Source organism: Oratosquilla oratoria, chromosome 17 (assembly GCF_046742065.1).
Source record: "Oratosquilla oratoria isolate Oo_2021 chromosome 17, ASM4674206v1, whole genome shotgun sequence".
Classification (NCBI taxonomy): Eukaryota; Metazoa; Arthropoda; class Malacostraca; order Stomatopoda; family Squillidae; genus Oratosquilla; species Oratosquilla oratoria.
Window position 1 is genome coordinate 4,609,730 of NC_134793.1, and position 52,140 is coordinate 4,661,869.

The following is a 52,140-nucleotide window of genomic DNA, read 5'->3' on the forward strand; positions in this document are numbered from 1 at the left end:
AGAAAATGAAGATTGACGAGATAAACACCATATGAGGACGGAGCCTTTATTTGTACAACGTTTCGCTTATTACAGCTTTTTCAAGTACAAGTTGAGATACAAATGCTTGAGATTAAATAAGGGGAAAGGAGGGAACGGGGAGAGAAAAGGGGGGGGGGGGAGGAAGAGGAGGAGGAGAAGGGGGGGGGGCGATTGGACACTGGGAAAGGATGAGAATGCTGGCCCAAACGTCCGTAGATGAAATGTCCACAAAGGGTGGTTTAGATATTTAATATTTTGCTGGCCATGGGTATTAGGGGAATAATGTGAGGCGAGATGTTAAACATGCCCCTATTTTGTTCAATAGTGTTCGTTCCTTGAATGATTGCTGCTTCTAAACACTTCCTGCGGATTTTGTCTGGTTCCCGTATCAGCAGCTCTGCATTCTTCCAGTCCATAAGATGGGCTGGGTTGGCCAGTAGGGAGCTATCAGGAGGACTTGACCCTTGAAGGACCTGAGGGTCTGCATCACCTTCAGGAGGACTAGCGTCGCTGGAGGAGGAAAATGAATACGTACTTCCAGCTGTTCCAGTCCTCCGTGAAGGCGTCTGGTCCTCCTGTGCGTGTCCTTTGGATACAGGTGAGGTAGAGGGGGAGCTGGGTCGTGTTTGGGGAGGCAAACAGGTCCACCTCTGCGGTGCCGTAGCGGAGGGAGAGCGACTCGAACACTTGTGGGCGTAGTTGCTACACTACGTAGGTCTCTTGAAACCTGGATAGAGCGACCGGCGTAGGGCCCCCGACCGAAGCCAGGGACGCAACAAGCTGTGGAGTGCTGAGGGTATCGGCCCGGGCAGGTCACGCGGGAGAAGCAGTAGGCTCCTATCGACCTCCCGCACCAGCCGTCGGCGCCCCAAGCGGCTCAGTGGAAGGGCCGGGGTCGCGAAGTTGAGGCACCCCCCCTCCCCCCCCCCCCCCCCCGCCACCGAAGGAGGGAGAACGTGTGAGAGAAGCATGCTCTCTTGGCGCAGGGGAGCACTCGAAGAGCGCTGACTGTGTCCCACTCAATCCCGAGCCAATAAAGTCTCTGTGTGGGAGCAAGGGCAGAACCGTCCCAGTCCACCCCGAACTCCACGTCCGCCAACACTCTCAGAGCCACTGAGATGTCGGCCGATGCACCCTCCCCGGTGGGCAAATGCATCAACTAGCCGTCTAGGAACATGAGTGTGGAGACGCTTGCTTCCGTCCAGCGTACGCCTACCACTCTCATTAGTTTCGTGAAGATCCTCGGGGTAAGCGAGAGACCGAAAGGGAGTATGCGAGGCCGAGTTCGTTTCCGAGCGACCTCGTCCGTGGGCATTAGCCAAGAGGCTTCGTCCTGGGTGAAGACGTTCCTTGAGTGTCTCCCACTAAGACGGGCCTGGACCCTCGGTATGTATCCAACTCACCCCAAGTCTTCCCGCGGGAAGTCCTCGAAGCCCGTGGCGAGCGTTCTCATCCAATAGTGTGCTATGGTAGTTTGTGACGTCTCATCACCCACAAGCGGACTTCTATATGTTTAATACCTAGTGACATCATGTCATTATACTGTGACGTCACCGGATTGATCATGGCGCCATAGGATCGTCTCGTGACGTCACAGAGACAAATTGACGTCATAGGACTACATGGTGACGTCAATTTATCACATAATGACGTCATCTTATCATACCGTGACATCACTGAGTCACAGTGAGCGTTGAAATAAATTTTGACATGGTAAAATTCTGGACCATCATGACTGTAGATTAAATTAAGTTGAATAGGAAAAGTCATGTTCATTTCGACCTAAGTCACAGTGAGCGTCGAAATAAATTTTAACATGGTAAAACTCTCGACCATCATGACTGTAGATTAGATTAAGTTGAATAGGAAAAGTCATGTTCATGTCGACCTGAGTCACAGTGGGCGTTGAATTAGTTTAACATGGTAAAATTCTTGACCATCATGACTATAGATTAGCTTAAGTTGAATAGGAAAAGTCATGTCCATTTCGACCTGAGTCACAGTGAGTGTTAAAATCAATTTTATCATGGTAAAATTCTCGACCATCATGACTGTAGATTAGCTTAAGTTGAATAGGAAAAGTCATGTTCATTTCGACCTGAGGCACAGTGAGCGTTGAAATTAATTTTAACATGGTAAAATTCTCGACCATCATGACTGTAGATTAGCTCAAGTTGAATAGGAAAAGTCATGTTCACTTCGTCCAGAGTCACAGTGAGCTTTGAAATTAATTAAACATGGTAAAATTCTCGACCATCATGACTGTAGAATAGCTTAAGTTGAATATGAAAAGTCATGTTTATGTCGACCTGAGTCACAATGGGCGTTGAAATTATTTTTAACATGGTAAAGTTCTTAACCATCATGACTATAGATAAGCTATGTTGAATAGGAAAAGTCATGTCCCTTTCGACCTGAGTCACAGTGAGCGTCGAAATTATTTTTAACATGGTAAAATTTTCGACCATCATGACTGTAGATTAGCTTAAGTTGAATAGGAAAGTCATGGTCATTTCGACCTGAGTCACAGTGAGCGTTGAAATTAATTTTAACTTGGTAAAATTCTTGACCGTCATGACTATAGATTAGCTTAAGTTGAATAGGAAAAGTCATGGCCATTTCGACCTGAGTCACAGTGAGCGTCGAAATTAATTTTAACATGGTAAAATTCTCGACCATCATGACTGTAGATTAGCTTAAGTTGAGTAGGAAAAGTCATGTCCATTTCGACCTGAGTCACAGTGTTTTTTTTCGGCTTAAGAAACCTAGGAGGGTGGTGCCGTGAGGCGTTAGAAGAACATTGAAGCTCGGAGATATGGGGCTGCCGAGGCCTGATGACCCTCGGGGAGCCACTCTCCATATCATAAGACACGTCCCCTTGTCCTCCGAGAGGCCCGGGTTCTTACCACGGACGACTTGAGGGCGTATGGGGAACGGATTACGAGTGGAAAAGGTCAAAGTCTACGCCTAGGGCCTGACAAAGCAAGCCATAAGGCGTTAGAGGACCATTATTGGTCGGAGGTATGGGGTTGCCGAGGCCTGATGACCCTCGGGGCGCCACCCTCCGTATCATAAGACACGTCCCCTTGTCCTCCGAGAGGTCCGGGTTCTTACCACGGACGACTCGAAGACGTATGGGGAACGGATTACGAGTGGAAAAGGTCAAAGTCTACGCCTAGGGCCTGACAAAGCAAGCCATAAGGCGTTAGAGGACCATTATTGGTCGGAGGTATGGGGCTGCCGAGAGGCCTGATGACCCTCGGGGGCACCCCCCTCCCTACCATAGCACACGTCCCCCTGTCTTCAGAGAGGCCCGGGTTCTTACCACGGACGACCCGAAGACGTATGGGGAACGGTTTACGATCATATAAGGTCAAAGTCTACGCCTAGTGCCTGACGAAGCAAGCTATGAGGCTGTTAGAGGACCATTGATGACCGGAGGTATGGGGCTGCCGAGAGGCCTAATGACCCTGGGGGGCGCCACCCTCCGTACCATAAGACACGTCCCCCTGTCTTCAGAGAGGCACGGGTTCTTACCACGGACGGCTTGAAGACGGGGACGTATTGCGATCGTATATGGTCAAAGTCTACGCCTAGGGCCTGATACAAACCGTGAGGCAATAGAGGACCGATGATGGTCGGAGGTATGGCGCTGCCGAGAGGCCTGATGACCCTGGGGGGGCGCCACACTCCATACCATAAGACACGTCCCCTGTCCTCCGAGAGGTCCCGGGTTGTTTACCAGGGACGGCTCGAAGACGGGGACGGATTGTGCTCGTATAAAATCAAAATCTACGCCTAGGACCTGACAATCCAAGCTGTGGGGCGCAGAGGACCATAGAACTTAGGTAAAGGGCCGCCGAGACCAGAAGCTCCCTTTCGCACCACCAGACTCGCAGCAACGGGCACAAACCGGAGCACAAGATATAAGAAGGCAACATTCGGATCACTAATAGGGTAGTCGAAGAATGGGACAAACCAGCATCCAAGCGGAAAGCGTAGAAACTAACAGACGCTTAACCAGCAGGAAACGGGATCGATCGCCGGCTCCCATGTGAGCAGCGGGACAACCACTCTGTCCCGTTTCCGCGATCTAAGTGACGCCCAGCTCGAGCTAGCCGGCTAAGAAGGGAGGGGATAGGGAGGGGGAGGTAGGGTCGACAATGCGCATGCCTGCACAGAGCCGGGAATTTTAAATTTCCGATGATTTTGGCGGAAAATTCAACCACACTCAACCTTCGGGAAATGGCCATATGACCAGGAGTGTGGTATGGGATTATCGCTATAGCTTCGCTGTGCAGGTTTCTTTCAGGCGATAATAACAACTTGGCCTCCTTTGTCTGCTTTAGAAATAATCATATTATATATATACATACATACATATATATATATATATATATACATATACATATATAATATATAATATAAATATATATATACATATATATATAAATAGATAGATATATTGACAGATATGTGTGTGTGTGTATATTCATATATATATAAATATATACATATATATTACACACACACACACACACATATATATATATATATACACTGTATATATATATATATATACAGTATATATATATATATATATATATATATATATATATATATATATATATATATATAATCTATCCAAACATCTCAAATCTTGGTTTGGTTGTTATGCAGATTTTTTTTTTAAATTGTTGCAGCACTTGTTTTCTTAAGTTTTAGATACTTGGGTGCGAATGTAGCAGGAAAGGGAGGTGTGGGGGTGGAGGTAGAATGTAGATTGAGAGAAGCGAGTAAATGCCTAGGGGATTAAAAAGTGCAATGAGAACTTGACATTTGGGAATGGATGCTAAGTGGAGATTGTATGAAGGAGTGATTGTGCCAACAGCACTGTGTTGGGTAGAAACATGGAACATAAGAGAGGAAGAGAAAAGAAGGTTGAATGTGAGATGAAATGCCTGAGAAGTATGATATGGGTTACTAAGCTAGAGTGAGAAATGAAGAGGTGAGGAGTAGAACAGGGGTGGAGAGGGAATTGGGAGATGGGGTTCATGAAAGAGTATTAGGATGGTTTGGACACATGGAAAGAATAAGTGAAGAAAGATTAGTAGAAGAGGTGTGGAAGGCAGAGGTGGAAGGAAGGAAAATGAGGGGGCGACCTAGGATGAGATGGATGGGGTAAAAGGGGCATTAGGAAAGAGGGGAATGTCTGTTGAGGAAGGACGGGAAAGGGCAGAAAATAGGGGTGAATAGAGAAGGGTTATGTATGGATGATGCTGTGATGCATGTGGGGGAATGGGTGGGGAATGGGTTTGAGGGAGTATGTATGATAAATAAATTGATGCAGCCCAAAGGAATGTCTCCCTGTCTTCTCCTTTTCTGCATGAGGGTATGGAGAGGGGGTGGGGGTGCACTGAATTAATGAAGCGGCCTTGCTCTGGATGTGCTGTGTCTTGCAGCGCTGCTTCTGGCCCAGGGCAGTGGACAAGATGCAAGGGTGACCAGGAGGTGCCAAGATAAGAGGGAGAGCAGAGGGTAGAGGGGAGTGGAGTATGTAGGGGATGGAATGGGTGGGAGTGGTTTCTATGCCTTTGTCTTTTGGGTACCTCCCGTGTAATGGGAAAAAAGCCTTTGGTATATGTATGTATGTATATATATATATATATATATATATATATATATATACATATATATATATACATAGATATGGATCAAAAGGTCTCCTGTCGGCATGCTCCGCCTTTGTAATCCTTTGTATATATATACATATATATATGTATATACATATATATATATACATATATATATATATATATATATACATATATATATATCTGGGAATATATGATAAGAAATTATATGAGGAGGTGATTGTGCTGTCAACACTGCATGGGATGGAAACTTGGAGTTTGAGAGGCAGAGAGAAGTTTAAATGTGTTTGAGATGAAGTGTCTGAGAAGTATGACAGGTTGGATAGAGTGAGAAATGAGGTGAGGAAGAGAGTGGGGGGTGGAAAAGCAGATGGCATATAGGTCTGATGAACAAGTGTTAGAATGGTTTGGACACCTGAACAGAATGAGTAATGAAAGATTAGTAAAAAGATGTGGAAAGCAAAGGTGGATGGATTGAAGGGATGACAAAGGATGAGATGGATGGGTGTGGTAAAAGGGGCAGGAGATAGGGGCGAGTGAAGTATAGCTGTGTATGAGTGATTATTTTGACACAGCCTAAAGAGATTTCTTCCCATCTTCTCTATTTTCTGCAGGAGGAAACAGAGAGAGGGTTGCCAATTAAGTAAAGTGGCTTTGCTGTGTCTTGCTTCTGACATGGGCAGTGAGCAGGAGACAAGGATCACCCTTCACCCACAAGGAGCTAAGATGAGAGGGTAACAAGGGTGATGCATGGGAGTGGAATGGGTGGGAGTGGGTGTGTGGCTTGGACTTGGCTACCTCTCTTATAAGGGGAAGAAACCCTTGGTGTGTGTGCGTGTGTATACAGTATATATATATATATATATATATATATATATATATACATATATATATATATATACATACATAACATTTAAATCTCGTGTGAATGTTTTTAGGGTGTAGTTGAGCCAATGAAATTACTAAAACCTGCCACCTAAGGTGGTACCAATGACATATTGGGTCCAGGTTTGGAGATTGTATCTGGCTTGATGCAGACATGGAATTCTAACCCAGCAGGTACCTTCCCTGGATGTCCTCAAGTGTGACATATTTCTATTTTGACATTGTGATCCTCCATTTATCCGCACATGTCAAGATAACTTTGGATGCTGTGTTAAACTGGATCAGGTTTGTGTAGTGTACTGATTCCGATACCAGGGAACTTTGCAAGGTTATAGATTTCATTCGATCTGCGTTTCCACTTTTCTTCTGTCTGGAAAAATAATATTTGTTCCAGGTCGTAGATTTCTATTTATTTACTACCTACGTATCCATATCCTTGTATGAAGGGATGATTGTGCCTACAGCACTATATGAGGCAGAAACATTGTTTAAGATGAAATGACTGAGAAGTATGGGAGGTGTTACTAGGCTGGATAGAGTGAGAAATGAAGAGGTGAGGAGGAGAATAGGGTGGAAAGGGAGTTGGGAGATAGGGTTGATGAAAGAGTATTAGGATTGTTTAGACACATGGAAAGAATGAGTGAAGAAAGATTAGTAAAAGAGGTGTGGAAGGCAGAGGTGGAAGGAGTGAACATGAGGGGGTCACCAAGGATGAAATGGATGGATGGGCTATAAGAAGCATTGAAAAAGAAGGGAATGTCTGTTGAGGAAGGAAGATGACAGAAGATAGGAATGAGTGGAGAATGGTTTAGAATGGATGATGTGATGCATGGAAGAGAGTGGGTGGGGGATGGAGGGGCGAGGGAGTGCATGTGAGTGATATTTTGACACAGCCCAAAGGGATTTCCTATCTTCTCTTTTTCTGCATGAGGAGATGGAAAGAGCGTTGCTGTGGATGTATTATGTCTTGCTGCATTGCTTCTGACCCAGGGAAGTGGGCGAGATGCAGAGATGACCCGTCATCCAGGAAGAGCCAAGAAAAGGGGGAGGGAGAGGTGGTGAATAGGAGTAGAGTGTGTGGAGATGAAATAGCTGGGAGTGGATTTATACCTTTGACTTTGGCTACTTCCCTTGTAAGAGGGGAAAAGTTGTTAGTATATGTACGTACGAACTGAATCTTAACTGTAGAACACTATTCTTAACTATAATTATCAGAAGCCCATAAATGATCCTGTTCCAGATATCATTGAGATCCCCAGGAATATGTAAATAAGATTGCTACCGAAACGTTTTGGCAGATGTGAAAATGTATTGGAGTTTATTTCCGTTTTCTTTTCCTCCTCTGCTTTTTTCTTGAAAAAAAGAAAAGAAAAAAAGAAAAGAAAACGTAATTCCAAGTTGCACATGCAACTTTTATTGCATTGTCCCATTCGTACTTTTGTTCGGACTATTGCATAAAGAATATGGTCAAGGGTTGTTGTAGTTCATTAAATAAATTTACAACTGAGTGAATAGTGCTACGGCTACCTTGCTACGAACCATGGAATTATTTGCCTCAAAACAAGACTACGCCTTTAAGTACGTATTAGATTAATACCATACGGTTTGGTAGCCAAAGTTCTTATATTCTTACAGTAATTTTTTCCCACCCAACCACCGCTGGTTATTCTCCTACATCACTTAACTTCGAAATAACGTCAAACAGACCGTAGAGGTGTTTTGTGGATATACAACAGGCAAAACATAATATTTTCGCTTAATGCCCTGCCGACTTGAACTTTACGGTTCTGATTCAAGGGTACGTTTGGCTCTCAATCACACTCACAAAGCCAGATAAGATATACCTTCGACTTGGACTGAAAAAAGAAATATATATATATATATATATATATATATATATATATATATATATATATATATGCATATATATATATATATATATATATATATGTATACACACACACACACACACACACACACACACACACATATATATATATATATATAATATATATGTATATATATATATATATCACATCCTCCGCTCAGCGCTCCCTACTAGAAAGTAATACAACATGGCACATACCAGAAACAGCAACAACTCCAAGAAACTTGAAGATATGGTGGAGAGTCTTGTGAAAGCAAGAGAAGGGGACAAACAGTTCCTGTTGCAAGCAAGGAAAGAAGACCAGCAGTTCCTAAGCGAGCTAAAAACGATAATCAAACAACAAAGGCAGGAGATACAAGATCTCAAATCGACTGTAGTTAATCTCCAAACTAGAGTGGAAGACCTAGAGCAGTACACAAGGAGGGAAGATATCATCATCAGTGGTTTAAAGATTGTGAAAACGTATTCGGAAGCCGTGAAAGGTGATTCCGAATATAGTGTGGATAACAGTGGACAGAACATTGTAGAAAATCAAGTGATCCATTCTCTAAGTGACAAGGGAATACAGATCAGAGACATAGAGATATCAGCTTGCCATACACTGGGAAAAAGAAAACAGGACGGTACCCAAAATGTAATCGTGAGATTTGTATCAAGAAAGTCGAAGGTGAACGTGCTGAAAAACGCCAAGAAATTGAAAGGGACGGGCATATACGTGAATGAACACCTGACGAAACGAACCGGAGAGATTGCCAAAACAGCGCGCGACATGAGGAAACAAGGGAAGATCATCTCGACATGGACAAGGGACTGCAAGGTGTACATCAAGTGCAAGGATGAAAAAGTACATCAAGTAAGTAATCTTGAACAATCAGTTAAATTTCAATAGTTCACATTCCTTAACCCATTATGTCCCAGTATTCTAACATAAACATAACCATGAACACTACAACACAGAAACAAACATAACAAAAAACTGCTCTTCATGCCATACCCTTGTCCCTACCAATCACCTCATATGTACATTATGCAAACATTTACATCATTTCATGTGTGCAAATATACCCATAAATACTGCCAAAAATAACCCCAATATTTTCAGAAACTGGCTCAAAAACATTTCCCTATCATGCCATCTCAAACACAGAAATTAATTGTTTGCTTGCCGCACCAAATCTCGCATAAAAAAACCCAGATGTATATACCGCCATTAAGAAGTATAAAGAAATAGACAAAATATCAGAAAATTAATTTTCGATATCTAATCACAATAATACCCAAATTGACCCCGAATTAAATTTCTACTCAAAACTAACAAAAGACAGCAATTACTATAGTGATACACAATTTGACGCAGTATTTCGTGATATTGATGGTTTCACACTAATTCACATTAATGCAAGGAGCCTAAACGCTAATTATCAGAAAATTGACTGTTATCTCAAGTTGCTCAATAAAAGCTTTGACGTTATAGTGATAAGCGAAACATGGATTGACCCAGGATGTCTAGTAAGCTTCCTACAAGACTATACTCCCTACAGTGTTAATAGACAGATCCAAACAGGCGGCGGAGTCTCTATCTTCATAAAAAAATCAATTTCATGCAAACTAATAAATCAATCCACTAATGCGCATGAAGACCTATTTGATTGCGTAGCTGTTGAGATCTTCAGTAAAACAAAACAAAAAAATACCGTCATAACAAGTATTTACAGAAAGCCAGGCACAAACATCAACGAGTTCACAAATATGCTTGAAGAAATCATAACTCCATTTAGAAATAAAAAAAAACTATATCTCTGTGGTGACTTCAACATAGATATACTTAAGTATGAGACTCACAAACAAACAAGACACTTTCCAGATATGCTTTTCTCTTTAGGTATATATCCTTTGATAAATAAACCAACCCGAATAACAAATACAAGTGAAACAATGATAGATAACATTTTCACCAATATTGTACACTCCGAGATTCATAGTGGTATCTTAATAAGTGACATAAGTGACCATCTACCGGTATTCACTATCAATCCAAAAGAAATGCACTGCATAACAAAACCCAGAATTACACTGAAACGTAAAATAGACGAAAAAAGTATTGCAAAATTAAATCAATGCTTAAAAGAAGAAAATTGGGATCAGGTTTACGAGTCAGAAAATGCCAATCTATCATATAACGAATTTGTAAGCATTATCATGAGTAATGTAAACAAATGCTGCCCAGAGAGAGAAGTAGAAATAAAACCATATAACGTAAACTCAAAACCATGGTTTACAAACGGTCTTAAGAACGCGTGTCGAAAGAAAAACCAACTTTACAAGAAATCTATTAAAAGCAGGTCCTTGGCAGACGAAAACAAATACAAAGCGTACAAAAACAAACTTACAACAATTTACGCAACTGCGAAAAAAATACTATGACAGACTGTTTGAAAATTATAGAGGTAATATAAAAAAGACATGGGAAGTAATAAACAACTTAACTAGGCCCAAAAATAATAACACCGATGAATTCATAGACATTATTAAAAACGGAAAAACTAAAAAAGAAGAGGCAAACGAATTTAATGAATTTTTCTCCCATGTAGGACCTAACCTCGCGAAACAAATAAAGACAACACATCAAACCTACGAGACCTTTTTGAAACACCGAATAAATAACACTAAGTTTTTTAAAACCCGTCACGGAAAACGAACTTATGAACACAGTAAAATCAATACAGAACAAGAAATCACTCGATTGCAAAGGAATCAATATGAACCTCGTAAAACAAATTATGCCTATCATCAAAAATAATTTTCTGACAATATGCAATAAATCATTTGAACAAGGAATATTTCCAGATGCAATGAAAATAGCAAAAGTAATACCGATATTCAAATCAGCCGACAAATCAAGTTATAATAACTATAGACCAATTTCACTATTACCACAGTTTTCCAAAATTCTTGAGAAGTTATTCACAATTCGCCTTGACTCATTTCTAAAAAAAGAAAAAAAAAATGACGTCATTTACCATAGCCAATATGGATTTCAACGAAATCTTTCAACGTCAACAGCAGTAATGGAATTAATTGAAGAGATAACTAACAATATAGAACAAAAGAAAAAGACAGCCAGCATATTTATTGATCTAAAAAAGGCATTTGACACAGTAAATCATGAAATCCTAATTCGAAAGGATAAATACTATGGGCTAAGAGGTAAGGTTGATGATTGGTTAAAAAAGTTATCTAAAAAACAGGAAACAACATGTAGCCATTGAGGAAGAAAGATCACATATTCTACCAGTTACATGCGGAGTATCTCAAGGTTTAGTTCTAGGACCCAAACTATTCTTGCTAAACATTAATGACATTACAAATGTATCCAACCTTATGAAATTTATACTGTTCGCCGACGATACCACCATTCTATGCTCCGATATAAATTCCGACAAACTGATCAAGACAATTAATGAAGGATTATGTCAGCTATCTAACTGGTTTTCAGCCAATAAACTATCATTAAATGTATCAAAAACTAACTACCTGCTTTTCTACAAAAATAATGAAAGCACTCAGCCGATCAAAATAAACAACGAAATTATTGAAAAAGCGTCCGTCAGTAAATTCCTAGGCGTGTATTCAGACGATGAACTTAATTGGAAACATCATATAAATCACGTGATAAATAAGATGTCCAAAACTTTAGGAATAATGCATACAATGAGAAATATCCTCAATGAAAATACCCTACGCATCATTTACTGTAGTCTACTACTACCATACCTAAACTACTATTCAGAACTTTGGGGTAATACTTATCAAACTAATCTTCAACGCATAATTACCTCACAAAAATAGGCACTGCGTATAATATGCAATGTAGGTCGTTTAGAACATACAAATAATTTGTTTAAAAAACTAAATCTACTGAAATTCATGGACTTAAAAGTACAAAACTGCCATTGTTATGCACCAAATCCACAATAAACAAATGAATCAAAACATATTGAAATTTTACTCAACTTAGGAAACTCGCTATACGACTAGGCATACAAACGACTTTAAAACTTAATACAGAACAACTAAAAAGGGCCAATGCTTATCTATTAATAGGTGTTAACACATGGAATAAACTTGAAAAGGAATTACCTAAGACAAAATGTTTATCAACATTCAAACATTTAAAAAAGTCATTAATCTAGAAGTATTAGTACATTGAACATTTCAGATCCATTTCATGATTGTATTCTTGGAGAAACTGTCATGTACCATCCAAACCTGCCGATCTTTTTTTTTTTTTTTCTTGTACTGCAGGTGACGGTGACCCGGATCCGCGCAGTAAGCAATTATCGTCCCGTCAACAATCGACCTGACCTCTCACCTGACCCCCACAAGATGCGTTGCTCGTACGTGACCCCGATTCCTACGTGAGGTCGGAGTTGCGGGCGTCGTGTCCCATCTCATTGCAAAAAAAAAAAAAAAAAAAAAAAAAAAAAAAAAAAAAAAAAAAAAAAAAAAAAAAAAAAAAAAAAAAAAAAAAAAAAAAAAAAAAAAAAAAAAAAAAAAAAAAAAAAAAAAAAAAAAAAAAAAAAAAAAAAAAAAAAAAAAATTATATATATATATATATATTATATATATACATATATATATATATGTATATATGTGTATGTATCATACTAACATGTAACAAAAATAGAATAAAAATAATTCTTTCCTTAAAGGGAGAACAATTCCACATAAGCTTTGCTTCACGCTCTCCTTTTTCAAGAAGCAATTTTGTACAAATTTTGTATATACGTATGTATAAATTGTATTTCATTTTGTTGAATAAATCTTAACTAACTAACAAGTGAACGGTTTTAAAGGTCTACTGAGTCGGTTCTCAGAGTTGGTGAATTTTTGCCAGATGTATGGCTTAGTCACTTTTTGATAAAATAATGCAAAAACAAATCCAATGCATTGTAAAAAAAAAAAAAGGCCCATCAAAATATCAGTAGCATATGAACTTTTCCTTTGCCAACTTTCGGTTTTTCTTGTAAGGCTGTGATGTCAAGCTTGCTGTTTACATCCTGATGCTTGCCATGTGCATGCATTATAAAATGCCGTGCCATACTGCCAATTTGATCGGTGATCTGTCATATTTCATGTGTTAGCAAGGTTTTATAAAGTATTTAGTTCGAAAATTGCTTACTGTGTCACCACAAGTTGCAACAGTGATTCAACAAAACAAACATCAGTGTTGTAATCTTATCACAAGGTTGTGTGCTTCTTTGTTCCCAAGTCCTAGCACTTTTTTTATGAAGTATAAAAATTATGGTTTAACATATTCATTGATTAACAATCAAGAAGTTACCAGTCACAGTGTTCAACCTGGTTGGGTTCTCAAACAGTGGTATTTGAAATAAGAAGATTAAGACCTTTGAGTGCTTGAATTTTCGAAGACGTAGGTCCTTTGCCTTGATGTTTCTGGTCTTGACGTCCGTTTGGTACTAGAGCTCTGGGTAGTCTGTGGCGACAGTTAGTGCAGACAGTGAATTTGGCACGTCTCTTCCGAGTTCGTAAAGCTCGAAAAGGCCACGGGTTAATATTGACTTTTTAAGTAAATTCTCAAAAGTTCAATCCTCGATTTATTAAACTAATATTTATTATATAAAAAGAGATTTAACAAGCAATAAAAGAGGGAGTTACATCATATCTTATTTAAAAGTTACAATAGGCGCGGTTCAAAGCTTCAGGAAATGCTCCCGATTCGAAAGATGTAGACAACAACACCTTGAGGGAAAGTTTCCAAAACGAAATGGTAGGCACTAATAAAGATTCCCAATAATAAGGAAGATGCCTATTCAAATAGGTAACAATTACCACAGAAGTAATGAAAGAAAGACAAGTACATATTTAACTTCAAACATCTCGATGTAATTTCAGTATGGTAATTCAGGCACAAGGGGGCTGAATCTATATTGAGAATGGTAAAATGTATACATGGTGATTGAAAATTATCATTATTAATTTTCCATTTTCAGACTACTATTTGCTGCACTTCTTTTCAATGAAATTTCATGTAAAAAGAAGAAAAAAAAAAAAAAAAAGGAAAAATAAATAGAGAGGTGCAATGAGCTATCTTATCCCAAAGTCAAAACAGGTGTTGGAGTGGTGAAGGAGAAGGTTGATCTAAAATATGGTGAGTGTATAAAGCATTACTGTGCTACATATTGCATCCAAACTGTGAAACCGCAAAGGACTTCCTACTGGAGCAATGTGAAAAACTTCAAAATACTTACCTAAAAATTTGGTATTGTCCTGATATGACAAACTAAATAAAATGCACAAAATATAAACCTCAATTCTTTATTTACAGAATACATACAAATTCTACTTGGTGAATTACTGAGGTTATGTTCTGAATATCCATCACACAAATTTGCAAGAGGTGCCAAACTTCAGTCCACTGTAAAAGTATATGAACCAGTCTGTTCCAAGTATGAAAAACAAGAGAAGTCTGACATCATCCTGAAACGAAGGTCCAGGTTTAATTGTCCAACAAAGTGAATTTTTCCATATACCAAAAACAAATAGTACATACATATACCAAAGGCCTTTTGACCCTTACACGGAAGGTAGCCTCCTGGATGACGGGTCCACTGCCCTGGGTTAGAGGCAGTGTCAAAAGACACAGCACATCCACAGCAAGGCTGCTTCATTTGACCCTCCCTCTCCATCTCTTCATGTAGAAAAGGAGAAGATGTGGGAGAAATCCCTTCAGGCTGAGTCCATTTTTTTTCTCATACATACTCCCTCATCCCCCATTCCCCACCCACTCCCCCTCATGCATCACAGCATCATCCATACACAACCATTCTCCATTCACCCCTACCTTCTGTTCTCTCCTTTTCTCAGACATTTTGTATGGTATCCATCCAACCCAGGTGCCTTACCAGCTCTCATCATCTTAACAGCTGCCTTCACTTCATCTTTCTTTTTTTTCTCCTCCATTTTCCTCACTCATCATGGTCATTTTCTTAGCGCTTCCCACTGCAACTGCCTTTCCCTCCCTGTCCTCCTTCAAATGTAGCAAATCCCTAAAATACTCTAACCACCTTTCCCTCACTGCCTTCCCTTCCATTATCATCTCTCCATCTGTATCACCTTTTCTTCTCTACTTGATTCGTCTCCTATTCCTCTTTTAATTTCTTTCCAAAACATTTTTCTTTACTTTCAAAACTTTCTGTCATACTCTTACCCCATTTCATATCTGCTCTCCTCTTTTATGCTTTACTTGTCTTCTCTTTTCTTTGTACCTCTCATATGATTCTCTCATCCTATTTTGTAACAAATCTGTGAAAGCCTGCTTCTTCTCTTCTACACCCTTCTTTCCTTCCTCATCCCACCACTCACTAATTTTCCTTCTATTTTCTCCCATCCTCCTTGTTCCACGCACCACCTTTGCACACCTTATGACTCCCTCCTTGAACCATTCCCATTCCTCCTCCACTTCTGGTTTTACTCTATCCTTCACTCCCTCCCACTCCTCTCTCAGCTTCTTCTTGTACTCCTTCTCCTTTTATTTCTAATTTAAGCAGTTCACTCAAAGTGCCTCCCAATCTTCTGCCCTTCTCCTCTTTCTCCACCTATTCTCCACTCTCAACTTACCTTCCACCAAAAAGTGATCTGATATTTCCCCACTCTCTCCCCTTTGAACATGTACATCCTACTATACTCTTGGTTATCACTATAAAGTCCATTAATGCTCTATCTGCCACACTTCCACCACCCTCTCCCATGTGCACTTATGCTTGACTTTCTTCCTAAACACTATATTTGCTATCAACTCCCTAGACACATCTCCACCATCAACTCTCCACTACGATTTTTTACTGAAACATCATATTTCCCAATCACTCCTTCTAATGGTTCATTTCCTACCCTAGCATTAGGGTCTCCCAATACAACTATATTGACATTTCTCCCTAATACCTCTATACAGGTAAAACAAAGGGGATGCCATGCTGGACTCCAAGTGGGTAGGCATCACTTGTGTATGCCTTTCTGCTGGTTTGATCCAAGCCGTTGGAAGAGTGTGATCTTTTCATCATACAAATCATACAGGAATGGCTTCTCTCCAATGTCTATCCTCATATACCTTGTGAGAGAAGTCTTATGTGAAAAACCAGAATCAAAGAGGTCACACTGGAAAGGCTTTTCTCCTGTGGGAGTCTTCATCTGCTGTGTGGGATAACCCTTTTGTGAAAAAGCAAAGTTACACAGGTCACACTAGAAAACCTCCCCTGTGTGGCTCTTCATATGCTCTGTGAGAGAATCCTTTTTTGAGAAAGCTGCATTGCACAGGTCACATTGGAAAGGCGTCTCTCCTGCGTGGGTCTTCATATGCTTTGTCAGATCACCCTTTCTTGAAAAAGCAGAATTGCACAGGTCGTACTGGAAAGGCTTCTCTCCTGTGTGGGTCCTCATATGGTTTGTGAAAGAACCCTTTAGTGAAAAAGGAGATTTACACAGGTCACACTGGAAAGGCTATTCTCCTGTGTGGGTCCTCATATGTGTTGTAAAAGAATGCTTTTTTGAGTAAGCAGAATCGCACAGGTTGCATTGGAAAGGTTTCTCTCCTGTGTGGGTCCTCATATGATTTGCCAGATTACCCTTTTGTGAGAAAGCAGAATCACACAGGTCACACTGGAAAGGCTTCTCTCCTGTGTGGGTCCTCATATGACTTGTGAGATGACTCTTTAGTGAGAAAGCAGAATCACACAGGTCACATTGGAAAGGCTTCTCTCCTGTGTGGGTCCTCATATGACTTGTAAGAGAATTCTTTAGTGAGAAAGCAGAATCACACAGGTCACACTGGAAAGGCTTCTCTCCTGTGTGGGTCCTCATATGACTTGTAAGAGAACCCTTTTGTGAGAAAGCAGAATCACACAGGTCACACTGGAAAGGCTTCTCTCCTGTGTGGGTCCTCATATGCTTTGTAAGATTACTCTTTACTGAGAAAGCAGAATCACAGAGATCACACTGGAAAGGCTTCTCTCCTGTGTGGGTCCTCATATGATTTGTGAGATAACCTTTTACTGAGAAAGCAGAATCGCACAGGTCACACTGGAAAGGCTTCTCTCCTGTGTGGGTCCTCATATGACTTGTGAGATTACCCTTTTGTGAGAAAGCAGAATCACACAGGTCACACTGGAAAGGCTTCTCTCCTGTGTGGGTCCTCATATGCTTTGTAAGATGACCCTTTATTGAGAAAGCAGAATCACACAGGTCACATTGGAAAGGCTTCTCTCCTGTGTGGGTCCTCATATGCTTTGTAAGATCACTCTTTTGTGAGAAAGCAGAATCACAGAGATCACACTGGAAAGGCTTCTCTCCTGTGTGGGTCCTCATATGCCTTATGAGATTACTCTTTAATGAGAAAAGAGAATCACACAGGTCACATTGGAAAGACTTCTCTCCTGTGTGGGTCCTCATATGCTTTGTAAGATTACTCTTTAGTGAGAAAGCAGAATCACACAGGTCACACTGGAAAGGCTTCTCTCCTGTGTGGGTCCTCATATGACTTGTGAGATGACCTTTTACTGAGAAAGCAGAATCGCACAGGTCGCATTGGAAAGGTTTCTCTCCTGTATGAGTCCTCATATGATTTGTCAGATTACCCTTTTCTGAGAAAGCAGAATCACACAGGTCACACAGGAAAGGCTTCTCTCCTGTGTGGGTCCTTATATGCTTTGTAAGATTACCCTTTCTTGAGAGAGCAGAATCACACAGGTCACATTGGAAAGGCTTCTCTCCTGTGTGGGTCCTCATATGCTTTGTAAGATCACTCTTTTGTGAGAAAGCAGAATCACACAGATTACACTGGAAATACTTCTCTCTTGTGTGGGTCATCATGTGATATCTAAAACAAATCAAGATGTAGCTGTGCTATAGATGCCACACCAGATCCTCTTCATTACATGACACCTATGGATTCTATGGATAGCTCTTCCAAAGGAATGGTGATAGTTACCCTCCTCCTGGAAAATATGTAATCATAAGATTGTCATCTAACTCTTTGAAATTGTGTAATATAGTGTTATAGGATTGTGAGTGTTGTGTACACAAACCATTTAATATTCAAGTCCCTTTATACCTAAACAGACCACTTGTACTTGCCATAATGTAACATGAAATATAAATACTAACAGATATAGTGCTATTATATATTGCATTCTACCTTTACTTTAGAAATATGTTGTAAACTATCCAATAGCTACATGCATACTCACCCCACCACAACTGGAATGACTAAAATTTTGCTCTGGCTTTTTCATCATGTCATGAGATTTGGAAGTAAGAAATAGCCCAGATGGCCAAAGCAGTCATATTTTAACATAATTCCACAACATTCCATGTTTGGGCTCACAAGACCAGAGTCTATATATGACAAACCCTAGGAGGGCTTATTCAGTTCATCTCATCTGACCCAAATAAGTGATGCAAGTCGTCACATCCTTTCAGATAAACTGGTAAGTGATATACCTGTGTTATTATTTCTAAATAACATAATAAATGAAATTGTAGAGGAAATTTCCATTTTTTTTTCTTGTCACATTAAGTAAAATATCTGTTTGTCTAATAAAAAAAATATATATTTTGGTTATACCTACTAAAACAATCTCAACAATCATGATGTAATCAGGAAGGAACTGGTATTAAAGATTCAATCCCAGTAAATGTGGAAACAGCAGGAGGACAATGTACAATATCAGAATTAGTGCTTTCACATGTTCAACCTACAGGTCCTTTAAACACAGGCATTGCATACACAATCTCAGTCATCTTCCAGGAAGCCTGTGACTTCCTTACCAGTTGTGACACTTGTGTGATAATATATATATACATACACCAAAGGCTTTTTCCCCTTTACAAGGAAGGTAGCCAAAAAAAACAAAGACATAGAATCCACTCCCACCCATTCCATCCCCACATACTCCACTCCCATCCACCACCCTCCTCCCCTCTTGTCTTGGCTCCTCAGTAACCCCTGCATCTCGCCCACTGCCCTTGGTAAGAAGTAGTGTCGCAAGACATAGCACTTCCTCATTAAAATGGTGATCCCCCCCTCCTCATCCCCTCATTTAGAAATGGAAAAGATGGCTAAGAAATCCCGTCAGGATATATAAATTTATTTTTCACACACACTCCTTCACTCCCCATCCCCCACCCACTCCCTTTCATGTATTACAGCATCATCCATACACAACCATTCTCCATTTACCCAAATCTTCTGTCTTCTCCTGTCCTTCCTCAACAGATATTCCCCTCTTTCCTAATGCCCCTTTTACCCCATCCATCCATCTCATCCTTGATCATCCCCACATGTCAACTCCTACCTCTGCCTTCCACAGGTGTTTTAATAATCTTTCTTCACTCATTCTCTCCATGTGTCCAAACCATCCCAATACTCTTTCATCAACCCTATCTCCCAAATCCCTTTCCATCCCTGTTCTCCTCCTCACCTCCTCATTTCTCACTCTATCCTGCCTAGTAACCCCTATCATACTTCTCAGGCACCTCATCTCAAACAGGGTTGCGGAGGCGGAGTCGGAGTCGGAGGGAGTCGGAGGTTTCAGCTGGAGTCGGAGTTGGATTTCTAAGAGTACTAGGAGTCGGAGTTGGAGTCGGAGTCGGAATTTTTTTATCCGGCTCTGACTCCTTAAGTCCAGTAAAATAATTTTTTTAACATGGTTTCCCTGTTTGATTTTACCAGTTGCACAATTCAACAGTTTTTGTATGGTTTTGCTTTTATTTTTGGAGGCAATAGTGAGTGTGCGCGGTGTATATGTACACTAAGTGGTCTCTCCAGATGGAAACAAAAAACAATCCATTGATAATAATAAAAAAAAAAAAAAAAAAAAAAAATACACAATACTGACAAGCTATCATTGTCAGTCTGGGTAAAAGTGCTTGTGGTCATGTATTTGTATTTGTTTCCTGTAAGGAGAGTGATACTACATATATATATATATTTATATATACATATATATATATGTATATATATGTACATATATATATATATTTATAAATGTGGGTAAAAGTAAGGTGATGAGATGTACAAGGGGTGAAAGTGGCAGTAGACTGGAAGTGAACATTAAGGGAGAGCGACTGGAGGAAGTGGATAGTTTTAGATACTTGGGTGCAAGTGTAGCAGGAAAAGGTGGAGTGAAGGTGGAGGTAGAATGTAGATTGAGAGAAGCGAGTAAATGCCTTGGTGGTTTAAAGAGTGTAATGAGAAATAGACATTTGGGAATGGATGCGAAGAGGAGACTGTATGAAGGAGTGATTGTGCCAACAGCACTGTATGGGGCAGAAACGTGGAACATAAGAGAAGAAGAGAGAAGGAGTTTGAATGTGTTTGAGATGAGGTGTCTGAGAAGTATGGCGGGGGTTACTAGGCTAGATAGAGTGAGAAATGAGGAGGTGAGGAGGAGAACAGGGGTGAAAAAGGATTTGGGAGAGAGGGTTGATGAAAGAATATTAGGATGGTTTGGACACATGGAAAGAATGAGTGAAGAAAGACTAGTAAAAGAGGTATGGAAGGCAGATGTGGAGGGAGTGAACATGAGGGGACGTCCTAGGATGAGGTGGATGGATGGGGTGAAGGGGGCTTTGGGGAAGAGGGGAATGTCTGTTGAGGAAGGAAGGGAGAGGACGGAAGACAGAGGTGAGTGGAGAATGGTTGTATATGGATGATGTTGTGACTGCATGAGGAGTAAATTTTGACGCAGCCCGAAGGGATTTCTCCCCGTCCTCTCCTTATATGCAAAGGGGGACGGAGAGGGGGGGTCGCCGATTAAATGAAGCGGCCTTGCTGTGGATGTACTGTGTCTTGCAACACTGCTTCTGACCCAGGGCGGTGGGCGGGGTGCAGGGATGACCCGTCATCCAGGAGGTGCTCAGATGAGAGGAAGGGTGGGAGGGGTGTGGAGTGTATTTGGGGATGAAATGGGTGGGAGTGTTTTTATGCCTTTCCCTTTTTGGCTACCTCCCTTGGAAGGGGGAAAAAGCCTTGGTATATGTATGTATGTATGTATATATATAATATTTAGTACTGTACTGCAATGCTTCTACTTCAACATAAATAAACATCAATTCGTGCTGCCACCATGTGACGCATTGTGTGCTACTAGTACTAACTAATGTAAACAAACAACAGATTCTGCCTGAAGCAATATCTCCCAATGAATTTTCTTTTCCCTCATTTTCGGTAGTTTTATCACAATTTCCTTTAATAGAAAAATGCTAGATTATGATAAAGCTACTTCAGAATATGAAAATCATATGTTTATCAAAGAAATTTAGTGGTTTGAAATATACAAAATAGAAACAGGCTCCTGATCATGGTTACTAGTGAATACGATAGGCCTACAAGTGAAGCAATGAAAAATAGAAATCAGAGTAAAGAAAATCATGAACCATTTTAATCTAATTTAAAACTGATTATGTTATAAAGACAATTGCAAATTAGGCCTAAGTGTACCAGATATTTATGCTTTAACCCATTACCATAATTCTATCTATATACAAAAGGCTTTTTCCCCCTTATCAGGGAGATAGCCAAGTCAAAAGGCATAAACCCACTCCCACCCATTATCCCTTCCACACTCACATCTTAGCTCCTCGTGGACAACGGGTCATCCCTGCATCCGGCCCACCACCCTGGGTCAGAAGCAATGCAGAACACAGCACATCCACAGCAAGGTCACTTCACTTAATTGGCAAAACCCCCCCCCCCTCACATAGAAAATGGAGGACAGGGAGAAGTCCCTTTGGGCTGCGCTAAAGTATCATTCACACTTTCCCACTCCCCAAACCCTCCCCATCCTCCCATCCCTTCCCTTTCTTTTCATCACAGTATCATCTATACACAGCCCTTCTCCACTCATCCGTATCTTCTGCCATCTCCCTTCCCTGCTCCACAGACATTCCCCTCTTGCTCAACACCCCTGTCACCCCATCCATCCATCTCATCCTCAGTCGTCCTCTCAAATTCACTCCCTCCATCTCTGCCTTCCATACCCCTTTCACCAGTCTTCCTTCATCCATTCTTTCCATGTGTCCAAACTATCCTAATAGTCTTTCATCAGCCCTCACAGCCAACTCCTTTTCCACCCCAGCTCTCCTTCTCACTTCCTCGTTTCTCACACTATCCAGCCTTGTAACCCTCACCATACTTTTCAGACATTTCATCTCAAACACATTTAAACTCTTCCTCTCTGCCCCTCTCAGATTCCATGTCTCCCCCACACAGCACTGTCGGCACAATCACCCCTCATACAATCTCCTCTTTGCATTATTGCCCAAATGTCTATTTCTCATTACTTTTTTAAATCCCCCAAGGCATTTATTTGCTTCTCTCAATCTACAGCTTGCCTCTACCTCTATTCCTCCCTTTGCAGCCACATATGACCCCAAGTACCTAAAACTATCCAGTTCCTCCAGCCTCTCCCCTTCAAGACTTACTTCCAACTCTCCAGCATCCTCTCCTCTTGTACACCTCATCACCTTACTTTTACCCACATTCACCTTCAATTTTCTCCTATCACACACCCTCCCAAACTCAGTCACTAACTCTCCCAATACCTCCTCTGACCCTGCCACAAGTGTAGTGTCATCAGCAAACAACAACTGACTTACCTCACACTTTTCTCCATTTTCCGCAACCAACTCTAGTCCCTCTTGCATTTACCTCCCGTACCATCCTATCCATATACACATTGAACAGCCATGGTGACATGACACATCCCTGACGTAGTCCCACCTTTACCTCAAACCATTCACTCTCTCCATTTCTGATTCTAACACAGGCTCTACTACTCTAATAAAAACTCTTGACTGCTCTTAACAGCTTTCCCCCAATACCTGTCTACCCTATCATAAGCCTTTTCCAAATCCATAAAGGCCCAAAAGACATCCTTACCCTTTCCTAAAGCTTTCTCACAAATCTATCTTATCACAAAAATCTGATCCACACAGCCCCTACCTCTCCTAAACCCACATTCCTCCTCAGCTCCTCACCAATTACTTCCTCTGTTCCTCTCCTAATTCTCTCAATTATAACCCACCCATACGCCTTCCCAACTACACTCAACAAACTGATCCCTCTGAAACTACTACATTCACACTTGTTCCCTTTTCCTTTGAAAAGCGGAACTATACATGCACTCCTCCAGTCCTCTGGTACTCTACCCTCCCTTAGACACACATTAAACAGCTTCACTAACCAGTCTACTATTACTTTACCTCCCTTCTTCAGACACTCCGTATGACACCCATCTAACCCAGGTGCCTTACCTGCTCTCATCAATTTAATCGCTACTTCCACCTCATCTTTTCTTATTTTTCCCTCATTTTCCTCACCCATCACTGTCATTTTCTTTGCCCCTCCCACTGCTATCACCATTCCCTCCCTATCCTCCTCTACATTCAACAGTTCCCTAAAATATTCTGCCCATCTTCCCCTTATCGCTTCCTCTTCCATTATCATTTTTTTATCTTTGCCTTTTACCTTTTCTTCCCTACCTGAATCAACTTCCCTTCCTCTTTTAATCTTTCAATAATAGTAAAAAGAAAATATTTAGACCAAATCTTGTACATTGTGTAATGTGACCTTGGTAAACACAAATATTGATATACTGGTATACGGAATAGTCTGTAAAACCCTACCATTGATAGTAGCCTATTGAGTGACTACCGGACCTCAAATATTACCTACAAGATATACAGTTTGCATGATTTGGCTATTTTTTTTTTTTTTGTAGGAATTGGTAAACAATAAGCATTGGATGCAAGAACAATTTAGATTACTTTGCCAAAGTTTTCTACTTTTCCCAGTGATGTAGCCTAGGCCAATTGTAAGGTCCTACCTGTTGTATGATAAATGCCGATTATGAGATAGGCTTAACTAACCTCTCAGTTTGTTGGCCTAGGCAATCTCCATAGGCTAACCTAGCAAATCATTGGCAGTTTGTATTATTTCTAAAACTTTGATGAAGAGAGTGCATATACAGTATATGTATGTATGTATACATATATATATACATATATATATATATATATATATATATATACAGATAAAACCTATTTCTTTTGGTACATGTTGATTATCAGGTTCTTTAAAGAAATAAAATAAAGAAATAAAATAAAAGAAATAAAGAAAATGAAAAATAAAACTAATGCTATAATAAAGAAATTGATTCTTTTTTATTTTGTTTTTTATTTTTTGATTATTTTTATTGTTTAATCTTTATTTACTTTATTTCATTTTTTATTAAAAAAAAAAAAGATAATAATAATAATAATAATAATAATCCCAAAATAACCTTATAATCCACATTTACCTTTCTTTTTACCATAGATTGTAGGGTCGAGTTTGTTTTTCCTAGACTATAGGCTGCCTCTATTCATTGGGTAGTCTAGGACTCTAACCTATATTTCTCATAGGCTAGTCTAACCAACCATTTTCATCACATTAAGATATCAGTTTACCCTACTTATATAAAGTACAAACTACTATTTTTTTATTTGCAAATTTCAATTAAGTAGTCTATAAGTTCTATAATTATGAATAAAGCCTATCTTTTTAATGTTTACAAATAAGAAATTTGTATAGATTTTAGCTTTAACCTCGTTACAACATAATACTGGTAGATTTAAGGAGCATATAAAATATTTTATTATAAGAAATTTTTATAGATTGAATTTTTAACCTAGTTATTAACGTAATAATATGGGTGTATTCAAGGTACAATACATATATTTTGTTATGTTCTTGAAAGCTTTGTCTGAATTTTTACCATTATAGTAATTGGCAAGCCAACAATAGCTGTAAAATACTGTCTATAGATGTGCACTGTGAAATAATTTGTTGCTATTGTGCAAATAGAAAGCAGGTCTCATTATTCCAAGTTTAAAAAATCTAAAGAATTTGATATGTTTTGTGTTGAGAAAATTTAATAACTATCCAGTATAGAATAGTTTTATAGCTAGTTACAGGATATGTACCATTTATAGAAGTTTCCAGAATGTAGTTTGTATTAATGTTTCATTCATTCTATACTATGGGAGTTATAGCCAGAGGAATGTATTTCTATTTTTAATAAATACTCAATAAATATAATCATTTATTCAAATTCCTGAATAATTTGTCAATTGTCAAGTGACAGAGATTATTTTTATCTTTAGATAATTTAAACTAGCTACTTTACCTTTGTTGACAGTCTAATTAAAATTATGTCAACATCTAGAACTCCATCATGTACACACGTACATGATGACAATAGTATATATCCACTACGTATGCACTATGCACATACGTCTTCATGTATGTAAAAGTCAATGGAAGTGTTTTTGTGTGGTTTACTGTTTTGTAGGAGCTATGTCATGCTGGGATAATGCCCTGAGATAAACTATGACCAGTCTCAGAGGCCAGATAGGAATGACATTAGAGCATATGTCACAGCATTTGGTGATGACTGAAAAGGGGAGGAACAACAGCAGCTATGAACAGTGTGCATAGGGGAAGGTTGTCTCTTTCCTGAACAGACTCCTGGTTTTTATGATAACATGGTGAAATTAATTCTGCAGTAAATACTAGATAGGGCACCCTCCATTAACCTTTCCTCATCATGATTTGTCACATATTTTCCTAATATTGTGATAGAAAGTTTATGAAATTGGACATATGAAATAACAGAGGATTTTGTTTGTGGGGGGGGGGGCACAAAGGAAAAAGAAAATATATAGCTTGAAGTGGCAACTCTGCCATGACAGATTTGAAAGTGCTCATAAGCAGGTAGATGATTATGAGCATAGATAATACCATTATATACTTAATATGTATATGTTTATACGAATATACGTGCTTGTGTGCATATATATATAAAGCTGGTTGAGTGTATATGTGAGTATATTTATCATACAAGTGAATGTTTCACGTAAAAAATAATATACATGAAAAATATTTATAAAATGCTTGCTGAATAGGTGTGGGAGGCTGGTATATGGATCTGCAGAATAGATTTCCACATAGGGGTCAAGGAGTTAAGGAGTCGGGAGTCGGAGTCGGAGTTGGAGGAATCAAAGGAGTCAGAGTCGGAGTCGGAGTCAGAGGAATCAAAGGAGTTGGAGTTGGAGTCGGAGTCGGACCTTATACCATCCGACTCTGCAGCCATGATCTCAAACACATTCAATCTTCTCCTCTCCTATGTTTCATGTTTCTGTCCCATAAAGTGCTGTTGGCACAATCACTCTTTCATACAATCTTCTTGTAGCATTCATTCCCAAATGCCTATTTCTCAGTACGCTTTTTAATCCCCCTAGGTATTTAACTGCTCTCAATCTACATTCTACGTCCACCACTCCTTCCTTTCCTGCCACATTTGCACCCAAGTATCTAAAACTATTCACTTCCTCCAGTCTCTCTCCCTTAATACTCAGTTCCAGTCTGTTGCCACTTTCTCCTCTTGTATATCTCATCACCTTACTTTTACCCACATTCATCTTCAAACAACAACTGGCTTATCTCCCACTTTTCTCCATTTTCTTTAACCATCTCTAATCCCCGACCCATTATCCTTGCATCTACCTCTCACACCACCCCATTCATATATAAATTGAACAACCAAGGTGACATAACACATCCCTGGTGAAGTCCCACCTTTACCTCAAACTACTCACTCCATTTCTGAATTTAACACAAGCTCTACTACTCTCGTAAAAACTCTTGACTGCTCTTATCCCATATATCTGCAATACCTCCCATGGTGCCCTCCTGTCTACCCTGTCATAAGCCTTTTCCAAATCCATAAAGGCCCAAAAAGCATCTTTGTCTTTTCCTATAACTTCCTCACATATCTGTCTTACCACAAAAATCTGATCCACACAACTCCTACCTGTCCTAAATCAACACTATTCCTCACCAATTACTATCTGTGTTCCTTTCTTAATCCGCTCAATCAAGTTTCTCCCATAAGCCTTCCTAACTACACTTAACAAACTGATCCCTCTGAAACTACTAAACTCACACTTGTCCCCTTTTCCCTTGTAGAGTGGAACTATATAGGCATTCCTCCAGTACTCTGGCACTCTACCCTCTCTTAAGTTAACATTGAATAACTTCACGAGCCACTGCACCATTTTTTTTTTTTTTTTTTTTTTTTTTTTTTTTACATTCTACATGACACCCATCTAACCCAGGTCTTTTCCCTGCTCTCATCATCTTAACAACTGCCTTCACCTCATCTTTTCCTTAATTCTCTTCAATTTCCCTCAGTTACTATCATTTTCTTAGCATTTTCCACTGCAATTACCTTTCCCTCCCTATCCTCCTTCACATTTAGCAACTCCCTAAAATACTCTGCCCATCTTCCTCTCACTGACGTCTCTTCCATTATCATCTCTCCATCTGCACCTTTTACCTTTTCTTCTCTACTTAATTTGCCTCCTCTTCCTCTCTTAATTTCTTTCTAAAACATCTTTTAATTTCAAAACTTTCTGTCATACTCTTACCCCATTTCATATCTGCTCTCCTCTTTGCCTCTTTTATGCTTTACTTGTCTTCTCTTTTCTTTGTACCTCTCATATGATTCTCTCATCCTATTTTGTAGCCAATCTGTGAATGCTTGCTTCTTCTCTTCTACAACCTTCTTTGCTTCCTCATCCCACCACTCACTACTTTTCCTTCTATTTCCTCATGTCCTCCTTGTTCCACACACCATCTTTGCACATTTTGTGCATCCCTCCTTGAATTATACCCATTCCTTCTCCACTCCTAATTCTACTCTATCATTCACTCCTTCCCACTCCTCTCTCAGCTTCTTCTTGTGCTCCTAATTTTCTTTCTCATTTATGCACTTTACTTTATGCACCTCCCTACCTTCTGTCCTTTTCCTCTTTCTCCATCTATCCTCCACTTTCAACTTACCTTCCACCAAAAAATGATCTGATATTCCCCCACTCTCTCCCCTTAGAACATATACATCTTAACTATTCCTACTATTCTCCTGGTTACCGCTATACAGTATACAGTAGACCATTAATGCTCTATCTACCACCCTCTCCCATGTGCTGTCATGCTCGACTTTCTTCCTCACTGTTTTTGGTATTATCAACTCTCTTTCAAGACACATCTCCACCATCAATTCTGCACTACAATTTTTCCTGGAACTCCACACTTTCCAACCACTCCATCTGTTGGTTCATTTCCTACCCTAGCATTAAGGTCTGCCAATACCACTACATTGACATTTCTCCCTAAACCCTCTATGCACTCATTTAAATCAATCCAAAAGGCCTCCCTCTCCTCTACAGTCTTCTCACTACCAGGCCCATATGCACTTACAAAAACCCACATGTCCCTTCCCAGTTTCACTCAATACCAACACATCCATCTTTCTTCTCATAAACATACTACCTATCTCTTCCCTTTTACTCTCATCTGTACCACATCCATTCACATTAAAAGACCCAAACCTTAGGTTACTGGTCAGAAAACTATCAGACCCTCTTATGCCTTTACTTTTTTTAGGAATGTCCTCTTTGTGGAACTTTTATTTGATATTAGTATTATCTCAGTTTAGAATGTGTCCCTGCCTATTAACATTAATCAATGTAAAGTTGGATATTTTATGAGTTTTGGTCCCATTTGAGCATTTCCCACCTTGAAGATGACAGCATATTTGCCGAGATCATTTGATCAAATAATGTAGTTGACAGCAAGAATGATTCCTGTCCCAACCTCTTCAATGATGCTGAAGAACATGCTACCAAAGAACATACCCCTACATCTTACTGGTTTGTGACATACTATAAGGATAACAGAGGTAACTTTATCCATGCTACTAAGTATCTAGAGAGACTGGAGTGTTCCCTACAAATAACTTAAACAAATATGGTAAAGATGATCTGAGATAAGGACTTAACACCGGCCCTGATGCTCCTCCATCTACCTTGCCCTTCAGATGGAATTTTCAAATCCATCAAACAACACTGAACATTCAATTACTACAAAGCACATTTCCACAATCAAGACCTACGTAAATTCTCAGAAATATCAATTGTGCCCTGACAATGCTTACAGAGTGACAAAAACAAGAGAAAATAGTAGCATGCTCACATTTCATGGTCCATATCTCCCTGAGTGAGTAAATATTGGTCCTGTTTCTCTCCCAATAAAAGCTTTCATCAATTGTCTTTTACAGTGTTACCAGTGTTATGAGTTTCACCATGGAAGAAAGAATTGTACAAATGGTCCTCGATGTGGTCATTGCTCTGTCCTTGATTCATTTCCTACTATTGATTGTGAATCAGAACTTCATTGTTTCCATAGCAGAGAAGCTCACTTAATACATTCTCAACAATGCAAAGAGTACTGTCTTAAACAAGACATTCTTCAACTGGTTAGTCTTGGTAGTGCCAAGCAAGTACTTCATTTTAGACAGATGGATGGCAGAGCAAAGACATATGCCTTCTCCTTCCACTTCATCCCTGTCCTCCACTCCTATGAGAATCCTGCTTCCGCTGTTCAGTCCAGAGCAAGTTATCTATTTTGTAAAGTTACAATGTATCATCAACAGATCCCTCCACCTCGTCTTTAGCAATGCATCTCATTGCATCTTCAACAAAACCCTCTTCTACATCATTAGCAAAACCCTCAGTAACATCACAGACTCCCAAAACACAAGTCCATGCTCACACAAATTTCTAATCAAGAACCCATATTAAGAATAGTGAATCAATACAGACACATTTTCAACAACAAAATCTGGTATGCAGCAATGTGTTACCAGAATTTGTTCTTAGATCCTCTGATATCCATCCCTCAAAATAATTTCTCCCTACAAAAGGACATAGTCCACCACGCCAGACTACAGCGCTGCTACCATCCAACCCTTTTAATTTAACACAAGAGGTTGGACGACAGCATTGCAAATAATCGTCCAGGATGCAACACTTCACCCCATACTAGACAACACATTATGTAAGACTACATGTACACAATCATGAACACCAACAACACAAAATACACTCTATAAAGGATTTATGGGAAAACCCTGTTCCAGCTGTTGCGTTCCTCAGGGAGATGGGACTGCTTGGTTTGACAGTCTGAGGAACAACTATTGCCTATCATGATGTAAATAAGCTTCTCAGCAAAGATAGGTTTCCTGAAGAAGCACCTGCTGAATAGGTGCATTCAAAAGAGCTGTAATTGCTTTGCTTTGCTGTGTAATACATTACATCATCACCTGATTCATTGTACAGCACAAATAATTAACCTTCAACAGCATTAATCAAGTTACATATCTTTCTGAGTCCATTATGTGTTATGTAAGTAGACTTTTTACAATATATCTCCATTCTATTATCTGTATACAGTATTTACCTAGTTGTATTTTATGGGACTGGAGCTATGCTCGTTGTGACCTTTTCTTGTATCTCTCCACGTCCAGTTTAATTTTGAACCTGAGTATGGTTTTGGCATTCACTGTTTCACACACATGCACACACACTCTTCAACGAATGGACGGCTTAGAAGACGTTCTGAAGAAAAGTGAAGTCTGTGGATCCCAACGCAAAGAGAAGTGCCTAGTGATTTTGCAGGGTGGGGGGGAAATTGCTCGTGGAGTAGTGGGAACGTAGGGAAAGAGGAAAAGGGGAGGGATTACTGAGGGAAATGGAAGGAAATGAGGAGGGAGTAGACTTTGACCAGCCAGACAAGCGGAAGGTAAACAAAAGACTTAGCGAGGATCAAATGTCTAATAAAAATGTAAAGATTAGAAGTATAGAGAGGAGCAATACAGAAGAAAGTGACGAGAATATGTTCCAGGGATTTAAAGAGGGTGGGGGGGACACAACCCCCCCCCCCCCCCGACTGATAAGACTAGAGGAGAGAGTTGATAAGGTGATCGAGGACTTGGAGCGTAAGTTAGGTAACGTAGACTCCATTTTCCAAAGAATTGAAAGGTTGGAACAACTAGAGAAGGCTAACAGAAACTTAACTGAAGAAATAGAGGACCTAAAAAGACAGTTAGGAAATGTAAAGGAGGAGAATGAGAAATTGAAGAAGAATAGTAATGAAAACAGAGAGAAACTAGCTACAGAAGCTAAAAATTGGAGAATAACTCAAGAAGGGAATAAGGTTTCATTCACTGACATAGTCAAACAGCAATTGAAAGAACATAATGAAGACTCAGTTATTAAAGTGATGAGACAGAAGGAGAATATAGTAAGAGAATTAGCTGACAAAAAGAAATGTATAATTATATTAGGAATGGAAGAGAAACATAACCCAGATAGAACCGCAAGAATCAAGGAGGAAAATGAAAGAGTAAGCAGTTTATTAAAATTAGTCCAGGAAGATGAACCAGAAATTATAAAGGAAATTGAGGAAAAATTCAGACTCGGAAAATATAGTACAGATAAGACCAGACCAATTAAGATTAAATTCAGGTCACAAACAACAGCAGAGAAAATTCTATCCAAGACAGGGAAACTAGCAACAAATGATCAATATAAAAAGGTATGGATAAAAAGAGAAATGAATAAGGAGGAAAGAGAGGCAGAAAAGCAGAAAAGAATTGAAGCTAAGGCAAAAAACGAGGAAAGAACGGAGTCAGAGAAAGAGAGATTCTATTGGAGAGTAGTGAACATGAAAATAAAGCAGTTCGACATACTAAAGAAAAACATAAGGGAAACAGAGAATACAATGGAAGTGGCAGAAAACTAAGAGTGTCTTACACAAATATAGATGGACTGATAACAGGATTGAATGAACTGAATGATTATTTGAAAGAAAAAGAACCGGACATAATGGGAATTGTAGAAACAAAATTAAAAGGCCCACTACCACCCAACAGTGTAGGACATGATACATACAATTATTGGATTAGAAACAGAGAGAAAAAACAAGGGGGTGGAGTTATGTTCCTGACTAAGAAGGATATAAACGTGAAAGGTGTCATATATGGAAAGAATACAGTAGAGATGATTATGATAGAAGTGGAAGACCGAGATAAGAAGAGCAGAAAATTTGTGATCAATTATGTGCCTCCGAAAACAGCCTCATGGGAGGAGAGTGAACATAAAAGTATGTTAGAGGACACAAAGATAGCATTAACTAAAATAATGGAAGACGGAGGAAGAATAGTTATGATGGGCGACTTTAATTGCAAAGAAATCTGCTGGGAAGAAATGACAGTAAAGAGTGGTGATGACTCATGGGGAAATGCTCTACTTGAGATGATTACTGACCATTCAATGACACAATGGATACAAGAGAACACTAGGTATAGAAATGAAGAAGAACCATCGAGGCTAGACTTAATAATTACATCTGAACCTAGAATAGTGGACAAGATTGAATATAAAACACCAATAGGTAAAAGTGACCACATATTGATTGAACTGGAACTTAATGAAGAAAAATATATGAAAAGAAATGAACAATATAGAAAAGGAAGAATGATGTATGAAAAAACAAACTTTGATAAAATAAGAGAATTCTTCCAACAAGAAAACTGGGAAGAAATATACAAAGAAGAAACAACAGTGGAAGAGAAATGGAATATTTTGACAAAAATTTACAAAAAAGGAGTGGAAAAGTATGTCCCAAGACAAAAACAAGAAAAAGAATATGTAAAATGCTGGTACAACAAAAGTTGTAGGGAGTTAAAGGACAAAAGAGACAAAGCCTGGAACAGATGGAAAAAAGACAGAAGACCTGAAAAATGGAAAATATATACTGGTTATAGAAATGAATATGTACAAAAGTGCAGAGAGGAAAAAAGAAAATATGAAAAAGATGTTATAGAAAAGTGTAAAGATCAACCAAAACTATTCTACAGATTTGTAAACAATAAACTGAAAAACAAACAAGACTTAGAGAAATTAAGACAAGGAGGAGTTGAATACACTGAGGAAATGGAAATGGCGGAAATTATGAACAAACATTTTAAATCAGTGTTTACAAGGGAAAATATACAACCTGAAGAGATTGAGTGGAAGGAAAAAGTCCCCCCTATGGAAGAAATAGAAGTAACAAAGAATGAAATATTGACACACTTGGGTAATTTTGATGTCAGAAAATCGCATGGGCCAGATGAAATAGCAAACTGGATTCTGAAAGAATGCAGGAATGAACTGGCAGACAAAATACATAGCATAATAAGCAGTTCCTTAAAAGAAGGAAAAGTTCCAGAAGATTGGAAAAAAGCAAATATAGTACCTATATATAAAGGAGGAAATAAAGAAGAACCTACCAACTATAGACCAGTCTCTCTAACAAGTACAATAGCAAAAATATGTGAAAGAATTATCAAAAGTAGATGGGTAAAATACTTGGAAAAAAACAACGTACTAAATCCAAGGCAATTTGGATTCAGACAAGGACGATCATGCGTCACCAATTTAATATGTTTCTATTCAAGGCTAATAGATATAATACAAGAAAGAGATGGATGGGCTGATTGTGCATTTCTAGACCTAAAAAAAGCTTTTGACAAAGTACCACATAAGAAGTTGCTTAAGAAATTAGAATATGAAGGAGGAATACAAGGTAAATTGCTAAATTGGATGGAAGACTTTTTGCAAGAAAGAAAAATGAGAGTAGTGATAAGAGATCAGCACTCAAAATGGAATGAAGTAATAAGCGGTGTCCCGCAGGGAACAGTTCTGGCCCCAATAATGTTTGCTATATATATTAATGATATGGATGAAGGAATTGAAAGCTATATGAGCTTCTTTGCAGATGATGCAAAATTACTGAAAAGAGTGAAAACTGAAGATTGTGAATCACTACAGAGAGATCTAAATAAAGTACAAGAATGGAGTAGGAAGTGGGAGATGGAGTTCAATACAAAAAAGTGTAGTATAATGGAATTTGGAAAAAGCAAAAACAGAATAACAGGATCATATAATTTGGGAAAAGAAGGAATAAAAAAAGTAGAAAATGAGAAGGACCTGGGAGTCATTGTTATGAATAATATGTCACCTGAGAAACATATAAATAAGATTTTTGGAGAAACTTATAATTTAATAAGAACAATCAAAGTGGCATTTACATACCTGGATGAAGAAATGGTGAGGAAAATCCTAATCACCCTGATAAGACCAAGATTGGAATATGCAGCAACGATATGGTCACCAAGTACAAAAAAATGTATAAAAAAACTTGAAAGAATACAAAGAGCAATTACAAAACTGGCACCAACACTCTCAAAACTATCATATGAAGAGAGACTACAAAAACTTAAACTACAGACACTAGAGCAAAGAAGAGAGAGAGGAGATTTGATAGCTATTTACAGAATCATGAAAGGCATAGAAATTACTGATAGAGAGAATCTGATAAAATGGGATGACAGAAATACAAGAGGACACGGAAAGAAAATAAAAAAAGACAGCTATAGAAGAGATTTTAAAAAGAATAGCTTTCCTCACAGAGCAATAGACAGTTGGAACAAGTTAGATGAGAAAGTGGTGTGTGCAAAAACAATACATGAATTTAAAAATAGTTTAGATAAAATGAGATATGAAGACGGGACCCCACGAGCATAGCTCCCCTTCCCGTAAAATACAACTAGGTAAATACAACTAGGTAAATACACACACTTCAGCGAATGGACGGCTTGGATGACGTTCTGAAGAAAACTGAAGTCTGTGGATCCCAACGCAAAGAGAAGTGCCTAGTGTTTTTGCAGGGTGGGGGGAAATTGCTCGTGGAGTAGTGGGAAAGTAGGGAAAGAGGAAAAGGGGAGGGATTACTGAGGGAAATGGAAGGAAATGAGGAGGGAGTAGACTTGGCCCAGCCAGACAAGCGGAAGGTAAACAAACGACTGAGTGAGGATGACATGTCTAATAAAAATGTAAAGATTAGAAGTATAGAGAGGAGCAATACAGAAGAAAGTGACGAGAATATGTTCCAGGGATTTAAAGAGGGTGGGGGGGACACACCCCCCCCCCCCCCCCCCCCCCGACTGATAAGACTAGAGGAGAGAGTTGATAAGGTGATCGAGGACTTGGAGCGTAAGTTAGGTAACGTAGACTCCATTTTCCAAAGAATTGAAAGGTTGGAACAACTAGAGAAGGCTAACAGAAACTTAACTGAAGAAATAGAGGACCTAAAAAGACAGTTAGGAAATGTAAAGGAGGAGAATGAGAAATTGAAGAAGAATAGTAATGAAAACAGAGAAAATAGCTACAGAAGCTAAAAATTGGAGAATAACTCAAGAAGGGAATAAGGTTTCATTCACTGACATAGTCAAACAGCAATTGAAAGAACATAATGAAGACTCAGTTATTAAAGTGATGAGACAGAAGGAGAATATAGTAAGAGAATTAGCTGACAAAAAGAAATGTATAATTATATTAGGAATGGAAGAGAAACATAACCCAGATAGAACCGCAAGAATCAAGGAGGAAAATGAAAGAGTAAGCAGTTTATTAAAATTAGTCCAGGAAGATGAACCAGAAATTATAAAGGAAATTGAGGAAAAATTCAGACTCGGAAAATATAGTACAGATAAGACCAGACCAATTAAGATTAAATTCAGGTCACAAACAACAGCAGAGAAAATTCTATCCAAGACAGGGAAACTAGCAACAAATGATCAATATAAAAAGGTATGGATAAAAAGAGAAATGAATAAGGAGGAAAGAGAGGCAGAAAAGCAGAAAAGAATTGAAGCTAAGGCAAAAAACGAGGAAAGAACGGAGTCAGAGAAAGAGAGATTCTATTGGAGAGTAGTGAACATGAAAATAAAGCAGTTCGACATACTAAAGAAAAACATAAGGGAAACAGAGAATACAATGGAAGTGGCAGAAAACTAAGAGTGTCTTACACAAATATAGATGGACTGATAACAGGATTGAATGAACTGAATGATTATTTGAAAGAAAAAGAACCGGACATAATGGGAATTGTAGAAACAAAATTAAAAGGCCCACTACCACCCAACAGTGTAGGACATGATACATACAATTATTGGATTAGAAACAGAGAGAAAAAACAAGGGGGTGGAGTTATGTTCCTGACTAAGAAGGATATAAACGTGAAAGGTGTCATATATGGAAAGAATACAGTAGAGATGATTATGATAGAAGTGGAAGACCGAGATAAGAAGAGCAGAAAATTTGTGATCAATTATGTGCCTCCGAAAACAGCCTCATGGGAGGAGAGTGAACATAAAAGTATGTTAGAGGACACAAAGATAGCATTAACTAAAATAATGGAAGACGGAGGAAGAATAGTTATGATGGGCGACTTTAATTGCAAAGAAATCTGCTGGGAAGAAATGACAGTAAAGAGTGGTGATGACTCATGGGGAAATGCTCTACTTGAGATGATTACTGACCATTCAATGACACAATGGATACAAGAGAACACTAGGTATAGAAATGAAGAAGAACCATCGAGGCTAGACTTAATAATTACATCTGAACCTAGAATAGTGGACAAGATTGAATATAAAACACCAATAGGTAAAAGTGACCACATATTGATTGAACTGGAACTTAATGAAGAAAAATATATGAAAAGAAATGAACAATATAGAAAAGGAAGAATGATGTATGAAAAAACAAACTTTGATAAAATAAGAGAATTCTTCCAACAAGAAAACTGGGAAGAAATATACAAAGAAGAAACAACAGTGGAAGAGAAATGGAATATTTTGACAAAAATTTACAAAAAAGGAGTGGAAAAGTATGTCCCAAGACAAAAACAAGAAAAAGAATATGTAAAATGCTGGTACAACAAAAGTTGTAGGGAGTTAAAGGACAAAAGAGACAAAGCCTGGAACAGATGGAAAAAAGACAGAAGACCTGAAAAATGGAAAATATATACTGGTTATAGAAATGAATATGTACAAAAGTGCAGAGAGGAAAAAAGAAAATATGAAAAAGATGTTATAGAAAAGTGTAAAGATCAACCAAAACTATTCTACAGATTTGTAAACAATAAACTGAAAAACAAACAAGACTTAGAGAAATTAAGACAAGGAGGAGTTGAATACACTGAGGAAATGGAAATGGCGGAAATTATGAACAAACATTTTAAATCAGTGTTTACAAGGGAAAATATACAACCTGAAGAGATTGAGTGGAAGGAAAAAGTCCCCCCTATGGAAGAAATAGAAGTAACAAAGAATGAAATATTGACACACTTGGGTAATTTTGATGTCAGAAAATCGCATGGGCCAGATGAAATAGCAAACTGGATTCTGAAAGAATGCAGGAATGAACTGGCAGACAAAATACATAGCATAATAAGCAGTTCCTTAAAAGAAGGAAAAGTTCCAGAAGATTGGAAAAAAGCAAATATAGTACCTATATATAAAGGAGGAAATAAAGAAGAACCTACCAACTATAGACCAGTCTCTCTAACAAGTACAATAGCAAAAATATGTGAAAGAATTATCAAAAGTAGATGGGTAAAATACTTGGAAAAAAACAACGTACTAAATCCAAGGCAATTTGGATTCAGACAAGGACGATCATGCGTCACCAATTTAATATGTTTCTATTCAAGGCTAATAGATATAATACAAGAAAGAGATGGATGGGCTGATTGTGCATTTCTAGACCTAAAAAAAGCTTTTGACAAAGTACCACATAAGAAGTTGCTTAAGAAATTAGAATATGAAGGAGGAATACAAGGTAAATTGCTAAATTGGATGGAAGACTTTTTGCAAGAAAGAAAAATGAGAGTAGTGATAAGAGATCAGCACTCAAAATGGAATGAAGTAATAAGCGGTGTCCCGCAGGGAACATTTCTGGCCCCAATAATGTTTGCTATATATATTAATGATATGGATGAAGGAATTGAAAGCTATATGAGCTTCTTTGCAGATGATGCAAAATTACTGAAAAGAGTGAAAACTGAAGAAGATTGTGAATCACTACAGAGAGATCTAAATAAAGTACAAGAATGGAGTAGGAAGTGGGAGATGGAGTTCAATACAAAAAAGTGTAGTATAATGGAATTTGGAAAAAGCAAAAACAGAATAACAGGATCATATAATTTGGGAAAAGAAGGAATAAAAAAAGTAGAAAATGAGAAGGACCTGGGAGTCATTGTTATGAATAATATGTCACCTGAGAAACATATAAATAAGATTTTTGGAGAAACTTATAATTTAATAAGAACAATCAAAGTGGCATTTACATACCTGGATGAAGAAATGGTGAGGAAAATCCTAATCACCCTGATAAGACCAAGATTGGAATATGCAGCAACGATATGGTCACCAAGTACAAAAAAATGTATAAAAAAACTTGAAAGAATACAAAGAGCAATTACAAAACTGGCACCAACACTCTCAAAACTATCATATGAAGAGAGACTACAAAAACTTAAACTACAGACACTAGAGCAAAGAAGAGAGAGAGGAGATTTGATAGCTATTTACAGAATCATGAAAGGCATAGAAATTACTGATAGAGAGAATCTGATAAAATGGGATGACAGAAATACAAGAGGACACGGAAAGAAAATAAAAAAAGACAGCTATAGAAGAGATTTTAAAAAGAATAGCTTTCCTCACAGAGCAATAGACAGTTGGAACAAGTTAGATGAGAAAGTGGTGTGTGCAAAAACAATACATGAATTTAAAAATAGTTTAGATAAAATGAGATATGAAGACGGGACCCCACGAGCATAGCTCCCCTTCCCGTAAAATACAACTAGGTAAATACAACTAGGTAAATACACACACTTCAGCGAATGGATGGCTTGGATGACGTTCTGAAGAAAACTGAAGTCTGTGGATCCCAACGCAAAGAGAAGTGCCTAGTGTTTTTGCAGGGTGGGGGGGAAATTGCTCGTGGAGTAGTGGGAAAGTAGGGAAAGAGGAAAAGGGGAGGGATTACTGAGGGAAATGGAAGGAAATGAGGAGGGAGTAGACTTGGCCCAGCCAGACAAGCGGAAGGTAAACAAACGACTGAGTGAGGATGACATGTCTAATAAAAATGTAAAGATTAGAAGTATAGAGAGGAGCAATACAGAAGAAAGTGACGAGAATATGTTCCAGGGATTTAAAGAGGGTGGGGGGGACACAACCCCCCCCCCCCCCCGACTGATAAGACTAGAGGAGAGAGTTGATAAGATGATCGAGGACTTGGAGCGTAAGTTAGGTAACGTAGACTCCATTTTCCAAAGAATTGAAAGGTTGGAACAACTAGAGAAGGCTAACAGAAACTTAACTGAAGAAATAGAGGACCTAAAAAGACAGTTAGGAAATGTAAAGGAGGAGAATGAGAAATTGAAGAAGAATAGTAATGAAAACAGAGAAAATAGCTACAGAAGCTAAAAATTGGAGAATAACTCAAGAAGGGAATAAGGTTTCATTCACTGACATAGTCAAACAGCAATTGAAAGAACATAATGAAGACTCAGTTATTAAAGTGATGAGACAGAAGGAGAATATAGTAAGAGAATTAGCTGACAAAAAGAAATGTATAATTATATTAGGAATGGAAGAGAAACATAACCCAGATAGAACCGCAAGAATCAAGGAGGAAAATGAAAGAGTAAGCAGTTTATTAAAATTAGTCCAGGAAGATGAACCAGAAATTATAAAGGAAATTGAGGAAAAATTCAGACTCGGAAAATATAGTACAGATAAGACCAGACCAATTAAGATTAAATTCAGGTCACAAACAACAGCAGAGAAAATTCTATCCAAGACAGGGAAACTAGCAACAAATGATCAATATAAAAAGGTATGGATAAAAAGAGAAATGAATAAGGAGGAAAGAGAGGCAGAAAAGCAGAAAAGAATTGAAGCTAAGGCAAAAAACGAGGAAAGAACGGAGTCAGAGAAAGAGAGATTCTATTGGAGAGTAGTGAACATGAAAATAAAGCAGTTCGACATACTAAAGAAAAACATAAGGGAAACAGAGAATACAATGGAAGTGGCAGAAAACTAAGAGTGTCTTACACAAATATAGATGGACTGATAACAGGATTGAATGAACTGAATGATTATTTGAAAGAAAAAGAACCGGACATAATGGGAATTGTAGAAACAAAATTAAAAGGCCCACTACCACCCAACAGTGTAGGACATGATACATACAATTATTGGATTAGAAACAGAGAGAAAAAACAAGGGGGTGGAGTTATGTTCCTGACTAAGAAGGATATAAACGTGAAAGGTGTCATATATGGAAAGAATACAGTAGAGATGATTATGATAGAAGTGGAAGACCGAGATAAGAAGAGCAGAAAATTTGTGATCAATTATGTGCCTCCGAAAACAGCCTCATGGGAGGAGAGTGAACATAAAAGTATGTTAGAGGACACAAAGATAGCATTAACTAAAATAATGGAAGACGGAGGAAGAATAGTTATGATGGGCGACTTTAATTGCAAAGAAATCTGCTGGGAAGAAATGACAGTAAAGAGTGGTGATGACTCATGGGGAAATGCTCTACTTGAGATGATTACTGACCATTCAATGACACAATGGATACAAGAGAACACTAGGTATAGAAATGAAGAAGAACCATCGAGGCTAGACTTAATAATTACATCTGAACCTAGAATAGTGGACAAGATTGAATATAAAACACCAATAGGTAAAAGTGACCACATATTGATTGAACTGGAACTTAATGAAGAAAAATATATGAAAAGAAATGAACAATATAGAAAAGGAAGAATGATGTATGAAAAAACAAACTTTGATAAAATAAGAGAATTCTTCCAACAAGAAAACTGGGAAGAAATATACAAAGAAGAAACAACAGTGGAAGAGAAATGGAATATTTTGACAAAAATTTACAAAAAAGGAGTGGAAAAGTATGTCCCAAGACAAAAACAAGAAAAAGAATATGTAAAATGCTGGTACAACAAAAGTTGTAGGGAGTTAAAGGACAAAAGAGACAAAGCCTGGAACAGATGGAAAAAAGACAGAAGACCTGAAAAATGGAAAATATATACTGGTTATAGAAATGAATATGTACAAAAGTGCAGAGAGGAAAAAAGAAAATATGAAAAAGATGTTATAGAAAAGTGTAAAGATCAACCAAAACTATTCTACAGATTTGTAAACAATAAACTGAAAAACAAACAAGACTTAGAGAAATTAAGACAAGGAGGAGTTGAATACACTGAGGAAATGGAAATGGCGGAAATTATGAACAAACATTTTAAATCAGTGTTTACAAGGGAAAATATACAACCTGAAGAGATTGAGTGGAAGGAAAAAGTCCCCCCTATGGAAGAAATAGAAGTAACAAAGAATGAAATATTGACACACTTGGGTAATTTTGATGTCAGAAAATCGCATGGGCCAGATGAAATAGCAAACTGGATTCTGAAAGAATGCAGGAATGAACTGGCAGACAAAATACATAGCATAATAAGCAGTTCCTTAAAAGAAGGAAAAGTTCCAGAAGATTGGAAAAAAGCAAATATAGTACCTATATATAAAGGAGGAAATAAAGAAGAACCTACCAACTATAGACCAGTCTCTCTAACAAGTACAATAGCAAAAATATGTGAAAGAATTATCAAAAGTAGATGGGTAAAATACTTGGAAAAAAACAACGTACTAAATCCAAGGCAATTTGGATTCAGACAAGGACGATCATGCGTCACCAATTTAATATGTTTCTATTCAAGGCTAATAGATATAATACAAGAAAGAGATGGATGGGCTGATTGTGCATTTCTAGACCTAAAAAAAGCTTTTGACAAAGTACCACATAAGAAGTTGCTTAAGAAATTAGAATATGAAGGAGGAATACAAGGTAAATTGCTAAATTGGATGGAAGACTTTTTGCAAGAAAGAAAAATGAGAGTAGTGATAAGAGATCAGCACTCAAAATGGAATGAAGTAATAAGCGGTGTCCCGCAGGGAACAGTTCTGGCCCCAATAATGTTTGCTATATATATTAATGATATGGATGAAGGAATTGAAAGCTATATGAGCTTCTTTGCAGATGATGCAAAATTACTGAAAAGAGTGAAAACTGAAGAAGATTGTGAATCACTACAGAGAGATCTAAATAAAGTACAAGAATGGAGTAGGAAGTGGGAGATGGAGTTCAATACAAAAAAGTGTAGTATAATGGAATTTGGAAAAAGCAAAAACAGAATAACAGGATCATATAATTTGGGAAAAGAAGGAATAAAAAAAGTAGAAAATGAGAAGGACCTGGGAGTCATTGTTATGAATAATATGTCACCTGAGAAACATATAAATAAGATTTTTGGAGAAACTTATAATTTAATAAGAACAATCAAAGTGGCATTTACATACCTGGATGAAGAAATGGTGAGGAAAATCCTAATCACCCTGATAAGACCAAGATTGGAATATGCAGCAACGATATGGTCACCAAGTACAAAAAAATGTATAAAAAAAACTTGAAAGAATACAAAGAGCAATTACAAAACTGGCACCAACACTCTCAAAACTATCATATGAAGAGAGACTACAAAACAATAACTGAAAAACAAACAAGACTTGGAGAAATTAAGACAAGAGGGAGTTGAATACACTGAGGAAATGGAAATGGCGGAAATTATGAACAAACATTTTAAATCAGTGTTTACAAGGGAGAACATACAACCTGAAGAGATTGAATGGAAAGAGAAAGTCCCCCCTATGGAAGAAATAGAAGTAACAAAGAATGAAATATTGACACACTTGAGTAATCTTGATGTCAGAAAATCGCATGGACCAGATGATATAGCAAACTGGATTCTGAAAGAATGCAGGAATGAACTGGCAGACAAAATGCATAGCATAATAAACAGTTCCTTGAAAGAAGGAAAAGTTCCAGAAGATTGGAAAAAAGCAAATATAGTACCTACAGATTGGGAGGCAAAATTAAGCGAAAGACCTGTAGATCAGATGTGGGAAATATTTCAAAATACGCTCACTAAGATTATTCATACTTACATTCCTTTTAAGGACAGACGTCCCCCAAATCAGGCTCGCCCAAAGTGGCTCGACAAGGAAACTGAAAAAAGTATTGCTAAAAAGAGACAGGCTTATAAGAAATATAAGTACTCGGGTGCATCTAATGACTATGAAAGTTATGTATCAATACAGAGAGATTTAAAAAAGACAATAAGAAAAAGAAAACGACAATACGAAATGAACATCGCTGAGAAATCCAAAGAGAATCCCAAAGAATTCTATAGTTACATTAGAGATAAAAAGGTTGTTAGGAATCACATTGGTCCACTATTATCTGCTGACGGTCAACTTGAATATTCAAATGAAGGAATGTGTAATCTCTTAAACAATTATTTTAGCTCGGTATTCGTAAACGAAACACCTCAAAGTGAATTCCAAACTGAAACCTGTGAAAAGTCTGGGGTAAACTTACTCACTACGGTAAATATAACAAAAGAAACAATTAAAAGGTGTATAGACAAACTCAAAGTTAATAAAACACCAGGGCCTGATGGTTGGCATCCAAGAATCTTAAAGGAAATGAAAAATGAGATTGTTGTTCCATTAGAAATTATTTTCAAGAAATCCATCATATCCGGAGATGTCCCAAGAGAATGGAAGCTAGCTAACGTTACTCCCATATTCAAAAAAGGTGACAAAAAGAAACCAAATAACTATAGGCCTATTAGTTTGACTTCGATCGTAGGAAAAATAATGGAAACTATCATCAGAGATGCTATCGAATATCATTTAGAAAGTAACCGTTTGATAAATGATAGCCAACATGGTTTCAGACGGAAACGTTCTTGCGTGACTAACTTACTCGAATTCTACAACACAGTTGTCTCGAATTATGACAAAAGAAACAATATAGATTTAATATATCTAGACTTTGCAAAAGCTTTTGATACCGTCCCACACGAAAGACTACTTACTAAATTAGCTTTGCATGGAATAAGTGGTAGCCTATTAGGTTGGACTAGTAATTGGTTGAAAGGTCGAAAACAGAGAGTTGTTTTAAATGGAAAAACTTCTGGATGGAAAAGTGTTGCAAGTGGAGTTCCTCAGGGTTCCGTTCTTGGGCCACTTCTATTCATAGTATATATAAATGATATAGACCATGGACTAAAATCTACTGTTTCCAAATTTGCTGATGATACAAAACTGTGCGGAGTGGCAAATGATCACTCAAACCAATTAGATATTCAAGAAGATTTAGATAAATTACAGCAATGGTCTGAAAAGTGGCTAATGAAATTTAACACAAGTAAATGCAAGGTAATGCACATAGGTAAAAATAACAGTAAGTACGATTACAAGTTATTTGGAAATTCGTTAACAAAAGTGGATAGTGAAAAAGATCTCGGCGTAATTATCAGTAACGACCTCAAATCATCCAAGCAGTGTATTTCAGCCTCTGAGAAAGCAAATAAGATTCTGGGATTGATTGCGCGATCTTTTGATTTCAAAAGTCCATCACTCATTAACAAGCTATATAAATCGTTAGTTCGTCCACATTTGGAATATGCTGTTTCCGTATGGTCACCGAATCTCATTAAAGACATTGACAGACTGGAAAAAGTACAACGGCGAGCCACAAAACTGATTCCAAATATCAAAAATAAATCATACGAAAATCGACTTAAGCACATGAATCTGTTTTCCCTAAAAAAGCGTAGACTCAGAGGTGACTTGATACAGGTCTTTAAGATTTTAAAGGGAATTGACAACATCAAAAGTGACCAAATTTTCACATTGAATGAGAATCAGACAAGAAACAATGGTCTCAAACTGTCCGGAAATAGATTCAATTTGGAAGTAGGTAGAAACAACTTTGCCAACCGTGTAGTTAATGAATGGAATAAACTTCCTGCACAGGTAGTGCAATGTAGTTCAGTTCGAAGCTTTAAGAATCATTTAGATAAATACCTAAGTAAGATGCTGTAATTATTATAATTTATGTTATATTATTTGTTTTTGTTTTGTTATAATTTGTCTGTCTGATTTTCATTTATTATTAGTTATATGTCAATTTATTATCATTTACTATTTACCTGTTTGTTTGTTATTCAACTATACCAATGCATTTATTTATGTATTGTAATTGTTATTTTCATTGTTATAGTTTTAATTTATTATTAATATGATTTTTTTTTTTTTTTTTTTCGCATCCGACCTAGATGTGGATCAAAAGGTCTCCTGTCGGTATGCTCCGCCTTTGTAATCCTTTATATAAAGGAGGAAATAAAGAAGACCCTACCAACTATAGACCAGTCTCTCTAACAAGTACAATAGCAAAAATTTGTGAAAGAATTATCAAAAGTAGATGGGTAAAATATTTAGAAAAAAAAACAAAGTGTTAAATCCAAGGCAATTTGGATTCAGACAAGGACGATCATGCGTCACCAATTTAATATGTTTCTATTCAAGGCTAATAGATATAATACAAGAAAGAGATGGATGGGCGGACTGTGCATTTCTAGACCTAAAGAAAGCTTTTGACAAAGTACCACATAAGAAGTTGCTTAAGAAATTAGAAACTCAAGGAGGAATACAGGGAAAACTACTAAATTGGATGGAAGACTTTTTGCAAGAAAGAAAAATGAGAGTAGTGATAAGAAACCAGCACTCAAAATGGGATGAAGTAATAAGCGGTGTTCCGCAGGGAACAGTTCTGGCCCCAATAATGTTTGCTATATATATTAATTATATGGATGAAGGAATAGAAAGCTATATGAGCTTCTTTGCAGATGATGCAAAACTACTGAAAAGAGTGGAAACTGAAGAAGATTGTGAATCACTACAGAGAGATCTAAATATAGTACAGGAATGGAGTAGGAAGTGGGAGATGGAGTTCAATACAAAAAAATGTAGTATAATGGAATTTGGAAAAAGCAAAAACAGAATAACAGGATCATATAAATTGGGAGAAGAAGGAATAAAAAAAGTAGAAAATGAGAAGGACCTGGGAGTCATTGTTATGAATAATATGTCACCTGAGAAACATATAAATAAGATTTTTGGAGAAACTTATAATTTAATAATAACAATCAAAATTGCATTTACATACCTGGATGAAGAAATGGTGAAGAAAATCCTAATCACCCTGATAAGACCAAGATTGGAATATGCAGCAACGATATGGTCACCAAGTGCAAAACAAATGTATAAAAAAACTTGAAAGAATACAAAGAGCAATTACAAAACTGGCACCAACGCTCTCAAAACTATCATATGAAGAGAGACTAGAAAAACTTGAACTACAGACACTAGAGCAAAGAAGAGAGGAGATTTGATAGCTATTTACAGAATCATGAAAGGCATAGAAATTACTGATAGAGAGAATCTGATAAAATGGGATAACAGAAATACAAGAGGACATGGAAAGAAAATAAAAAAAGATAGCTATAGAAGAGACTTGAAAAAGAACAGCTTTCCTCACAGAGTAATAAACAGTTGGAACAAATTAGATGAGAAAGTGGTGTGTGCAAAAACAATACATGAATTTAAAAATAGTTTAGATAAAATGAGATATGAAGACGGGACACCACGAGCATAGCTCCCCTTCCCGTAAAATACAACTAGGTAAATACATGGAAAAAGCAAAAACAGAATAACAGGATCATATAAATTGGGAGAAGAAGGAATAAAAAAAGTAGAAAATGAGAAGGACCTGGGAGTCATTGTTATGAATAATATGTCACCTGAGAAACATATAAATAAGATTTTTGGAGAAACTTATAATTTAATAAGAACAATCAAAGTGGCATTTACATACCTGGATGAAGAAAATTCTAATCACTCTGATAAGACCAAGATTGGAATATGCAGCAACGATATGGTCACCAAGTACAAAAAAATGTATAAAAAAAAAACTTGAAAGAATACAAAGAGCAATTACAAAATTGGCACCAACACTCTCAAAACTATCATATGAAGAGAGACTAGCAAAACTTGAACTACAGACACTAAAGCAAAGAAGAGAGGAGATTTGATAGCTATTTACAGAATCATGAAAGGCATAGAATTTATTGATAGAGAGAATCTGATAAAATGGGATGATAGAAATACAAGAGGACACGGAAAGAAAATCAAGAAAGACAGCTATAGAAGAGATCTGAAAAAGAACAGCTTTCCTCACAGAGTAATAGACAGTTGGAACAAGTTAAATGAGAAAGTGGTGTGTGCAAAAACAATACATGAATTTAAAAATAGTTTAGATAAAATGAGATATGAAGACGGAACACCACAAGCATAGCTCCCCTTCCCGTAAAATACAACTAGGTAAACTAGGTAAATACTTATATATATATATATATATATATATATATATAATTATATATATATAAATATATATATATATATATATATACATATATATATATATATACACACACCAAGGGCTTTTTCCTCCCTTATAAAGGAAGTAGCTATGTCAAAAGGTTCACACCCACTCCCAGCCATTTCACTCTAATCTACCACTCTTTCCTCCCTCTCTTCTTAGCTCATTATGGATGATAGGTCATCCTTGTATCCCTCCCACTGCTGTGGGTCAAAAGCAATGCAGCAAGACACAGTACATCCATGGCAAAGCTGCTTCACTTGGTGACACCCCCTCTCCATCCCCTTAAAGTGGAAAAAGAGAAGACCTTAGATTGGGCTTCTACTGTCATACAATGCAAAAGGAGACTTGATCAATTTTGGGTCTTATACTGGTGAACACACCTGGTCAAAATCAATTGGAGGAGGACACGGAGGACACAAATCAGAGGCCTGACCTGCTCAAGCTGAAAGTGATCTGGACATATAGGTCACATGACCTACATCCATTATATATGTAAGACTGCATAAGGGGAGGTATAATTGCTCCTATTATAATGCAATAACTTCTGATTGATATCGCGTGGATGTGGGAAATGAATATCAAGAAAAAATAAATTTACTCACAAGAATATCATTAGTGCACACTGAAGTCTGAATGAACTTTATGAATTTTTCATTTTCCTACCAAGGAAGACTGAATGGAGGCCCATCCCCTAATAAGAATATAAGAACAACATAAGCAAATAAGATACACATGTTGATAAGCATAAGGATGCTTACCAGTCCTAACTTTTTTATAATCACTACCAATGTTAATATTAACTTCAGCTCACAATACTCACAATGATAAGAGCTAGCCAGTGATAAAGTTTGCAGCTTTGAGACTAGCGAATATCTTTTAGATATACCAAAATATTTGCCAGTCTCAATTTTCTAAAGATTGCTACAAATATTAGTATTACTTTGTAATACTTATATATGGGTTTTAGAATACTTAATGATAAGAGAAAGAGTTACGAACTGCAGCAGTGAGACCAGACCTGACCTGGCCTGAGTCGCCCTGACCTAACCTATCCCCTTGGCCTTGTTAAATATGAACTAGGTATCCACTCATCTCAATTTTCTTAAACAGCTATTGACACCACTTTTAGTTTGCAGTACTTATATCTGGGGTTAAAAACACTCAGAATGATATGAGCTAACCGACTATATAGGTAATTGCAGGTGCCAGACCGGCAAACATCTTGATAAATACCTGCACATTTACCCCTTGTTCAGAATGCCAATTACACTACCATACGGTAAGTGAATGCCAAAAGTAAACACACAATCACTAAGCTACTTTACCACTATATGATTTCACTTACGAATTCAACAAAGGCACACTTGTTTATCTTGTACAAAGCACAGCCACGAAAACAAGCTCTTCAAATTAGTGATGTCACTATTTTACACTGAGCAATTCTACACGTTTTCTATTTAACAATAATTAGAGACAACGAGACTTTAACGGGTAACTTTGGTAAAAAAAATATATCTATATTCAATTTCCTTTTCAAATAGAAAATAACACTTGGTTAATTAATTTTTAAAGGGGTAATGATAATACAAAATAAAATTGACAATTTATTTATTGGACTATCTGCAAACTGCCAAATGAGCTTCTTTGGGTTTGAATTTTATACACCCCCTGCCTTCACTGCTTCAGACATCCTAATAAGGGCAGTGAGAGAAGGTATCTGAAGGGAATTTCGGATTTTTGTTTTAGTGTTTCCTACAACCGAAAATAACCTTTCGGCGTCAGCATTCGACGTGGGTAGTGCTAGGACCTGTAAAGCAAACAGTGCCAAATTATAAAATTTCTTCTGGCCTGTATGATCTTCATAATCTAGAAGTCTTAAATAAAATTCTTCCGCATTAAGGTGCTTGCATTCTTCTGGAAGATTTGGAAAATCCAGTATATGCCATTCTTCATCTAAATTATTTACATTTCCTGTAAAAAGTCTAGGGATAGCTATTGTGAAGTCTACAAGGTATTCATTTAGTCTCTTGTGTTTTTTTCCATGACTTTCTTTGGTGATAGATAAGAAGCCTTTCTCCACTATTCATTGTCAATTGGATTTTTTTTTTGACTGCCATTGTGATGAGGAAGTCGCGACACCTTAATTTTACGTCTGTTGTTAATGATGGATGCTTGGTTATACACGGATCTTGAAATATTTGGTGCATTTTTGGGCCCGAGTAAATTTGATTTACTGGTAGAAATATTATCTGTTGGATCAATGTCAATTAAGTTGATGTTATGGAAAAATTCTGCTTTGCAGTAAGATCTTAAAATTGTACCGAGCAGTTCTGTTATAGATTCTTGCAGTAAGTGAATAGTAGGTTCAGCACTTTGGAACAACAAATTTACTTTTTAAAATTTAGGCAGAATATAATTTAGAAAAGTAAAATAGCACTTTACCGATTGATCTCTCATGTGCTCTAAGATACTTTGTACTGAATGTAATCTTAGTTCACTTTCTTTTTCTATGAAATATAGTTTTAAGGCTTGCCACTGCTCTAAGATTCTAGCCACAGCTTGATATAGAGACAACCATCGTGTTTGGCATGGATGTAGGATTTTATGTGGCTTCACATTTCAAAATTCTTGAAACTCTTTTTGTTCATACCTTCTTTTTGCACTATGGGAGAAGAAGGAATATATATTTCTGACGAGATCACATTCACGGGGCAGAACTTTTGCAGCTTCTGATGCTGCAAGGTGAATGGAGTGGCAGATGCACCGATCGTGATCCCTTTCAAATTTTCCTTGAGGCGGCTTGTTAAGGAATTATTTTCTCCCATGATGTTTGATGCCCCGTCTGCTGCAAACCCTATAAAATTGGTCCTTGGGATATTGCAATTGTCGAGAGATTCCATTAACATGTCATACAAGTTTTGTCCAGTTGATCCGACGGAACTGCTACTATATAGGTTAAATAATGTATAAAAGGTTGTGTTTATTTTGCGGTTGGTCAAGTCAAACAATCTAACAAGAACAGCACATGTTTTAGTACAACTGAGGTCCGTTGTTTCGTCTATAATTATGACCGAGAACTTGTACTACATGCGAGGCTTCTTTAGTAGATCTTCATTCATCACATTTGCCATCGCTTTCATGGTCGGTCTCGGTACATTTGATCTTGTGCAGGTTGATTCCCTGGGCTATTGCAGAATCCGGAAACATTATTTTCATTAAGTCCACTAGTTGATCCACGAGAGAGAAGGGGAGATTATGCTCTGCGATGAAAGCCATCAGCAGAGCAACAGCAACCGCAACACCAGCACCAGCACCAACCTAAAATTAATTTGATTTGTTATTTTGGATATATAATTATGTATATTGTGAAGCGGCCCTGCTGTGCATGTGCCGTGTCTCGTCACGCTGCATCGGACCCGTGTGGTGGGCGGGATACGGGTGTGGCCCTTTGTCCACAGCAACGAGCTCAGATGAGAGGAGGAGAGGTCCGGATGTGGATGTGTGTGTAGGGGGGAGGGAGGATGGATGGCAAGTGTCTCTGTTTTAGCTACCTCCCATGGATGGGGGATGAAGCCAAGGTATATATATATATATATATATATATATATATATATATATATATATAAATATATATATATATATATATATTGTAACGTAATACTAGATATTACGTCATGTATGTAATTATGTTATAGAATTGTGTTCCTTTGTATTATATAACTATGTTCACATTTCTTGTCTATGTATGTATTGTAACAAGGTAATTAGTAACGCCCGTCCACTATATGTAATCTTGCCTACGTGCGGAAAAATGTGCGCACTCTTGTAGAACAAACAGACAAGCGAAGTAATCCTAAATAGTTTTGAGCGCACAGATTTGACAGTTACTAAATAGGTAGATTGTTCAAGCGAGTCAAGGGTCTTAAAACTACCCCATGTTGACGTGTGATAACTTATCCTCCCCCCCTCCTTTGCGCTCGCCCGCACCCTTCACCGGAAGTATTCCGCTTCCGGTCCAATGGTATATAAGCTGTGGAAATCACTCACACCTTGTCATTTCTCGCAATTTGCTCTCTTGATAAGACTCTCTCTCAGGTTGGACTCATGAGACGATTAGTGTGAAGTGATCACCCCTTTTTGTCTCCATTACTTGTTTTATATACGTTCGCATTGCATCATACTTGTATTTGTATTTATTACTTATTTTGATACATATGTTCCTGACCTCTTTGTACTTAATTAGTACCATATTGTATACGTATCTTGTGCTTCGTATTTGAACGATACTTTCCATATTCTTGTATTCGTGTAACGGTCCCATTGACCCAACTGCCCATTCTCTTTTGTGTTTATTATTGCCTTTAAACATTTTCATGTTATTAATCATTTCGTTTACTAGTT

The 52,140-nt window shown here is 37.8% G+C and overlaps 1 protein-coding gene across 1 annotated transcript; it reads right to left on the reverse strand.

The window, feature by feature from the left end:
- Window positions 1-16,467: 16,467 nt before the first annotated feature.
- Window positions 16,468-49,150, reverse strand: LOC143034213 (uncharacterized). Its single transcript, XM_076200154.1, has 4 exons — window positions 49,085-49,150; window positions 17,766-18,461; window positions 16,842-16,846; window positions 16,468-16,677 (listed from the first exon to the last, which is right to left on the reverse strand). Exons 2-4 carry the CDS (start codon window positions 18,334-18,336, stop codon window positions 16,468-16,470), a joined length of 786 nt encoding a protein of 261 aa, XP_076056269.1. The 5' UTR covers window positions 18,337-18,461; window positions 49,085-49,150.
- Window positions 49,151-52,140: the final 2,990 nt, after the last annotated feature.

Coding starts and splice junctions, on each gene's coding strand:
- LOC143034213 (XM_076200154.1), bottom strand. CDS start 18,336: ATGATGACCCACACAAGAGAGAAGTATTTCCAGTGTAATCTGTGTGAT.